At 43.2% G+C, this 72,089-nt stretch overlaps 2 long non-coding RNA genes across 3 annotated transcripts; both read right to left on the bottom strand.

Moving 5' to 3' along the window:
• Positions 1 to 22,203: 22,203 nt before the first annotated feature.
• On the bottom strand, positions 22,204 to 29,749 carry LOC123952639. Of its 2 annotated transcripts, none has more exons than XR_006820680.1 (3): positions 29,699 to 29,737; positions 27,712 to 27,790; positions 22,204 to 22,938 (listed from the first exon to the last, which is right to left on the bottom strand). It is a non-coding gene; the product is annotated as an uncharacterized LOC123952639 (long non-coding RNA). The 2 variants fall into 2 exon arrangements; XR_006820681.1 differs by lacking the exon at positions 22,204 to 22,938 and adding an exon at positions 23,288 to 25,192 and having other exon boundaries at positions 29,699 to 29,749.
• Positions 29,750 to 30,750: 1,001 nt separating this feature from the next.
• Positions 30,751 to 34,527, bottom strand: LOC123952638. The gene is made up of 3 exons (XR_006820679.1): positions 34,114 to 34,527; positions 32,353 to 32,456; positions 30,751 to 31,583 (listed from the first exon to the last, which is right to left on the bottom strand). It is a non-coding gene; the product is annotated as an uncharacterized LOC123952638 (long non-coding RNA).
• Positions 34,528 to 72,089: the final 37,562 nt, after the last annotated feature.

Genomic DNA, 72,089 nt, shown 5'->3' on the forward strand with positions numbered 1-72,089 from the left:
TGTTGTTAAACCCTCACAAGAGTACCACTGGTCTAACCCACACTCCTACTTTGATCCAGGAGTCACTGGCAACCATCCACAGGGGGCTCACAGGACACATAAATGATAAGGTGGGCTGAGTGGGGCTCCTGGGACACTGGTGAGCTGTTGTCCTTTCTATGGTGAGCAGCTGTGACAGAGCTCTAGCTGACCCTTGTTGTCAGTAGGGATGTGGACCCACTGTTAACATCTTCCAATTTTTTCAAGAGAAGCTGCAAAATCCAGAATTTTATGTGGTATCTCAATTTTAAAATCCTGGCAACTGATTCACCTTTAAAAAAACCAAAAACAAAAAATGAACAAAAACCAAACAAACAAACATTGCTCAAGCCAAAGAGAACATATCTGTTGGCTAGATTTGGCCATGGGCTGCACGTTTGTGATTTTCACTTTTAACCAATGAACTCCATCACTTTGTGTCATTGCTCCTTTCCCTTAATGCCCTCTGACTTGTCAAGATCCAGCTTAAATGACTCATCCCTGATCCTTCTGTCGAAGCCATCTTCTGAACTAAGATAGTTCTGAGTATTTCCTCTTAAAGAAAATACTTGTGGTTTGATACTATTCGTGCAGACATCTTTTTTTTTTTCTTCTCTGGTAGCTTATAACTTCCCTGAAGATCAAGATATATGTCTTGATTCTCTGTTTCCCTGGAAATGTTCAGCAAGTTCCATGTATATAATAGACATTCAATAAATATGAGGCGACTTTTAAAACTGGAAACTCCGTAGATGTTTATTTGAATCATATTTTATGCTTGCTTTGAGAATTGTGGCTTGTCTACTTAGCCAGGAAGGCTAAAAGTTTAGATGGGAAATTTCAAAGCCATGTTGACAGCACTGGGGACATTTCTCATCATTTCTGGTTTTATGAGACATGCTCAAGGGAAACCTTTATTTTCCTGTGCGTGTTGATACGTGTGAAGGGGGGCTCCCGTGCTAAGTTCTGTGGTCCAAAGAGAGGGCTTCCCATAGTTGTGATTGCCTGAAGTGGTAGAATATAGAACATTTCCCCATTTAGTTAAAAAAGTTTTTTCTTAATAAAAATAAGACAACTTAAAAGGATAGTGTTTATTTATATTGACACTTATAAGAATGTTTAAATGCCTTTTAAAGTATAATGTATCATAGAGCAAGATTTAAAGGAATGCAAACACTTGGATACAAATATTAAATTAAAATTTGATAGTTACTGGTTTTACCTGTCATTTTTAATGTTGTTTTAAACAAAGAATCTTTATGTCCTTCTCTCACTTTCAGTGCTAGACATTTGTAAACCTTACAGCTCTTCAGTGCTTAGATTTCCTTTGGAATCTTCAGATGTCTGGGGATAATCTTTCTCTAACTGCTGTCTGATAATTACAGAAAATAATCAATCAGCTGTCTCTAAATTCCAAGAATTAGTAGGGTTCCTTTTCTTTCATGGGCAGAGTTAGATGCATACCCTCTGTTTCCTTCTGTAGTATTTTTTCCTAAGTAGGACAAGTTTAGAGCCTTCTGTTCTCACCTGGTTTCTATTTGTGGTCAAAGAGCTTAGAATTAAAACAAACAAACAAAACCAACCTTATCAATACTTTGTGTTAAAAATAGGTTCAAATCAAATACTGAAAGGATAATAAATACAGATACAACATTTTTTCTTCTCACATTAATCATTAACTTCATTATTGGCATCCTTTGGGACAAGGTGGTAAAAAACGAGTATGGCCTAGTCATTTTTTTTCAAACTTACTTACAAGTATACTTTAAACATAGGGCCTACCTTGAACCATTGCACAATTTTTTTAATCACAAAAAATTTCGTCTGGAAATGGTATAGAAACAACGTACAGGTGGCTTTTAAGTTGAATTTTCTTGTCCTAGTTTTGAGATTTCAATTCTGCTAGCCAGTGAAGTTACCTTATTTCTAAAGCTTTGGAGATTCACTGTATTGTGTACAATCTTGCAAAACAGGTAATGCATTTATTCGACAAATATATGTTGAGGGCTTGCCCTGTGCTGGCACTAGCTACGCAGTGGTGAACACGACAGAAGGGCCACCTTGTGCCATGCAGGGATTAAACCTACAACATTGACATTGTTGCTATGACATTATGATCTCAAATGCAAACAGCTTTGAGGTGTAGTACATCTGCTTTCAATTGCCAGTGAGAAATCATTTCCATCATAACCAAGACCTAAGTTATTAAAGTTTGAAAGGAGAAGTTTTCATAATGTATAAGTTCATCATTAGTATCAGTTCATCCCATCAGCTGAAGGCCCTGATTGCTGCTCTTTACCTGTTATGTTCTCCTGTACCTAGTTGGACAGATCATCTTTTAAAGAGACAAACAGGCAAACATTGGACATATGTGGTGGAGTCAGGCTTTCACACTAATGTGGGTGATTGGCTTTTGTCTTTGCTCTTCTTCAATAAGCCCTGCATCTCCAACTGGAAGTTTAGAAGGTTTCCTTAACTGAGGCTGGAATGAATTATTTTGAAACAATATGAGAGCTTAGTGGCCATTTCTGCCATTATTGTCTGCCCCTACATGCACCTGCCCATGATTTATTATTGTCCTTTAGGACGCCCATAATATGGCTCCAGGAGTCATAGACTATAAAGGAGTTGGGATTGAGGGGCAGCGCTATATGATCTAAATCCAGTCTTCTCCTTTGTCTGAAAAGGGATGGATCTGAGGCTCAGAGAGGTGAAATGAGTTCCTAAGGGCACAAAGCTAGTCATGGGGTAGGATCCTACCTCTTGGTCTACGTAAGAATAATGCTCTAAAGGGGCGCCTGGGTGGCTCAGTGGGTTGGGCCTCTGCCTTTGGCTCGGGTCATGGTCCCAGCGGCCTGGGATCGAGCCCCGCATCGGGCTTTCTGCTTAGCGGGGAGCCTGCTTCCTCCTCTCTCTCTGCCTGCCTCTTTGCCTGTGATCTCTGTCTGTCGAATAAATAAATAAAATCTTTAAAAAAAAAATAATGCTCTAAATATTCCCATCCCACTTTTTATGTCTCTTTAAAGACTTGCTACTCTATTACAGTTGTAGAATATTAACTTCAGTGATGCCATGTACTCATTTACCGAATATGAAAGCTTTAAGTTTTTTTCCGTGAAGGACACTTTTCCCCACTCAGCTCATGACTGGTTTTGAGTTGGTTTTTCTTCCCAGAAAGTGTTGACCATTTGCTGCTTGAGCTTAACCAAAAGAGGTGTTTATGGCAGTTGATTTTTCAGAGACCAAAGGAAAAAGGCAACCAAAATGGTGCTTGGAGTTAGCACATGTTGCTCCTTACTTTTTCTCCAAGTGAGTGAGTTGTTACAGGGCCTTCACGCCTCCTGTTTTTGTTCCACTGAGGAAATAGCAGTCACATGGCTGTAAGCAAGTGGCTGGAGGGGGAACTGCCCAGACTCTGGGAACGGGAAATTTTATCTGCCAGATGGGTAATAACTGAGCATTTCTCTTATCTGTTTATTCAAACCACAGGAAGTGGTCAATATTATACCACTTTTGACCTACAAAAATGGTCATAGTCCAATAGGGCTTTCCTTTTCTCTGTCCTTCCCTCTTATTTTCCTTGCAAGTGTTTTTCCCTGGCCTGGTGTAGGATCTATTGTTTGACTTACTATCACGCTTATGCTCTTCTCTTTTCCCTATCATTCAAGGCTTTCAGGCTCTGTTTCGATTGTCAAAGATTTGCTCCTTGAAAGGATTGAACCTAAGTTCAAAGGGGATGTTCAAACATAGCAATCAACCAAAACTCACTCCTTTATTCAGCATCTGCCAGGTGCCCTTTGCTGCTTGAAAGAGCTTGGAATATCAACAGTTCAGGGCTGTTTCCTCACTGGAAGTGGACTGGAAGTGGACTGGCTCAGTGACCAGGGGCAACATGCTTAATATTAACATATCTTGAGAGATGAAACCACTCTCTTCTTTCCTGGGTAGGTTGAGACATAGTGCTTTTATTTTACCACCAGAGGAATATTCTGGTCTGATCTCTGTCACTCAGCAGACCTAAATGAGGCACCCTGTGTTTCATTAGAAAAGCAGGGTGCCTACTTGGACTCATCAGGTAACCAGACTTCTGTATTATTGATGGGCAGCGAGGACAACTGTTGGGTAGAGAACTGGCTACAAAGAGGAAAATAATTCCTTCACAGGCTTGTGAGCCACCAGTTCCTTATAGCTTCTGGGTAAGTCTCAAAATCTCAAGCGATTGCCTCAGTCTGTTCATCTTTAGAAAACTTGGAAATGTGGGGCACCTGGGTGGCTCAGTGGGTTAAAGCCTCTGCCTTCAGCTCAGGTCATGATCCCAGGGTCCTGGGATAGAGCCCCACATCGGGCTCTCTGCTCTGCGGGGAGCCTGCTTCCTCCTCTCTCTCTGCCTGCCTCTCTGCCTAGTTGTGATTTCTCTCTGTCAAATAAATAAAATATTTAAAAAGAAAACTTGGAAACATGCCTAAATCAGAAATGAATGCAAAGTTGGTCATGAAGAGTCATAGAAGCTTTGTTGTTGGAATTAGTTCTCAGTAGCAGACATAGAACAATAGGCTGACAATCTGTATAAGTACTTTGGGGAAGAGGAAGGCAGGATACATTGAAACTCATTGCATACCTTGGCTCTTCTTTTAGTCATTGAGTAGATTTAATTAATAAAACCTGCCCCTAAGGACCCATGAGTTTCTTCCTGAGTTCCAGAAATACTGCAGTGCAACCCAAACATTAAGCCTTCTCCACCCTTCACAGGACAGAAGCACAATGTGAGACGTGGTCTTTTCATTGCAAACAGCACATATTCTTGAGGACCTGGAAAGTACCAAGTCTTATTCTAGGCTACCAGATAGCAAAGGTAGCCTCTAGAAGAACAGCATCAGCATCACCCAGAAACTTGTGAGAAACACAAACTCTTAGGCCCACAAAAGACCTGCTGGAGCAGAGGTTCTGGGAATGTGGCCCAGTGTCTGTGTCCTAACAAGCCCTCCAGGTGACTCTGGAGCAGCCCTAGGGATGGAGAATGACAGCTCTAGGCATGAGGCAGGGACAAGTAAGCAGCACAGATGGGCATAGTTTTGGTGGCTTTGTTCCTGTGTGGTAAGGCTCGTAAAATGTGCCTGACAAACTGTTGCTTAGAAAAAATTCTTTGTCTGTCAACCAGTGAAAAGGAGGCCACATTGAAGAAATGATGAATTTATGTTTTGATGAAATGTCACCATGTTCTTTGAAGCCAGGCCACATATTAGGAAATTCTGGAATCGTTAAGCCGTGATGTAATGTTGTAATTTTTCTGTGAACAACTTTATGAGCCTTGATGAAGATTTTTCCTCTTTACTCTAGTTCTTAACTATAGCCTGCAGTGGAGTTTTGATACTAAAAACTAATGCTCCTTGGCATTGCCTCAGCCTAAAAACTATGGGCATAGCTGGAAAACCCCTCAATCAGTGCTGTCAAAAATGCGCGACCAGTTTTGCTTTGGCTTTTGGCTTTGGCTTCCCTCCTTTCTTCTCCCTTTTCCTTTCTTTCTTCCTTCATTTCTCCCTCCTTTCCTTCTTTTCTTATTTTATTCCTTCTTTTCTTTTTAATTTTATATCAAAATTTGATATTTTATCAAATATCAAGTAGTTTATACCAAAAATTTTAAATTTCATATCAAAAATTTTAAATCTGATGAGATGCCTCTGTCTTCAGATGCTCATCTACACACCTGGAAATAGGGGTGCTTTATGAACATTCCTTAAAAGAAAACCCATATCCTATAGACAGTGGTTTTCTACCTTCCCACAACAAGCGATGCCTTCCGACTACTTCCTTTTGCCGGTAGGACAGCACAACTTGGAGAGGGAGACCCAGTGGGTAAATGGCAGCAGAATGGGAACCAATACATGAACTCAGAACGTTGGCCTTCCAGCCTCATGTATGCCTGCTAGGTAGTACATTATGATCTGTCATTGTCCTTCCTTCTGCCCGGCCTATTTTCAACGGTGCCCAAGGAGGATTGAGTCTGGAGACTACCTCACAGTGGGCTGGGTTTATTGCTGGCCCCCATCAGAGGCGCTGCCTCCTGTTCCATCTCTTCTGTGTCACTGGTCAAATGGGCTGTCAGTGGAGCCTCTGAAGATGAGCCCTGAGACATCACAGCATGGAGGAAGTCCCAGTGGTAGAATTTCAAGTGTCAGTTGTCCAGTGGGGGTACTGAGGGCTCCAGGCCATCCTCCTCTGAATTGGGTGGATCTGGTAGACCAGTAGGCCCTTAGTGCCCGAGTTTCCACTGATCCCTGTGATCTACATTTCCACCCCAAGTGATACGGACAGAGTATTTCAGACTCGTTTGGGGGAAATTTCACCAGCACTTATTCTAGCAACTAGGGTAGCTATTACCTTTTCTCAAAACTTTCAAAGTTAAAGATTTGACAAAAAAGAAATTTCTCACTAAATGAGTGGCATGTAATCATCAAATAGGAGATGCTTTATACTTTCAATTTGATTACTTTTGAAAAATAGAAGTTATCTGGGTGGAGGCCAGAAAGGATTTTTAGGGCAATGAAGCTATTTTGTGTTATGCTGTGATGATGGATACATGTCATTATACATTTGTCCAAACCTATAGAATGTAACACGCCCAGAGTGAACCCAGTGTCAACTATGGACTTCGGGTGTTAATGACGAGCCAACGCAGACTCATAGACTGTATGAATGTATCCAATTGTAACAAAAGTATTGTTAACAAATGTAACAAATGTAAAATTAAATAATCTTAACAAAGTACAATGTAACAAGTGTAAGGAAAGCATTATTTAAGATGCAATTAATTCACACCGTCTTGAGACATCTCTTGTTATCTTGACTTATTATTGAAATTTTCAGTTTGCAATTTGGTATGTTTACTTATCCTTCCAGCTAAATGTTAAGTTTCTAGAGATTGAGAACAAAGTCTTACACAAAACTTTCCATGGTTAGTCCAGTGTGCTCCAAATACACCAGTGGTTCTAACTGGGGGTGCTCTTGCTCCCAGGGGAGACATGGCAATGTCTGGAGGCATTCTGGGTTGTCACAACTTGCACAACCCAGGGAAGTTGTGCATCTGGAGGACTGAGGCTAAGGACATAGTGGGGAAGACTCTGCATGTGTTGGGACAGGAATTATATGGGAAATCTCTGTCCTGGCTCCATTTTGCTACAAAGCTAAAACTGCTCTAAAAGGAAAGTCTAGTTAAAAAAAAAAAAGAAAATAATTTATTCTTAGAGAATGGAAAAAATGGTTTTTAAGGCAAGTGTTTTTCCCCTCCATCTGTGTGGCATACATCACCCTGCTGTTAAGAATTATTAGAGGAATTTGAGTATGCTGTTAAGAATTATTAGAGGAATTTGAGTATCAGTTAGATATCGTTTTTAAAAACATAGTTGGTTCAGTGGATAAAGGACCAATTAAATAGAGAAGGAGAAAGGGCCAGTGAAACAGATCCATTTAAGTTTGCGCATGGTCATTTAACTAAGTCTGGGAAAGCTTCAGAAAAATGAAAACAAAAACAAACACTCAACCCTCCCTAGACTTTGGAATAAGAAAGAAACCAGGCCAGCAATTCCTTATTCAAGACGTTGGTGATCCCTTAGAAAGAAAATGATGATACAGGACATGCTGGAGAAAAAAAAGTCAAAGATCATAAAGGGCTTGTTTTATTTTATTTCACTTCAATGGGTGTGAGGTTTCCAAAATCGCCTGCGTTTTCAGCGACTGACATAAGGACTTAGAATCCTGATCTAAAATCCGGGCGGGTCCACCCCACAAACCCCCGTCAGCCGGCCCCATCCCCCGTCCAGGCCGCTCCCAGTGCAGCCCCGAGGGCCATTTGGAAGTCCATCTGGTTCTTCCAGAAAGTCTTGTTTGTTTGTCTTTTCAGTGACATTCTGTTTATTCAGCTCTGTTTTCCCTTCCGAGGGAGAAAGCTTACAATTTTTTTCTTCTTCTTCCCCACTCCTCCCCTTTATCTGCGTCGCTGTGTCACCCCCCTGGCTGACAAGAATAAAAATTGGAGGCAAAGTCAAGGGAGACAAAACCCGGCAGAGGAAGGAGCGCCGTGGAGGAGGGGTCCGCCTCGGGCCGTCGCGGCGGAGGGCGGCTGTCACCCACATTCCTGGGCAGCCCGCGTCGCCTCGCGCGCCGCCTGTCATTTCCTCGAGCCCAGGCTGGGCCGCTCAGGCCGCCCCGGCGACGTGGGTGGGCTTCTGTGAAGACACAGTGTCTCGTCCCATTCAGGAACTGCCCTGGGCCTGGCCCCACGGAAGGCGGGATGTTTGCTGTTTGAGTAAATAAACCCGCGGAGGCGCAGCCGGGCTGTGCCTGCCCCGCGCCCTCACCCCTGCGAGGCCATCCCAGGCCCGCCGGAGGCCCCGCTGCCACCCACCGCGACGCGGGCGGGGGCGGGGTGGGGCATTTGTGTCCCCGCAGCGGCTGTGACCACGTCCTTTCCTTAGGCACTCCGGAGCCCGGAGAGGAGAAGGAAGCTCCAAGTCCTGTCTTTGTGTTGGGTCGCAGGGCAGAACGTGGGCCTGTTAAATCCTGGGCGCTCTCCCTGGCCCCCCTCCGCCCGGGACACTTCACGGCGCCGGTGCGTGGGTCTTTGCAGGTCCCCGCTGCTCAGAGAGCTCAGGCCCTGCTCAGAACTGCTAAATCAGAATCTCTGGGAAGGGGGCCCAGCCACCCCTTCTACACCTTCTGCAGGTGATTCCATGCGCGCCACCGTGCGTGAAGCAAGGAGCACGGCTGCTGGCTTTCCAGGAGGGGAGCTTTCTTGCTCCCGTGCTGGCTGGTCTCCAGGCACTAGGCAGGTGCTCCATGCTCATTTTTTACAAATGAACAAATCATGAACGTGGAAGGGCTAGCTAAAGGGTTTAGATTGGTGTCTCCCCTTATCCACCCACCAGTTCATCTCTGCTCCTACATGGTGGGCCTGTGTGTTCCTGCCAAGAGCCCAGGGTTTGTTGCAGGGTTTTGCCATCCCCTGGCCTTTTTGAGAGCATTAAAAGCAGACAAGGTCAGTGATGGAAGGAGAGGATGTGTCTCTTCCGAGGTTGCCTTGGAAATCTTCCCTCCCCAGAAAGATTTCCCCATTGCTGAGCTCGCTCTCTCTCTCTCATACGTTTACGTTCTGTCTCTGTCTCTATCTTTCTCATGCACACTCTGTCTGGAAGCCAAGAGATACTTTTTAAATTAAAAGTGCTTCAAAAGTCCCTGACCAGGTACAGTCAAGCATTGGGTTGAACCTGTCACCCGGTTACCAGTTAGTGCCTAAGCCACCTGGACAGTGCTGGGCTGTCCCCTGACAAACACTGACGCCTGACCACCTACTAGGTGTCAGTCACTGGGAGGGTTGTCTGTGGGCAACAAAGAAGATTCAGTCTGTCCTCATTGCATCTTCATTTTATATGAAGGAAGACAGATAATTAAGTAATTTTAATAAAGTATAATGTAACAAGTGTTAGGAAAGCATTATTTAAGATGCAATTAATTCACACCATCTCGTGACGTGTCTTGTTATCTTGACTTATTACTGAAATTTTCACTTTGCAATTTAGTATGTTTACTTGCCCTTCCAGCTAAATGTTAAATTTCTAGAGGGTAAGAACAAAGTCTTACACAAAACCTTCCACGGTTTAGTCCACTGTGCTCCAAATACACCAGTGGTTCTAAGTAGGGGTGCTCTTGCTCCCAGGGGAGACATGGCAATGTCTGGAGGCATTTTTGGTTGTCACAACTTGCACAACCCAGGGGAGTTGTGCATCTGGAGGATGGAGGCTAAGGACATTGCTACACAGTTACGATGCCTAGGACAGCCCCGCCCCACATGGAATGACCAAGTCCCAAGTGTCAGTAGTCTGATGTTGAGCCTCTGGTCTAGAGAAGCCCTTTGGGCTCCTCTTCACATCCCCCTCCTCCTCCTAACAAGGTCTGAGGTCATCATTATTTTGATTATACTTCAGGTCACATGTCCAGACCCAGCCTGCGTCAGCTGGTGTGGCTCCACCAGAAACCCCAACTGGACGTGGGTGACAGAGGGTGGTCATACTGGGGAAGCTTTCAAAACCACCACTGGCGATTCTCCAGCTCTAACTCGGTGTTCTGAAAGTGGCAGAGTAGGGGTGTTCCTGGAATAGTAATGAATAACTGCTCCTCATTCTGTTGATGTCCCCCACCGGGATATTTCTGTGGGACAAACTCAAAATTTGACTTCTTAGCCCAATGGCATGGAAGTAATTGCAATCGGAAGTCGTGTTTTAAGGTGGTGTCAGCTTGGATTGTGGTAGCCGCTGATGCTGAGAAGGAACAAGCTCCTGAAGGACTGAGCAGGGCATGGTAGCTTCATAACCATGGTTTCATGAGGCTCCTAAGACTTGGTAAAGGCCAAGGTCAGGAAAGGGCACAGCAAACACCTGCTCAAGGTCTCTGTGGGAACTGCCCAAGGAGGTGTGCAGTGCGTTCACACATCAGGATAGAGTATTCCGTGTGCTGTTTACTGAAGGACAATTGCTGGTCTTCACTGAGGCAGAGGGCATCTCTGCAGAGGTTACTGACCATCCTGGCGATGGGGAGTGACAGGGGCAGGGAGGGATGACACTCAAGGGACAATGTGCCAGGCGAGGGGTTGAGGAGACACCTGGAAGGAGATTCTCCCGTGTAAAAGCCCTGGCCGCTGGGGCTTAGGAGCCATGAGGACTAACATCTGAGCCTCTTTTCCCTTTTTACCTTGTAATCCCTCCAGGTTGCTAGTTAAGATGATTAAGCATGACTGTCTCCTTCCAGAGCAGCTTAAGCAATACCCCAACCCTCAGCTTAGAATGAATGATCGTCTGGAGCAGCAGGGTAGTGGGGACAGGGCTTGGGGGGAGTGGGAAAGCGGCTCTTTGCAGAAATGCCCAGGAAAGGATGTTCCTGCAATTCCACAGAATGGACACTCAGACTGGGGGCCATTCAAATTAGTGGGGAAGCATGAGCTCAAAGCTCAAAAACTCAGCGTCGTCAGCATTCTAGGATTTTACAAACGTGCAAGAGTTTTAGTATCTGAAGGCTGTGTTGAGAGACCCTGGTGGGATGGGGTGCTCCTTCTGCCTCAGAGAAAAGCAGCCTGAGGCCTTCAGAATAGGATGGCATTCAACCAGCCAGACCAGCAGTTCTCAAATGGTGATCCTGCTTCCCAGGGGACATCTGGCCATGTCTGGAGACATTACTGATTGTCACAACTGGGACGGTGCTACTGGCTTCTGATGCAGAGAAGCCAGGGGTGCTGTTAGATATCCCACAAAACACAGGACAGCCCAAAACAGCCAAGAATGTCCTGACCTGAAATGTTGATAGTACCACAGTTGAGAGAGAAGAACTCCTGAGAAGGACTTCAAGATAGGGCTCACCTGAGAGAGCCAGTGTGGTGAAGGAGGTCTGGGTGAGATTCCGTCCCACTGAGGAGCATGATGCAGACCCAGGCCGCCCGTGTCTACACGGGATGTGCTGGCCTGTGTCCTACCCAGCAAATTCAGCATCAGGGAGAGTTAAGTCCTAGAATATTTTCATGTAAGTGTGATTCTGAGCCAGTCTCTCCTAGCCGGGCTCTTTGAAGGGGGATTGGACAGTTGTCTGCAGTGAGGAGAAGTGAAAATCCCCAGTACTTCCTGGAGGGGCCTGGGAGAATGTGTGAGCTGAGCTGCTGCCAGACTCCTGCTGAGTGCGGCTGGACCTTGTATGGGGTTTCCAGGCCTTGAGGAGCAGTCCTTGCCGGAAGCATCAAATTCAAAGTATGAAGTAGCTTTGTCAGTGTTGCGGTGACAGAAGTGTGCAAGTGGGTTGTGGCCTTCACTCCGGCTGTGCCAGAGCCCAGACTCCAGGGGCAAGAATGAAGTTTGGGGAGTCTGCGAGGCAGATCGGGAAATGCCTCACTGAGGGAGGACAGTCTTGATGTTCAAAGTGGGAGGACCGTGGGGCCTCCTCTGAGGGACCTGCCTCCATCTACGTCTGATATGGGTCAACAGCTCTGTAACGCCTGGTCCCACGCTGTCCAGGATCTCAGGAGAAGAGTGGCGCCCTCTCTGGCAGTCATGGTCTCCTGAGATTCCCAGTCCCCACGGGGGTCTCTGTACACGTGCTCTCTCCGTATGAAACACACATGGAGAAGAACAGTGACAACTCTTGTTGATTTCTCCGTAGTCGAAAAAGCAAAGGTCTTTGGGAACATGGATTTGAATATAATAATGGTCTCTTCTCTGAGCCTTGTTTTTCTTATCTATGGGGTTGTGAAAGGATTGGAAGGATCCAGGTGACGCAGTTGGTACAATGTCTGTCTCAGAGGAGGTACGAGGGGGAAACTGCTTTTCTGATTATTGTTAGTGTAGTTATTTCCCATGCTTCGTTCAAGGCCCGACAAGTCTCAACTGATTCAGTATTTTGCAACTGGCAAGTAGGGGATGCGGAGCTACTGTTCCTTAATTGTAGTGGCCTGAAAGTTTCTTAAAATGTTTGGTGGTGTTTGTCATCTAGTGCACATGGAGGTTAGCTAATCAACATATAAATCCAAATATTGCCTCAAAGAAAGATATGTAATATAAACAAAATAAATACAGAGTGAAAAGAAAATTCTCCTTGAAAAAGAAGGTAGACAGAAATAGTATAGTATTATCACCTGGATGAGAGTTCTGGTCACCGGCTAAAGTCCTCAGTAGACTATCCAAGATGCTGTCACCACAGATTTGTAGCTGGAAAGGTCATTTTATCATTATGTTTTAAACTTCAGCTTTCCAACTGTTCATTGCTTTTGTATTAATGATCTTAAGAAAGAAGTGTGTGTATAAATGAAGCCATTTCCTAGATTTTGTATTGGAATAAGTTGGAAGTGTGTATGTGTGTGCATGTATGTGTGTGTATATGTGTGTGTGTGTGTGTGTGTGCGTTCAGAGGACAAGAGGAAGGCAGTTCAGAAACGTCTTAGCCATTCATTCCTTAGGGTAATTTTTCTAAAAGTAGGTATATAAAACCATTTTGGATTTAGGACCCAATAGCTGGAAACTTTAAATTTAGCACTGATTTAAAAAAAAAAATGCAACATTATCTTTGGTTTCTGAAACTGTGCATATATTCATTTTTCTCATTCACGAATACCTATACCTCTATGTTCTTCTTTAATAGTCATTGAGTACATTTAAGGTATATAGAAAGATGCCAGATTAGACAGGGAGTGTGGGGGATACAGTGTTTGGGACAGGGTCCCTTTATTCCAGGAGTTTACAAAGGAGATGAGAGAAAATGTTCCTCCTCCTTTTCCTTGAAATGGCTCAACTTGGAAGAGATGGCTAGATTTCTAAATCCTCATTCTCATCTTGCCAGTGGGATACATAGAGGTGGATGCCTTTAAGCAGAACTCAGATGTGGTGGTGGTGAGCCACGACCCACCCCAGATAGTGTGGCCAGGCAGCAACACGGAGGAAGCATGGGTCCTCCACTGTGAGGCTGCCACACACTGAGACAATTCTTTTTTTTTAAATTTATTTCATTTTTTAGAAGATTTTATTTATTTATTTGTGAGGGAGAGTGTGTGAGAGTGAGCAAGAGAGAAAGAGATACAGAGAGAAGGAGCAGGGGAAGAACAGAGGGAGAGCGAGAAGCAGACTCCCTGCAGAGCAGGGATCCTGATGCGGGGCTTGATCTGGGGACTCCGGGATCATGACCTGAGCTGAAGGCAGACGCTGAACTGAGCCACCCAGGCTCCCACGCTGGGACAATTTTTGCAAGAGAAATACACTCGTATCTTGTTTAAGTCATTGTTGTTTCGGTCTCTGCTCTGGCCGTGGAACCTGTCTCCTGGTTCCAACAGGAAGTCAGCCTGAGCCGGACTAGAGTAGTCAGGCTTTATGGAGAAGCTGCACTCCATTTGGTTTGCGCTGTTAGAATTTGCAGAGGCAGAGGTGAAAGTAGAGGTTACTTCCGATGGTTCAAAGAATGATGCCTGTGTGGGGATGGCAGGAAGGCCAGGCCAGCTGGATGGATTGAAGGTCGAGAAAGAAAGCCTAGGTGCATGGGGTGTGGACAGGATTTAGAAAACGTGGAATTCTCAGTGCAAAATTTCAAAACTTATCCTAGAAGCAATAGGAAACCCTGGAGTCTGGGAAGCAAGTTGGAAAGAAACTCTGGAGCTGGCAATTTTACCAGTGGAGGGAGACTAACTGGAGACTGGTCCAGGGGTTTTCCAATTGTGTTCCACAGAAAACTTGGGGGAAATTCTGGGCACCAGCGAGGGGTGATTGGAGGTGGGAAAAGGCAGGAACCCTTGCTTCTCCTCATTTGACCCAGAAACCTCCATTTTATCTGTTTTGTGTTGATTTATGACTTCTGGGCAAGATTTTACTTGAAGAAAGGAGCTGCCGGAATGGAACATTTTTGAAAGTTATGGGACTGCGGGTGGTCTGGGAAAACAGCAAATCCCGCCTGAAGTCTGTTTTCGCTGGAAGATGCTTAGTGTTTCGATGTCCCGTGTTTCCGAGTTTAGGAGCTCTGGAATCATGGTCTGCAAGCACATGTGCTCCCTGCCCATTAGTTGATGATTTTGAGCCTCAGTTTCCTTATCTGTAAAGCGGTAGTAAGATTGGTCCCCATCACAAGATGCGCTGAGGCGTGAGTTAACAGGCACAGAGCACATGAAATGGTGTCTTGTGCATATTAAATGCTCAGTAAATGTTGGTTAATATTATTGTTGTTATTGTTTTATAAGGATGAAACTTGCAGTAGACTATGAAGCCAATGTTGACAGCTGGGGAATGAGAGACAGACAACTGATTGGGGAATTCGTAGCTTTCATTGAAAATTCTCCCTGAGAATTAATCCTGGTTCTGGGGAAAGAGGGTATAGTTGATGTTAACTTCAGCGAAGTGTTAGTGAAAGGGCACAGCTCTGCAGAACCCAAGACAGGCTTAGCACTTAACCAGTTTCTATGACTTGATGTCAGAAGGAAAGCGACTTTTGTGGAGGTAGATTTGCCAAAGCCAGTTCTTCCAAAGCTGAATCCACGTTTCCTCGATTTATTTTTCTCCCAGAGGACTTAGGATGTTGCTTTTCTTTCCAATTTGCCTTCCTCTGCTTTTCTCCCAGAATTCTCTCTCCTGGTTACACAGAAGAGCAATGAGATATGGTGTATCTCTCCTGCCCCCCCCAAAATAAATCCCATAAGCCTTTTGCCATTTTTGCTTTGCTTCAAAAATTTTTTACTGCTTGTAGCTATCAGGAATAGACAGAGATCAACAAATATAATAAATGATGAAAGCATTATTTTATTGTAAGTTTCCAGGAAGTCTACAAAAACTCTGCTCAGTGTTTCTGCCCTCCATTTATGTACAATAAAGATTTTTTTTCTCCCCCAGTATGTCTTCTTCTCTGACTTTTTCTTAGCTATTTCCCTGGCTTTCTTCTAATTTTTGCCTTAGAAACAAACTTACACAGCTCTGTGTAGGGGGGGCCTTAGATCAAATGATGAGGCTTTAGCTGAAGAACCACAAAAATGTATATTCTAAAAACCCCATTGGGAACAAGGAGATGAAAAAAAGGAATTGTCTTTTGGGGTACAGGTTGTGTAAGGGTACATGAGACAGAAAAAGTAGGATCACTGTTTCATGTTTCCTGTTTGTCTCCCCTCCCTCCCTCCCTCCCTCCCTCCCTCTCTTCCTTCTTTCTCTGTCTTTCCCACTAGTGGTCAGAAGTCCTTGAGGGTAGACATTCCCACCTGAGAAGTCTGCCTGCTTGCATCCTGTTCTCCCTTTATCCTGGACAGGTCAGTGAGTTCCTGTCGCTGCCTACAGGCATGCCCGAGGTCTGTGGATATAAACCATTCACGGCCTTGCCCTTTCTCAGTGCCCCATGGTGAAGATTCTCATGTCTAGAGACATTTCCCCATTTACAGTACAGTCACCAGCTTGACTGTGTTCTTCTGGGAGAGTCCCGCCCCCTCAGGTGACTCATTGGCGAGAACAACTTCACCTGCCGCTGCTAGCTAAAAACAGAGGGAAGGGTAGGGTTGGGGAGAAATTAAACAATGCATCAAAAGATGATGATTGCAACAAACCATTTTTATGTAAAAATGTAACTCAGTATAGTTAGCCCTTAAGGCCTTAAACATGCTGTGAAAGTAAGGTTTAGTTCCTAGGGAAAGAAAAGAACTGTTGCTTCTCTATCCACAATGATGTTGGGGAGGGGGGTGAACTTTGTGTACACTTCAAGTGGTGAGTCAGATTTCAATATGACTTGAACTTGAAAGCTTTAATAGGCGGTGGGGCTCAGAGGTTAATATGGCCCAGGTACCGATGTTTGTGCTTTTCTCTCCGGAGTTGGTCTTGTTGGAAAAGCCACAATTACTGAAGTGGTTTCTATCAACAGCTTAATCATTAGAGAAGTTGCTGGGAGCAGAAGAGGAACCAATTTGCTGTGGCCAATGTCTCCGCATCTGTGTCTTCCTATCTGAGTTGCATTTCCCCCCCAGAGGAAACCACAAAAAATACCTACTACAATTGCACTGAAGGCTCTCGAGGGAGAGGCTGTGAGTGGTGGGGGAGGCAGGGTTCTTGTGGATTCTTGTGGTTGAATCACCTCCAGGACCAGTGGGAGGTCACCAGACTTCTTGCCTTAGAGACGTTTACTTCTCTTCAACTCAATCTTAAGAAGTCTTGCCAGGGGGAAATGAACTCGAATCGCTCCTGGCCTGTTGCTTTCATTTAATTTTTTCCCGCTGTTTGGAAGTGTAGATGGTCTGTGTTGTGCTAACCGTGTGGAGTGAAGACCTCATCTATTGTTTTTTGTGGATTTTCGTGAAAACCAGAATGCATGTGAGGTCACCGTCCCTGCGTGCCATCTTCTGGAACAAAGGGGTCAACGAATCTGGCAGGGAGAAGCTGACCTAAGGAAAATGTTCACATCCTCTGAGGATGCTGAGTTAGCAAGTGCATTCAGCCAATTCCGAACATCTATTGAGCCGCTTTTGTATACCAGAGCACCACTGAGTCTTAGACTGGGTACCAGCAATGGATAGAAGACAGGAGAAGACCGGGGGGACCCTGGTTCCTGAAGCAGGAAACGGAAGAAGAGCACTTCTGTGGTTGGTGGTAATGAAAGACCAGTTTTCCAGTGTGGGGAGTTCTCTGAAATGTGCCAGTGGGACCGCCCCTTGCTGGTAGCATCCCAAGCTAATGGAAAAGCAGTATTTTCTCCCTTCCTTAGCTTCAGCTTCGAATCTGTGAGTTCTGCTGTGCCCAAATATACAATTCCAGCCCTGCACGAGGGTCCCCACAACAGAACGTGTTTAGGTTTCCTTCCGTTCTGTCCACCAAGCCATACCCTCCGGGGAGGGGCTTTGTCTGCTCAGGGGCTGTGTCTGCCCATAGGAGGCACTTTTTGTCTCATTCTCACAGAGTTACCCACAGGTAGCAAGGCTGTGAATTAGATGCACTGAAGTGCTCCGCTACACTAGCAACCTAAAGATCCTGGACGCAGATACTGAGAAGCATAGGACACCCTCCTCGTGTTGCCTGACACAGAAAAGCCCAAGTGGAGACCTGAAGGCGTTGCTGGACTTCTTCAAAAGCCACGTCAAGAACACATGTGCACACCTCCCTCCCCACTCTCCTCTCTCGGACTGCTGGCTCCATTCTTTCTTTGGAAGAGCAGCAGTGTTTTTATACCGGGGGCGGGGGGGACTATGAAAAATGCCAGCATGTTTAATATCTTGTGATAAAAAGTGGAGCCACCAGGTACTGAGTGTTTTTTCCTTGGGGGTGAGCCATGATGCTCAAGTTTCGACAGGGACCATCCTCTCTAGCTCTTTCAGCTTGCAGTGCCCCGTATCCCCGCCCCACACATGGCCTTAGGGCATCTACCTGTGTTTCGGAATAGATGGAGGCTCCATAGAGAATCAGGGCTGAGAACCCCATCAGGCAATTCCCGAGGAATGAGACCAACCCACCCAGCCTGTCTCTCAGGGCTGGCCACACTTGCACCCATGAAGGGAAGTCTCCGGTTTTAGAAAAGTGAAAAGAAGCAGCTCCTGTGTTGGCCAGGCTGACACTCCAGATGTCGGGGAGGAAGAACAAGGAAAGAACAAGGAAACTGTGTTGTGTAAACTTCCATCCATTTCTTGAAAAATAGAATACAATAAAATCCTGCATTAAACACTGCAAAAAAAAAAAAAAAAAAAAAAGAAGAAGAAGAAAGGAAAGAGAGAAAGAAAGAAAGAAGAGAGGGAGAAACAAGGTTTTCCTATGGGGCATGACCCCCCAGACCCAGGACAAAAGTGAGCTTGATTCTCTTGCAGCCCAATTAGCATCGGCATTAATTTCAGATACATTCCTGTTCCTAGGACTCTTGGCTGTCCTCAGTCCGGGCTTTATCATTTGAGTCCTGCCTTTATTAGGAGAAACAAAGGAAGCAAGGATCCGTAGAACCCACCTTTGCCTTCTCTTCTGCTTCTGCATGCGTCCTCTGCTCCTCAGACACACTGAGAATCCTTCTAGTATTTAGAGGCACCTAGGAAGGAGGGAGTCGTTGACACCCTGGCATTTCCAGGGCCAAAAATTTCAGCAGATGCTGCCTTGCTGGGCTGTCAACAATGTCACAATTTGGCCACTTTCGGAAAAGCAAATGGGCTATTCTCAAGCATCGCTTTCAGGGACGAGTAAGCGTACTCTATACACTGGTCTGTACACACGTCTGTGTGCGTACATACACCGGCACCTGGGCACACGAGCCCATACTCGCTGCTGATTCAAAACCCTCGTCAGCTGCACTTTCTCCATAACAGAAGTGATTGCTGTGATGGGAAATGCAAAATTAAGCTCTGAAGTGATTTCCTTAGAAATCAGTAGGAATGGTTTACTGGAACTTTTTTTTTTTTTAAATGAGAAGTTTGTTTTCCCTTAAGGATTTGCTCCAAAAAAAGCAGCTCTCACCATATATTTTCCTGGAGGGGGGAAAAGAGGGGACAGAATGTGCAAGCTGAACGCTGACTAAATATTGCCGCCCTGGATTCCACTGGTGGCTAGTCACCAGGATCCCGGAAATGCCTTGGCCAGCCTGTCAAGTTGAAAGCTACTTAGAAGAATCCTGAGCAGACTTGGTGCCTCAGGTGTGTTGGAGTGTCTAGTATCTCAATCTCTCATTGGTAAATGCATTTTTTTTTTTCAGCAGGATGAGTGAGGAGAGGATCAGTCTATAACAAGTTTTTCAGATTTTCTGAGCTAGAGTTTTAAAGGTTTTAAAGGAAGGTGGTGATCAGGATTTGAATCCTGGCCTGAACATGGTGGGTGGTCTGGCCCAGTGGAAACCCTACTGGAGGGATAACCATAAATCATCGAATCAGGACCCAAAGTAACCATCAGAGTTTGCTGGTTCCACTCTTGTCTGCAAGTAGCATTATCACTGAACTCATTTGCACAGAACTCTGCTTGCCTTTCTCTTAAAAATTTTCAGAAAATAAAATTTTACAGGCTACACTGGTAATTGTCCAGAGAGATTATCATCAGTTCATTCATTCAGCAAACATTTAAAAAGTGCTGACTCTAAGCCTGTCTGTCCTTCCTCTGATCTCTGGGGATATAAGAATCAGCCAAGTCTGGGGTGCCTTCGTGGCTCAGTTGGTTAAGCATCTGCCTTTGGCTCAGGTTACGATCCCAGGGTCCTGGGATCGAGCCCCACAGTGGACTTCCTGCTCAGCCAGAGGCCTGGTCCTCCCTCTCCCTCTGCCTGCCGTTCTGCCTACTTGTGCTCTCTTTCTCTCAAATAGATAGATAAATAAATAAATAAAATCTTAAAAAAAAATCTACCAAGTGCCCCAATTCTTGACTTCATGGGTCTCACATTACATTTATATCAGGGGTGGTGCTGGTGGTGAAGGGAACTCAGAAAATGTGAGGATAGAAAAAAACCAAAATGAGTAAGTCAAATATATAGTAGGTTAGATGCATGAAAGTGTTATTTGAGCAGTACTAATCTGTAACTTGTATTTGCAAGAAGCTTCACGAGGGCCACAACACATGTATTCTATGTGATCTTCACAAGAATAAATTGGTCTGGAATGTTAAGGCAATTTCTCAGGGTCATGTGATTAATAATGACTTTTCTGGAATTGGACTACAAATCATCAGGCCCAGAGTGTGTTTCCTTCTTATTAACTTAAGAAATGAAGACAGCAACTCAAACACCTGTCTTGTTCTGGTACTCAGTGGGGACTGGACAGGAACTGCTCATTCTCCCACTCTTGGAAGACTGGGAATTCTGGTGTAGAGCCTAGTTTGCAATTTGAATACCATGCTCATTCAATAATAGTGACTCTAGTTGCAAAGGCCTGTGAGGGCTAGACAAAAATCAGATGGCATTGGACAATGGCATTGGAGTGACACCAACCCAGGAGGCCAGGTCTGTCCCCAGCCAGGAAGAGTCCTGCTGGGGGAGGGGGAGAACAATTAATTGTACTCCTTCAGACGTTTTCAAATGGGAACAGGAAAATACAGCCTGGGCCAGGCTCTGCCCACTTCATGTCGCTGTGACACAAAGCTGAAAACCAGAGGAGGTTGAGAGACTAACAAAGGACTGAGTGTTTACTTTTGTAATATGCTGTGATTCCTCGTACCAGGAAATCTAATTCCCCTTTTATTCCCTTACCACCCCACCTGTTCGTCCCTGCCATAAAACAGGGAGAAAAGGAGAACCAGATGTTCTATGAGAGTCATCAAATTAATTAATTAATTTCAGGAGCTTTCTTTGAACTCAAGTTGGAGAGAACCATGGACTTTTCATTCTTGGGGGGAATCATGAGGAAACATGAGCATTTGTGGCTGCTCCTGGTACACCATATGGTACGGGAAATAAACAAGTAGAGGTTTTGGAATCAGGCAGAACTGGATGTGAATTCCAGGTTGGCCACCCAGTAGCCTTGGACCTGAGACCAGTTCTTAAGCCCCAGGTTCCTTATTGACAATGGAGAGATGTCACCTACCTGGAAGACTGTTTCAGAGAGTGAGTGGGATCACATGCTATCCGTGACACATGGCAGCAACTCCATAAGCAACTCCATAAGTGTTACAGTGATGTCTGATAGGACTTCATGTTTTGCAAATTCAACTATCGCTCCTTGGCAAGGAGAGAGTGGTGGAACAGACAAAGTTAAGAATGTGAGTAGTTTCAGCATGTTTAAGTATCTTGTTCAAACAAGGCAGCTTGAAAATCTCTTGAGTGTGTTCCCTCTTCCATTCAGTGAATCTGTATTTGGGGGGTAAGCACCTGTTGTTCCCTCACAGACCTCAGTTCCTTCATGTTCCCATAGTGCAAACATCTCACCAGGCCAAGGGCGACTCTGGGTTTAAAGGTCCATATATCCCCTACCTCATACACCCTAACTGCAATCCAACTGTGTCATCAGAGGATCAACTAAAGAAACAGTGATCGGTGGTCATTTTGGCACCACGTAATTGTTGATGTTTGTTCTGAAACCAAAGAAATGTGAAATAATAAAAAGAAGAGACAATGTTTTCCTATCATGTTAGTAAAGGTCTTTGAAAAAATGATAATACCCAGGGTCTTCCAAAACAATCATCACTGATGGCGTAAATGGGTTTTTCGGGAGGATGCAATCATAGGTATAAAGAAGTATAAAAATGTTCAGATGTTTTGATGCCATAATTCTACCTCCAGAAATTTTCTTGAAGGTGTTAAATAGGATCTCACTACCTTCTAATTTAAAAAGTTCATCACAAAGTAATTTATAAGACCAAATTATTACAAACAACTTTAGTGCTCCACAATGTGGGACTGGCTAACCGAATCATTCATTTGGCGATACCACTGAGCACCCTGCCATGGTGCCCCCTATGGCCCTGGGTCCAGCCCCACTGCACGTCACTTCTCCTCAGACATGGGCTCTGAATACATAGTCTGATGCAACCTTGAATGCACACATTTGTAAACTGATATTCTGTGAAACCCACATATTGCCCTCTTAGAACTTTGGGCTCCATTGACACATCTGAAATTTTATTTAAAAAATTTAGCTAACATTTCAATTTTCACTAAAGAACTCCAGTAAATAACTTTTTTTTAAAAAAGATCTTATTTATTTATTTTAGAGAGAGAGAGTGTGTGTGCATGTGCACAGCAAGCGGGGAGAGGAACAGAGAGGGAGGGAGAGAGAAGCTGAAGCAGACTCCATGCTCAGCGCAGAGCCTGATGTGTGGCTCTGTCTCATGACCCTGAGGTCATGACCCGAGCTGAAACTGAGGGGTGGATGCTTAGTTAAGTGTCCTGAGCCACCCAGGCAACCGCAGCTGTTAACTTTTGAAAGTTTAATGGTATAGTGTGGTAATAGTGAAATCTCAGCACCATCCACAAACAGAGTGCTCCTGTGACCCTGTTTCTCACGTGTGTGAGCTAAACAGAACTCGTTTCCAGCTGAAATCAGCATGGGGAACATGGGGAGTTTTGGCAACTTTGTCCGTGTTGAGACTCATAGAAGATGCTAGTGCCTGGTGTGCGGGGGTGGATGACGGCATCTCTATAGAGGTAATCACGTAAGAAATGCTTGTGCCATTGATTTATATTTTCTTCTTCGAAACCAAAGTTTCTCAGAGTGATTTTTGTCCCCCAGGAGACATTAGCCAATGTCTAGAGACATTTTTGATTGTCCTAACAGGAGGAGAGGTATTACTAACCCCAAAAGGGTAAAGGCGAGGCATTCTGCTCAGTATCCAAGGTACACAAGACAGGCAGCCCCTCACAACAAAGAGTTATTAATTTCAATTGTCAATAAGGCAAACATTGAGAAACCTGTGTAAACATCAGCTGAAGTCAAATCTTAAACTGTCTTCATCTGCTGGGCCTGAAGATTTCATCTATGGAGCTGGAGCGACCCCCAATCTGAAAGTGAATGCACGGTTTGAGAAGGCTTTCTGAATGTAACCTCATGTTGCTGCCTTCACTTGGTCTTCTTTTCCTTCCTTCCTTCCTTCTTTCCTTCCTTCCTTTCCTTTCTTTCTTTCTCTTTCTTCCTTCCTTTCCTTTCTTTCTCTTCCTTCCTTCCTTCCCTTTCTTTCTTCCTTCCTTCCCTTTCTTTCTTTTATTCCTTCCTTCCTTCTTTCCTTTCCTTCCTTCCTTCCTTCCTTCCTTTCTTTCTCTTCCTTCCTTTCTTTCCTTCCTTTCTTTTTTCCAAATAAGTCTCCATTATAATAAGATTCTCTGTGCACACACATTTACTTGCTACTGAAAATTGAAAGAGCACACTGAAAATTTTTTATTACAATTCAAAGTTTTGAAAACCAGAAAATCTAGTTTATGCCCCCTGCCCTAATTATGCTCTAGCCAAACCTCCCAATGTGCTCTATGTATTCACTCTGCACAAATTACTTGGCTTCTGATTTTCACGTTAGGTTTTGTCTTAATGACTTCAGGCTTCTGAAACACACAGGCAACACTCAAAACCCATTAGTGCTTCTTTTTTTTTTTTTTTTTCCATTAGTGCTTCTTTGGGTCAAATCAAAAAGTGGGGCTAAAGTATACAGAAGTCTTTAAATGCAAACTACATGATTTCCTCACAAATGACTGGTATCAAGGGAGAAAAGACACAAAAAAGACAGAGCTTACATCATAGATTATCAAAATATTGTACATTTTATCCTAACATAAAGCAGATTTTCCAAGCTGCTGCATGATGATCCTAACATTATTAGCAAGAAAAAAACAGTACAAGAATGAGGTTTCTGTTTACATAGACTCCATGTCATAATTATTTTCCATGCTGGTATCCTCAGAATGATCTCTATAATACGGGCAATAATTGTCATTATTTGTCATAGTTGTCATCTAGATCTTTCCATTCTTGATTCCACATCAGTTTCCTTCTGCTGTCATTCCTTTGGCAGCATAGTGTGCTGGTTGAGGTGGCCCTGGTATTTAGTAAATGGCACCATCCTTTCCATCCTTTCTTTCTGAGCAGTTAACAGTGTCCGTACTCCACCCTCCTCCTGCTGAATGTGTGGTCAACAAACCCTGGGAGTTCTTCTCTCTGTCCTGCTATTTGGTAGAGGGGAAGGGAGTTTGATAAATGGTTTGAGAGTCAATTTACTATGATTCCTTATCGATACTTCTGAGATAGGTTGAGAGGCACCTGAGATTTCCTGGGAAATCTCTTCACTAGGCATTTGAGAAGGTTCTGGGGCCCAGGTTGGGTAAAACTTGGCCACTGAAAGCTTAGCCACAGACTGAAGCTCCTTCTAAATTCCAGTGGAAGGTGGTGTTCAAGATTCAACTTGTGACAAAGTAGCCTGGAAAGAACTATACAGCCCAGAAGCAGCAAGAAAAACCCAAACCAACAAACCTTGGTGAGAGAAAGAACAAACCATGGTCATCTTTATTTTTAATATTTTTGCATGTACTTGATGAAAAATTTGTCCTTAAATGTTCACTGTAAAAATAGAGCAATGGAGCGACGTAATTGGCTTGTAAGATAACACTATCATCTGAATTTCCACCTACCCCTCAGCTTTCCCTTGCCTATGTGCCAAGCCCAATATTTTCTGGGCAGCACAGGGAATGTGGGAGGACCTTACAGCAGGCTGGAGATTGAGACACTTGCCTTCTCAAAGCCCATCAGGTGGTACACTTCTTCAGCATGGGCTACGAATGAGCTGCTTTCTCTGCGAGCAAACTTTGGTTGTTTGTCCTCACATTAAACTGGCATTCTCTGCATGGCACAATTTTAAGACTTTTTGTTGCTCAAGCAGCCTTCAAACACGTAGTAATGGCTATTTGAGTTTGTTGGTACATTTTGTAAAGTCACACGATAAGGCAGTTCCACAGTCCTTTCTATGTCATGTGCTTTGTCTTTGGATGGAAAGAAATGATGGAAGGCCCACTCACTGGTGGTCACGGGCAGCCGTTCTGTGCCATTGTAGATTTCTCAGTACGCAGCTGAAGAGTGCAAACAGCCATGGGATGCTTGTGACTCCTAAATCACTTGTAGCCTTCATTGTGTTTGTTCTTGTCAGAGGCAATTGCCCAACACTGTTCTTGATGGACTTTCCACTTTATAAATATTTCTTCAATAAGATTCACTCTGCTGAGAAGAACCAGAGCCTCTTGGCAGCAAAATAGACAAAGTGCACTAGACTTCAAACTGATGTAAAAAGTACAAAAGCAGCACATTTAATAACACCACTAAGCCTTCTGCACACAAGAGAATATGATGCCAAAGGAAAAGCTTCTTAATCATATGTTTTCTGGGAGGAACTTTGTATAATCGCTGGAGCAAATCAAATTATAGAAGTCCTTTGTCTTCGTCTACTGAAAATAGTCTTCACCAGAGCAACATTTTGACAAGTTTTTGATCAAAATTTTAGTTTCCATAGACGTCAAACCATAAAAATTGTCTTTTGAAAGAATTCATACAAAAGCTATTCTTTTGAAATTTGGCTAGTGAAAATATATACTTTGAGCATCTCATTTATCTTCCATACTTTCTTTTTTTATTCTTTATTATATCTGGATTAATAGTTTTTTTATCAGACTGTATTGGTTATAATGCAGGATTATGGATTTATTTTCCTCCTTAAGAAAGTTCAGGGAGACAAATATGAAATTCTGCCTTAAATTCATTCTCATAGATAAGAATTCCTAAATAGGAACTTTCCTGCAAAGACCCATGGTCTATGTAACCAGAAATTCAACATTGTTCTTAAAGTTTGCTTTGTTTATCATGCTTCTGTGCCAAATAATTCTCTAAATATGAGAACTATAGTATAATCAAATGGTTATTTTCCCCCTTATATTGTTGAAATTTTTATTGATGTGTATTGGCTTTAAAAAGATACAATATTTTTTTAGTTACTTAGCTAACATGTTCCGTTAATATTTGTATAAACCATTTGCCTATGTCCCCGTTTAATCATTAGAAAGTTGCTAATAATTGTTTTTCATGTGAAATTAATATTTTTCACAATCTATCTTATTTACTTCATCATTTTACTTATTCATTTATGTATCAACTGACTGATAGAATTTTAACATATAACATACATAAGGAGATTTTGGCCCCTGTTATATCCAGAGTGCTTATCTAGACCTTAAGGTAAATAATAAGATATTAATAATCAGTTCAAATGATGTCTTGCTTGGTTCATATTACTATTTTCCTTCTCCTGATTAGATATGATGAGAATCTATGGGTTCTCACAATCATTGGTCATACCCAAGTTCAGAGATACTAGAAATGAAGTTGAAGTCAGTATTCAGCTCTTTGGCCTTCCAAAGGCAGATGCTAAATCCGAAGTAGATTTTGGCAAAATTTCAAGATTGAACCCAAATATAGGAACATCCCTACATTTAGTGGAAACTATTATATATGTATAGTTATATATGCATACACACATATATTACACATATGTATCTATTAATACAATATTTCAAAGGTTATTAAGGAGTATGGAAATCTGCCTACAAGTTATACATTCAGTAACAGTAAGCTGCAGAAGCTGTGTTAAAGAATCATCTCAAATGAAAAATTAACTAGTATCTTTTAAGTTTTACTTTGTATTTATAGATGTACTAAGGGAAAATGGAAGTATCTCCCTTCTTCCTCTTGAGGAAGGGAATTAAAATTTAACAGCTTTTTAAAAATGTTTCAGAGACCACTTGGATCTCTGTTGAAAAGGATTTAGTCCTCTGAAGAAAAGCATAGCTTTTGTGCTTCCAAGGTGGAGAGGGGCAGGGTGGAAGCTTTGCTCTCAGGTGTGGTCCCAGGTGGCTGGCTGCCTGGGCTACCTGGGGAGGTGGGTCACTAAGCTGTGGCTTTGGGATGGCAGCAAGGGTCTTTGGGGATCAACAAGTAGTCATCAGGGAGGACCTCTATGAAGGGCTTCTTGGTGCCATCTGGGGCAGCAGTGCCTACCAATGGCGAAGAATTGCTGTCTGGTAGCAGCAGCACTGTTAACTGATGGTGCATAATGTCAGCAGTGACTGCCCCCAGCATGGACCATGCCTGCCCCTTTCCCCAAACACATAGTGCACGTCCTTAGTTGGTCTAATACAGGACATAGGATGGGGCCCCCAAATGACTGACATTAGCTTTTTCATTAAGCTCAGCCACATCAAGATTTGATTCAGAAAAAAGAAACGTGATGACTCTAATACCCAAATGTCATGGAACAGTTGGGTTCCACCTGACACATGAACGCATGGATAGGTACCCGCAGAAACAAAACCATGCTAGGTACCCATCAATGTAGTAACTGGTTTCTGTGGGTAGAGTGGTTAGAGATTTTAAATTTAAAAATTTTCCTACTTAACTTCTCTCCCCAAATCTCTAGAATGAATTTGTATTAATATTACAATCAGGAATAAGCCAGTTGATGACTTAAAGAAAATCTACAGTAATCAGGGAATTCAGAATGGTGAGAATTATGCCTTATTGTCTCTTGTACCTCTTTGTGCCAGGGTAAAACAATGGCTGCTTTTTAAAAAAATTTTGAGAGCTTTTATCAGCCAGACACTACACTAAGCTTTTCATGTTAATAAACTTAATTAATCTGTACAAAAATAACATAGGTAGTGTGATTAACCTCCTTTTAAAGATGATGCAAAATTATAAAGCATTATTGAAAGAAATAAAATAGGACCCAAACAAATGGAGAAACATACCAGATTCCAAAAAGAAATGAAATAGGATCTGAAGAAATGGATTCAAAGATCTTGCAATGTAAGGGTTGACGGTCTTTTTCTGTCAAAAGCCAGATAATAAATATTTTAGGTTATTTGGCCATACAACTGTCACAAGTACACAACTCTGTCATGGTAGTGCAAGCGCAGCTATAGAGAGTATGTAAATGGATGAGAGTGTCTGGGGCCAATAAAATGTTATTTAGGAAAACTGGTGATGGGCTGGAGTTGGCCCACCACCCATAGTTTGCTTGGAAGAAGATAAGAACCTAAACATATAACTTTCTAAATTAATATCTAATTTATTGCAATTCTTTTTTTTATTTAATTTATTTATTATTTTTTTCAGCGTAACAGTATTCATTGTTTTTGCACAACACACAGTGCTCCATGCAATACGTGCCCTCCCTATTACCCACCACCTGTTTCCCCAACCTCCCACCCCCAACCCTTCAAAACCCTCAGGTTGTTTTCAGAGTCCATAGTCTCTTATGGTTCGCCTCCCCTTCCAATTTTTTTTTTTATAAACATATAATGTATTTTTATCCCCAGGGTACAGGTCTGTGAATCACCAGGTTTACACACTTCACGGCACTCACGATAGCACATACCCTCCCCAATGTCCATAACCCCCTCCCCCTCTCCCAACCCCACCTCCCCCCAGCAACCCCCAGTTTGTTCTGTGAGATTAAGAATCATTTATGGTTTGTCTCCCTCCCAATCCCATCTTGTTTCATTTATTCTTCTCCTATCCCCCTAACCCCCCATGTTGCATCTCCACGTCCTCATATCAGGGAGATCATATGATAGTTGTCTTTCTCCGATTGACTTATTTCACTAAGCATGATCTAATCAGAAATTTGAGATAACGTTTTTTAACCTCTAAGAGGGGAGGCTTTTTAAAGCAAGACAGGAAACCAAAATGTCTTAAGGGAAAAATAAGACAGACCTGACTACATAAAAATTTAATGTTTTTTGCATGGCTAAATACTGTACAAAAATATTAACATAGAGATGATGGGACTAGAGAAAATATTTGATGCATATATGATAGGGTATTAGTATTAATATTTCTAATATTGAGAACCTTTTACAAATTATTGAGCAAAAAAAGGAAAGAGAAGGTGAAATGAAAATGAATGTGCCCAACATCATCAGTATCTGAAGGAATGTTGTATAACACTAAAGAGATCCAATGGTTTGCCAACCAAGTTGGCAAAGAGTAATAATAGCGATAATATTCAGTGCCAGGAAAGATGTGAGGAGACTCATCTCTCATGTGATGTGATGCTGGTAGGGTCTGAACTGGCACACACTTTGGGAAAGGTATCTGGTGATACCTGGTAAAAGGAAAGAAGGCAAATTAAAAATGATAAATTACCTAACCAAAGAGGTAGAAATCTATACTCTGAAAACTCTAGAACACTTAGGAAAGAAATTGAGGAAGACACAAGGAAATAGAAAAACATTCCATGCTCATGGATTGGAAAAACAAATACTGTTAAAATGTCTATATGCTACCCAAAGCAATCTATACTCTCAATGCAATCCCTATCAAAATACCACCAACATTTTCCACAGAGCTGGAACAAACAATTCTAAAGTTCCTATGGAACCAGAAAAGACCCTGAATTGCCAGGGGAATGTTGAAAAAGAAAACCAAAGTTGGTGGCATCACAATTCCAGACTTCAATCTCTACTACACATATGTGATCATTGAGACAACCTGGTAGTGGCACAAAAACAGAAACATAGATCAATGACACCCTAGAGATGGAGACCCCAGAAATGGGCCTCAATACTATGGTCAACTAATCTTTGAAAAAAAACAGGAAAGAACATCCAATGGAAAAAAGACAGTCTCTTCAACAAATGGTGCTGGGAAAACTGGACAGCCACATACAGAAGAATGAAACTGGACCATTCTCTTACACCATACACAAGGATAAACTCAAAATGGATGAAAGACCTCAATGTGAGACAGGAATCCATCAGAATTGGAGCACAGGTAGCAACCTCTTTGACGTCGGCCACAGCAACTTCTTTCAAGACACGTCCCTAAAGGGAAGGCAAACAAAAGCAAAAATGAACTCTTGGGACTACATCAAGATAAAAAACTTAGGCACACTAAAGGAAACTGTCAACAAAACTAAGAGGCAAGTGGTAGAATGGGAGAAGATATTTGCAAATGATGTTTCAGATAAAGGGCTGGTATACAAGATCTATAAAGAACTTCTCAAACTCAACACCCCAAAATCAAATAATTCAGTCACACAATGGGCAGAAAACATGAACAGACACTTCTCCAATGAAGACATACAAATGGCTGACAGACACATGAAAAAAATGTTCAACATCCCTAGCCATCAGGGAAATATTTACACTAGTTAAAATGGCAAAAATTAACAAAATGGGAAAAAACAAATGTTGGCAGCAATGTGAAGAAAGGAGCCCTCGTACGCTGTTGGTGGGAATGCAAACTGGTATAGCCACTCTGGAAAACAGTATGGAGTTTCCTCAAGATGTTGAAAATAGAGCTACCCTGTGACCCTGCAATCACTACAAGGTAATTTATACCAAAGATAGAGATGTAGTGAGAGGAAGGGGCACATGCTCCCCAATGTTTATAGCAGCAATGTCCACAGTGGCCAAACTGTGGAAGGAGCTGAGATGTCCTTCAACAGCCGACTGGATAAAGAAGATGTGGTTCATATATGCCATGGAATATTACTCGGTCATCAAAAAGAGTGAAATCTTGCCATTTGCGATGATGTGGATAGAACCAGAGGGTTTTACGCTAAGTGAAATAAATCAGTCAGAGAAAGAAAAATACCAAATGATTTCACTCATACATGAAACTTGAGAAACAAAACAGATGAACATAGGGGAAGGGAAGGGAAAATAAAATAAGATAAAAACAGAGAGGGAGGCAAACCATAAGAGACTTTAACTATAAGGAAACAAACTGAGGGTAGCTTGAGGGGAAAGGGGTGAGGGAATGGGGTTACTGGGTGATGGGCAGAAAGGAGGGCACTTAATATAATGAACACTGGGTATTATATGCAACTGATGCATCACTAAATTCTACCCCTGAAACTCATAATACTTATACTTATATGCTAACTAAATTGTATTTAAATTTAAAAATGATGAATTATCTCAAAATTAAGGAAAAGAAAAACACTTCCTATTGAAACATAGAGTTACAGTCAGACCTCTATACTGAGGAAAATTTAGAGCCTTTAAAGGATGTTAGTTAGTATTTTTTGAAAGAATGTTGTGTTCCATTTCTGGTTTCTATGTTTCACAGTAAAGATTACTTATCTCTTCATAATATTGGGAGGATGACTGCTTCTTTGCTTTGGTCAAAATGGGGCTTTCCTTGCAGATCTCGGGACACTTCTCTTCAGTTTTCCTTCACTTGTCTCTCGTGTCCACTCTATTTTGTGGCATGTGGTCCTAGTCTTACACAGCAATGTTGGTGGTGTTGGCTCATGCTGTTACCTCTTAAAGTCTGAGCCTCTCTACCAAGATAAACCCAAGAGTTAATGTCCAGTCAATTCTGGTCTTGTAAATATCACTCACTTAACATGAATGATGCTAGACACATTGTGACACATTCGGACATTTTATCAAATCAGGGGTCCTGTAAAAGTCCAAATTGAACATGAGTGCTCAAAGGACCTGAGAGGAGGGTGAAATGACTTCTTCAGAACCCTACAGTCTTCACTCCAATAATCGTGCCACTTCAAGGCATGATTTGTAATAATAAAAAAGTGTACTTCTTCTCTTTCCAATTCAGGGAATTTCCAAATCATGATAGTGACAGCCTCTCTGTGAATCCAGGCTAGAAGCTGCAAAAAAATACACGTGATGAGCTTGTATTATGTCTTTCCCTGTCTTCAAAGATGATCACACATCTGTTGGCTCCCTAGCCCACCCAGATATCCACAGCCAAGCTCTCACAACCAACTCAATGTGTTACAGGGCCCAAATCAAACAGAATCCCAGCATGAACTGGATAGAGCTGAATGAGAAATAAGGACAGAATTTTCTCCATATGGTTCTGTGTGTAGAAGTCCCTAAGCAAAATATGAGGGACAGTGGGAAAAGGATATGAGCCCAAAGCTTGGCAGTCCAGTTTGGATGTGCAAATCACTCTCCAGCTGCTTATCTTAGCTTCCTTAACAGGACCGGCATTCCCTTCTGTTTGTCTCCTTTAATCATTACACAGGTACTGTGCTTTGACCCTCTAGACTGGGGGATATTTTTATTTCATTTCTTAGGACAGTCTACTGCAATAACTTCAACATGAAAAGTTAGGGATCTAGTTCCATCCCTTCATTTGACGTCCCCAAGGAGAACCGGACAAGAGTTTGCTCTAGACGGCCCTGGTTTACCCATCATTCATCTCTTGTACCTCTCCCTCTGATGATGCCCAGTTTTCTACCCTTCAAGCTTCTGGTCAGGAGTATCACAAGAGGATGCCAAGTGGGGGATAACACAGAAAAAATCACTTTTTTTTTTTTTTTGGCTGAGTTTAGGGGGGAACTATTCAACACTGAAGCATCAAAATGGGAGCTCAGTTTGGATCATACATGTCACAGGGCTCTGTTCACAAACCTTCATTTGAGCTCCCTCCTTGAGTCGCCTCCCTTCCTCCCGGAGATGGTCTGCAGCAGGCTTCGTGCAGTATGGTGTTTGAGATTCTATCAGAAATCTAAAACCTGTAAACACACTGACAGCAGTCGGCCGAGGGATGTGAGAAACTCACAAATGAACAACAAATGCAGGCAGAGAAAGGCCAGACCAAATGGACTGATGTTTTTCACAACCGTGGAGGGGTTTACTCCGCCGTTCTCAAACCATATGGCACGCCGGACACCAGCCGGGAGAGGCTGGGAGGTACTTGGCGGCAGACCATGGAAACATAAACGCAAGGCATTTTGTTTCCTTGTGTGTGCTTTTCTCCCTTTAAATATTTACTTTTTGTGTTTTGCCAGGACACAGTTTCCATCCCATGTGCAGAGCAGGCTGTTTTTGCAAATGGGGGCAGGGGTAGGCAGGGGACAGCTTGGCTCAGGGGACCTGTAATAGGATATTGACTCTGTCATGTCCCCATTGCTGGCTCTCCTCCCCCAGGAGGAAGGTCAGCAAAAACCTGTCACAGACTTTGTGACCAGGTTTAGCGGCTCCTGGAAGAAGGGTTCTCCAGTTGAAAGCTCAGACCCACACCCAAAGGGAGCGGGCTGGCCAGCTCGTGGAAAAGACATGCCTTTTTGTTGAGCCACTAGTAGGTGGTCTCTGCCTGTAAGGTCTGAGACCCTGGGTGGGCAGCGGAATGTGCGAGTGAACCACACTGGCAGGGAATGGAGTCTTTGGCTTGGAGGCTGCTGATGGGGCATCTTTCAGAAACTTTCCACCCCACAAGAGAGTCGGGCTGGGGACGACGAAGGGTGGCAAGGGGAGTGGGTGGGCGAAGGGAGGGCAGCTGGAGGAGAGAATGAGGGTGGCAAATCCCCAAGCGAAATAGACATGTACCATATAAAAATAAATAAATTAGTCCCGGGCCTTGAGCCATGTTTGAACCAAAATAATGTAAGCAATCAAATACTTACTGTCTCTAATTCACTCAGGCTTCCAAACGCATTACTTAACAGAAAATGGAAGGGTTTGTAATAGAGGAGCGTAGTGGTTGCACAATGCGGGCCACGTGGTTAGAAGGTGGGCTCGGAGGACCTGGCAAATACAGATGTCCCGAACTAAAAATACACAGCCCTGGCATGTTTTCATTGGTTGTGAGGGATGAGGGCTGGAAGAAACATCCTGACATTCTCAGGAGGTCTCTGAGAGATTCCGTTTGTTCCACATGCAACCAGAGGAATAGACGTGAGAGGCGCCGGGCTGGACACCGTGACCAGAAGGAGCCAGGCAGGGCCACCACCACCGCCCTGTGACACGCAGGGGGAGCCCTTGGCAGTAAGAGTCCTGCTAGGGAGACGGAGACCCGTCCACACTTGTATAGTTTACATTTTATACCGTCTTCTCACGGTCACCACCCAGAGACACTGGAACTGTTGTCCTCATTCTCTAGTGCGACGCTTCTGAAGCTGTAGTGGGTATCTCCCTTGGGACAGATTCCCGGGCCCCATTCCCAGGGATCCCAGTCCAGTAACTCCGGGTGGGACCCAAGAATTCACACCGCTGACGAGTTCCCAGGGGCTGCTGCTGTCCTGGACCATGCCTTCAAGATGTACTGTTCTCTGTGAACTCAAGGGATAAGAGCACTTCTCTCCTGAGTAGCTGGATTCCAAACCCAGGCTCCCCACCCAAACCGTGATGCTTCTTACTCTCCCTGTGCCCTCTCTGCCAGTCCCACCTCACCTGAGCCTGGAGTTGTCCTCAGATTCCTTCCTGGAACAGTCCTCTTGACAGCCACCAGCAATCAACCAGGGTTGACATGCAGAGAAACGTACTTGTCCTCATAGAGGGGACAGCATGGGTCCAGGCTTCAAAGTCAGAGAAACTGGACTCAGTTATGAGGGGGCCGTTAACTAGGTATGGGAACACCAGATGGGGTTTCTAACTTTACTGCGCTTCAATCTTCTCAGCTGTCCAATGGGAGGCCTGGGTAGGGTCAATGGTTCTCAATCAGGTTACTTCTAAGAACCCTGTTGTATGAGACTACTCAGGCTGCTGGAACGAAATACTGTAGACTGGGGGGCTGAACCAACGGGAATTGATTTCTCAAGAGTTCTGTAGGCTGGAAGTCCAAGCTCAGGGTGCTGGCTGATTCATTTCCTGGTGAGCGCCCTCTTCATGACTTGAGTTGAGTTCTTGCTTCTTGTGGTGTCCTCACAAGGTCATCTGTCCGTGTATGCAAGTGTCTCATGTTTGTTTTTATAACAGCGCTAATCCCATCATGAGGGCCCCGCCCTCATGACCTCATCTAAACCCAATTACCTCCCAATGGCCCCAAACTCCGAATACCATCACATCGGGGTATAGAGCGAATTTGGCAATGTGGGGGAGACACAATTCAGTCCGTAGCACATATGGATAGCTTGTTTTAAGACACATCTTCCCGAAAAAAATAAATCACTAAAATAAAACGTGGTTCCCTGGGTTCTTCCTCCAGAGGTTCTGATTCAGTCCATCTGGGGTGGAATCCAGGCATTTATGTTTTTAGCAGGCATCCCACATGATTCTCAGCCTTCTTCAAGCTTGAGAATTTTTGGGCTAGTTGATCCCTGAGTTACCCAATTCCTGGCAGGGCACTGTGGGGTCCCCCCAACTCCCAGTAGCCACTTGTTTGTTTTTGCGTGAGCACGTGACCTGTGTTAATCTTATCTGCCATCACCAGCTGGAGAGTCGGGCTCATTCCTACATGGGGTGCTGGCCCAGCACCCCTCCTAGAGCCAGGCAAATAGTAGGCCCATAAGTGATGTTCATTGAGGGTCTTGTCCAGGACCCCTTCCAACTTCAAAAGTCTTTGTTTGTTTGTTTTTTTAATTTAATTTTATTTTTTCAGTGTTCCAATATTCATTGTTTATGCACCACTCCCAGTGCTCCATGCAATATGTGTCCTCCATAATACCCACCACCAGGCTCACCCAAACCCCCACACCCCCAAAACCCTCAGTTTGTTTCTCAGAGTCTGCAGTCTTTCATGGTTCATCTCCCCCTTCGATTTCCCCCAACTCATTTCTCCTGTCCTTCACCCAATGTCCTCTGTGTTATTCCTTATGTTCCACAAGCAAGTGAAGTGGGCAAGTCATCTTTGAAGAGCTCTCAAAGAGGTTATCTGACATTATTTAGGAAAAAAACAAGAGCTGACTTTGTTTTTACTGTCCAGGAGTCTTAACCAACAGCAAGTACATTTACATTTCCCTCTCTCCCTGGCAGCAGGAAGGATAATTCCCTGCTCTGTGACTAGAAAGTGAATCCACACAGACACAAAGGACAACCTCGCTCTCCATAACCCTCTTGAGGGGGTATCTTTCCTTCGTTCACTGCTGAGTATGGGGCCAGTGCTGAAAGCAAAGGCAAGACCATCCCTGAGGCTTGGTTAGGACTATATGGCCCAAGAGAAAATGGGGACACTTTTCTACATTCCTTTAGTCCCATGAGGAATAATAAAGGGAGGAAAGGGAAGGGAATGTGGAATGAGTTTTCTATGTGCAAGGTGGGACTCAGAGGAAGAAGACAGTCATGCAAAGTGATTGAACTTGTATGCGGCCAACTATAAACCATTTCTGAAAAATCACAGTATGCTATCACTACACACTTGTTACAACAGCTAAGATAAAAAATCGTCATAATAACCAAATGCTAGTGAAGATGCAGAGAACACAGGTCTCCTCAAACATTACTGGTGGGAATGTAAAATGGTACTGTCATCCTAGAAAATTGTTTAGCAGTTTCTTATAAAACTAAATATACCATATGATCTAACCATTGTACTTCTGGGCATTTATCCCAGAGAAATGGAAGTTTATTGTCCACACAAATGCAGGTTCAGGAATATTCATGTTAACTTTATTGGTAATAACCTCAAATTGCCAACAACCCAAATGTTCCTTGATGGGCAGATAAACACAATGGAATATCCATACTGTGGAATTCTACTCAGCAATAAAAAAAAAAAAAACATTATTAATACATTCAAGAATTGGGAGGGATCTCAAGGGAATAAGGCTGAGAGAAAAAAAATTCTCAAAATATTCCATACATTATGTAACATTTTTGAAATGCGAGAATCATAGACATGGAGAAGAGATTTAATGATTGCCAGGGGTTAGGGAGGGGGAGAGAAGAGAGGGAGATGGATATGACTATAAAGAGGTAGCATGAAGGAACCTTGTGGCGCGATTGTTCTGTGTCTTGATTAGGGTTGCAGTTACATGAATCTACACGTGTGATAAAGTGCATAGACTACACACACACACAAACACACACACACAAATACATGCAAAACTGATGAAATATGAATAAGATCTGGGATTATACTTATGTCAATTTCTTGGTTTTGACATTTCACCATAGAGAGGTAAGATATACTATTGGGGGAAGTTGGGGAAAGGGTACATGGGACTTCAGTACTATTTTTACAAATTCCTGTGAATGTATAATTAATTAAAAATAAAAGAAAAAATTCTTAAGAAGGAAATTAAATAACTAAAGATAGGTATTTTCTCTCCCTAGAAATTCATTATAATTATCAGGAAGAGCAATTTCTTTCTCTTTGGGAGTAGAGGGTACCATCCTGATGCATCATATTAATTATAAGTTACCCTAAAAGGCAAAGATTATAGAATAGAGAACCCAGAAATAAACCTTTCCATATATGTGGAAATGATTATCACTGAGAGAACCAAGACCATTCAGTAGGGGAAAGAACAGTCTATTCAACAAATTGTGCTGGGAAAATTGTATGTCCACATACATTTTTATCCAAAAAATGAAATTAGACCCTTACCTTAAATTGTATGCAAAAATTAGCTCACAATGGGTCAAAGATCTCAAAGTAGGAGCTAAAACTATAAAACTCTTAGAAGCACACATAAGGGAAAATCTTCATGACAATAGACGGCAGTGATTTCTTGGGTATGACACCAAAACCAGAGGCAATAGAAGAAAAATAGACAAATAGGCCTTTATCAAAATGAAATGTTTCTGTGTGTGCATTAAACGACACTGTCAACAGAATGGAAAGACAATCCACAGGATGGGAGAAACTACTTGCAAATCATCAACTTGGTAGGTATTAACATCCCAAATCCATAAAGAATCTCGGCACCTCAATGACAAAAAGACACACAACCCAGCTGATTTTTAAAAATGGACAAAAGAGCTGAATAGAGTCTCCAAAGAAGACATAAAAATGAACAAACAGCACATGGAAAGATGCTAAATATCAGTAACCACGAAGGAATTGCAAATCAGAAACCACAACGAAATACCACTTCATACCCATTAGGATGGTTATTAAGGGGGAAAAAGCAGGAAATAACAGGTGTTGCTGAGAGTGTGAAGAAATTGGAACACTTGTGCATTGCTGGTGGGAATGTAAAGTGGTGCTCTCACTCAAGAATGGGATAGCAGAGTCTCAAAAAGTTAAACCTGGCATTAATTACCAAATGATCCAGTGGTTTCGCTTGTGGGGATATACCCCAAGGAACTGAAAGCAAGAACCCAAACGGTTCTTGTATACGTGTATGTCTTCGTTCATTGTGGCATTGTTCACAACAGCCAAAGATGGAAACAACCCAAATGTCTATCAATGGATAAATGGATAAACAAAATATGGTAAATGCATTCAATGAAATATTATTCAGCCTTAAAAACAAATGACATTCTGATATCTGATATCACATGAATAAACCTTGAAGACATTACCCTGATACAGAGATAAAAATTGAATGATTCCACTCATATAAGGGACCCAGAGTAGTCACTCAGAAAAATGGAACAGTGGTTACCAGAGGCCTGGGTGGGGAAAACGGGAATTATTGTTTAATGGGTATCGAGTTTCAGCTTGGGATGATGAAAAATGATTGAATGTATGTAATACCACTGAACTGTACACTTAAAAATGGTTGAGGGCACCTGGGTGGCTCAGTGGGTTAAGCTTCTGCCTTCGGCTCAGGTCATGAGCTCAGGGTCCTGGGATTGAGCCCCGCATCGGGCTCTCTGCTCAGCAGGGAGCCTGCTTCTTCCTCTCTCTCTCTCTGCCTGCTGCTCTGCCTACTTGTGATCTCTGTCAAATAAATAAATAAAATCTTTTAAGAAATGGCAAATTTTATGTTGTGCATATGATAGCATAATTTTTTTAAAGCATTACTGGAGATACATAGGTTCTCATACACACACGTGCACGCGCGCACACACACACACACACACACACACACACAGCAAACATAGGCAAATTCTTCCCCTCATTCGCATATTATTTCGTTCGATCCCTAAGAAGAAGTCTGTTTTACTACAGGATTTATGGGAAACTGAAATAGTGCCATGCAATGCTTAGAAGAGCTGAAACTTTCAGCTTGGCCTCGGTGGTCCTATGCATTTTGACTAAAAGTCACTACTCCCATACTCCTTCGAAGAACTTAGTCTGACAGGGCTACTGGTGGTATTCTGAACGCACATTATTCTTTCTTGATTCACACCATTTGTCCTTCCTGGAGTGCCCTCTCTTCTCTCTTTTTCTTTTGCACCTGTTCAAATACTACCTACCTCCGGACCTAGCTCAAATTCCACCTTCTCCATGACTAAGGCATCTGGTGATTTCTTTGCCTCGTGTGCTCACCTGCTGCACCTTCTCACTTAGACTCTGTTTTTTTGACATCTGCATTTTTTAGGTAGATTTACAATCTCAAATTTTATGCTCTTCCAATTAACTTCATATTCTTCCATAATTCTTCAAATTAAGAAGATCTTCAAGGCACAAAACCAAATCATTCATCTCTTTTTCACTACCAAATAATTCGGTGCTGTGATTTTCAGAGTGGGTACTTAGTAAAAGTTTGGGACAGATGGAAAAGAAGTTTTTATCTGTTTTCTGATACAATTCAGAAACGTTTGAAAAAAATTTTTAAGTGAGAAAACTCAGTGATAAAGAGGTAGCCTATGGAACTCAAAGATACCTAAAAATTTAGGTGTATAAGAACTTTCTGATTTCTGGAAGTAGTTCATTAAAACCTGCTAGAGTGAGAGATGTAGCTCTTTCTGATATCACAGTGGCTAGAACTACTGGGAACCTGAGGCCTCATCTACAACTAATTTCCATATGTCACAGAACAGGAAATGAATGCCCAGAAAGTTGAAGATGTTTACCTAGGAACACACGGATGGTACATGGGACTAGAACCCATGACTTCTAAGTTCCTACTTTTTCTTTGTACTTGCCACAGCTGCCTATTGGATTGTTTTATTTAGTGAGATACAATGCACGAGACACATGGTATGAAGAAATGATCAATGGTATGCTGGGGATGAAGCCTATAACATTAACAGGAAAAATTATCTTATATGTTCACATTGGCAGGTCTGTGGGGGAAAATGTTTTCATGCTGGAGGAGCAGAGCTGTAGATGACTGTGGTGTGGAAATAAACAAAGACTACCCACAGAGAACAAGCAGAAGCTATTTACTTGGAGTGTTCTCCAGCAAGGGAGTAAGCCACCATCACCCACATTTGGCAGAGACTCAAGGCAGGCAGAGGAGTGGGAAAGCTTTATAGTGGGGAGAAGGGAAGGCTTCAGGTGTGCACTGATTGGAGGCTGTTCAGCCTGGGAAAGCTGGGGGAGGGATAATTACAAGGGGGGCATTCTGTGTGATTGTCTAGGGTACACATTTGGCTTTCTCTGGTTGTTCTCAAGCTGGAAACAGGGACAAAAATTAGGGTAGTTGTCCATTATTAGCCAAGTCCTGGCTATTTGGGGCCAGTGGTCACAGAGGTTACTGTTTGGTTTCCTGGAACAGCTGCTAGAGATAGTGGTCAGATTTCCTGTAAAAGCCTCATAGACAGACAGCAGGTTGGTTTCCTGCGCTGGTTACTGTATCATGGGTTGTTTTCCTGGGTGGCTGCTGCAGATTGTGGGGCAGGGTTCTATTTTTATGTATGGTTTGGCCATTGCCTGCTTGTGTATTCAGTCTCTCAATGATTATACCTAGGGAGACTGACCACTCTCACTCTCTCTTTGAATAAGTATCCCCTCCTTTCCCAGACTGAAATGAAGTAGCACTTTCGGGAAACACGCCTCCATCTTATTGGAGAACAGAGCCTACGTTGTCTACTTTGCCCCCACAAGCCTTCCTTAAACACTGCCTTTCTTATATTAATTCTCTGCTGAAAAATATGTGTGTTAACTCGGGACTGAGTCTGACCCTCCTTCATCTCCCACCCATCCAATCTATTCTTTCTTCCATCTCCACGTTTCCCTCAGGTGGGAACACTTGCCTCCCCAGGCCTTCCCACACTTACCCTTACTTCCCTGCCACTTCCTCCACAGCTGCCCACTTCCTAGAATGCCTTCTGCTCTCTTTCCCAAATCCTGCCACAGTTCAAGTTTCAGTCTTAATCCATGAACCATCCCCCCCACCGCTCTGGTGTGTATGCTGTGCATTAGAGACTCATTGGGGGCAGCTGCTTAAAAGGCTGCTTAAAAGCTGCTTAAAAGGGCCCCCTCAGATTGGATTTTTAGATCTAGGCCGGACAGACAAGTCATATTCAGACTGGCAGGGAACAAGGGGGGAGAGTGCTTTAATTAAAAAGTAAACAACCTTTGAGAGTGCATGGGTGGCTCAGTCTGTTCAGTGTCTTCCTCTTGATTCTGGCTCAGGTCATGATTTCAGGGTCATGAGATTGAGTCCCTAGTCAGTGTGGAGTCTGCTTATGATTCTTTCCCCTCCCCTCTGACCCTCCCTTCCCCCCAACCTAGCTCCTATATGCTCACTCTGTTGGGTCCATGGTCAAAGGAGCAAGGCTGATACAAGGGGAAGGTCAAGCAAAGCTTTATTTCATGCCAAGCATCAAGAATCAAACTGACCGGCCAGGGACGTCTCTTGCAAAGAGGCGACGACTCTCTGCCTTACAGACTAGCTTTTAAGGGCAAAGGCCATGTGGTTGGGCCTGGCCACACACAGGTGGCCAATGAGATTGTAACACAGAGAAAGCTGCACAGTCCTGCTAGGTCACACATAAGTGACCAATTGAATTACAATTTACCCTATAGTAGATATTTGAACTAGCCTATCACCTTGGTCAGAATGGGCGCCCAAAAGGCACCCAAAGGGCGGGGCCCATACTCCTTGGTAGCTAGGAGATAGTATGCGCCCCACTGATTGAATACCTCCACCTGGCCTAACCCACCCTTGTATTTGGGCTTTGTTACCTGGGACTAGTTTCTGGGACTTGTTTTTAAATAAGTTCCCTGAGGGGGGGTGGGGGGCAGGGTCAGGATAGAGCTGCTCTGGCTAAAGAGGCCCTTACAGCTCGCCCTCTCTCTAAAAAAAGTAAACAACATTTGCATGAACAGAGAGGTGGAAAAACACACCCAGGCGTGTGTGTGTGTGTGTGTGTGTGTGTGTGTGTGTGTGTGTGTACGTATCACATATTAGGAAAAAATCATGACAGTCTTTGAAAGGAACCAAAAAGACAGCTAGGCCCCTTCAGTGGAAAACTAGGTGCTGTCTGGCATGTCTTCCAGATCTATTTGATTTTATGTCCAGTTCTCCAGATTATTTAATTTTATGTGGTGTCTGCCCCCTTCACGGCCGTTGAGATTTTAGAGCTCTGTAAGTTGTGGATAAGTGAGAGCAGTGCAAACACACTTCTGCATGTGGCGGAGTTCCCATTGATTTCTCTCCCCCGCTGCGGAAGGAGTCACTCGTGCATCTACCAAGCAAATTCATGTCAGGATTCTTAACGGCCTACAGATGTGCCTGTCTCTTGGGTTCTCCTTTGAACCAGTGTAACATCTTATTGGCTCTCTCACTAATTAATAAGTTGAGTAGAATCGTTGGCCTATGTTCATTTGATATTCCTGTGAGAGCCATGGGTTACCTTTTACAAATTCTCTCTGTAACACACCCAGGCACATATGCCGATACAGATAGTACTCGCACCCTGTTTAATGGTTCAGTTTGGTGAAAGAGAGAGACAAGGGACTGACGACAGGCCAAGCCATGCAACTGGAATCTTACTAGGTGATGTGCCTTTGAAATGGTCATTCAAAGTGCTGGCGTCACCACTTTGTAATTATTTATCCCTCCCAGATGACTCTGAGTAAGAATGAGGATGTGACCTTGCTCTCAGCTTTTCCATACGGCTCTGGGAACTTTCCTCTGGGAATCGCAAAGTGCCACACCAGGTAGAGTGGCATGAACACCAGAGTTCCTGATGGCCAGCCCAGCACCGTATGCCACTGCTTGCTCAGCAAGTAGTCCCGAAACATCTCTGCTCTTTCTTCTGCAGGAAGCCAGGGAGATTCTGCCTCAGGACCTCCTGGAATACTTTCCACCTGGTTCTCATGTGGGCTGGCAGCTGGAGCCGCTTAGCCATCCAGAAGCCGGCAGCACCAGACCAGCCACATGCACACACGAGAACACCCACCTCTCCCGGCACAGGGCCATCTCCTCCCCTTTCTGGTCCTTGTTTTAAAACCATTAGGCAAAAGGCCAGATGCTCCCACACCTTTTGCCTTTCAACCTTCCGTGGACAAAGACTCTCTCCTTGACCTATCTTCAGACTCCTCCTATCTCTTTGAAACCTCTTCTCGACGAGGATTCATCCTTGGGCCCTGTCTTCAGCCTGCCTCGTGGCGTAGCAAGAAGCCCGCTAAGTCAGGTTAGAGAGAATCCCACTGTGCTCGATAGCCAATCACCTTCCATATCGGATCCAGTTCCTCAGCCCTGACTCTCCGTATCCATCACCCTGGCCCTCCTTCAGCAAGAATCTTAGGTTGGTTTAGCAAGACTCCTCCTATCTTGACGTCTCCTCTTAGTACTTTCTCACCCACTGACCTTCTCACTCTGCTCCCGGGCTATGAATCCCCCCGCTGTCTTGGCTGTCTTCAGGGTGGAGCCCTGTCTCTCTCCCATCGCCACAGTCATGATACCTGTCATCACAGTCCTGACTAAAGTCTTCCTTCTGTTTTAACAAGTGTCAGAATGATTTTTTTCTATAACATTGCAAGCGTGTGAGCTCAAAGTGATGTCTGCATGGCCATTCTGAGCCCTCAGCCAAGCTTCCCCAAGCTGACTTCGGCTGCTTTCTGCTTTCTGGGACCTGCCCCAACCAAATAACCAACTCTACCTCTTCCGAGACAGCCTGTTGGGCCCTCGCCCCTGGACACCTCGAGCCTGCACTCCGAGAAGAGAACCACCAATTATCCTTCCACCCTTGAAAGCCTCCCAATTGTGCAGACCCTTGTTTCAATTGCTGGAGTGTCCTGGAGTTCAAGGTCAACGAAGGGCGTTTTGACCAGCCAGGTGCAGCTGACTGCCGAAGAGCCAGAACCACTCACCCCATCTTTCTGTGTTTCTTCATGTGTGGAAGGGGACCAGTGATTCTGTAACCCACCTCCCAGCATGTCTGTTGGGGAGGAGAGATGTCTGGGGGAAATGCCTGATTTTTTTTAGCAGGACAGAATTCTACATGCTCAGGACATTAAAAAAAAAAAAAAAAAAAAATCAGCTCAGCTTTCTAGAACCCAGAACCCAAACAGAAGTCAACCCCCAAAGTATGCGAGGATGAAAGGGGGCTAAGAAATGTGCCTGATCAGCTGACACAACAAGCTGTTTTTCCTAAAGGGCAAAGACCGATCTCCTATGTTGGAAAGAATTTACGACCTCAGTTGCTTTCCTTCTCTTTTTTCTTTTTTCCAGCTTCCTCCTCCTCGTCATGTAATAAAGATCAGTTTGTCTGGGAGCCACTTCTTTTTGATGAGAGCCCGTCTCTGGGAGAGGAATTGGGCTTCAAGGAGCACATAAAAGTAAGTAGTAAAAAAGCAAACCCTCTCACAGCACAGTGCCAGCCGCGGTCCCCTCCGACTGGCAGGCCCGGTCTCTGGCGCAGCCCAGCCTCACTGTCCAGCCGCCATGTGCTCGGGGAGGAGAGCCGTTTGCAGTGAGGTCAGCCTAATTAGCCAGGCTAATGTCTGGTTTCCTGGGGAGAGCTTTTGTGAAGTAATTGCCTGCCTTGGGGTCAAAATGTAGTAATTATAGGTCTTTTTTTTTTTTTAAACTAAATGAGATAAACAGCCTTTGAATTCTTCCAGCAACTTAGCCAATCACACCGAAAAACTTCTCTTTGTAGCCCCAGAACAGCAGAGGTTATTTTGACAGGTGATTTCAATACCATGTAGCTATTTATTTATTCTGGGCTTGGGACATAAACACAAACATCTTGGCCTACCATTGCACACGTTAAAAGACCATCAAGACTCTGTCAGAACCAAATGTGGGGATCGCGGGGCAGAGGGTCTGCTTAAAACGCTGACATTGGAGAATAAGGCCGGCAGATACTTTGAGCTAAAGCAGATATTCCATCACAATTTTTAAAGTTAACAGAACAGCGGAATTATCCCTGTTCACTAGCTCCCTTTCTCCCCATTGTTTGCTTATTTTCTCTGTAAAAATCAACAACAGAACAGTCTGGGGAGACCGTGGCAGGCTAACAAAGCAGGCAGCGTCGTTTCCATCTCCGGAGGTAGACAATAGGGAGCGGAGACCGGTGAATTCCGAGGATGACATGAACATATTTTTACCAGTCCTGGTTGGGTCGAAGGGGACCAGCCCCTTGGAGCGTGAATAAAACAGGCATGGAGACTGGGAAACGGGGAATGGGGAAATGTTTTGTAACTGAAATGAATAAGGTTGCAAGGATTTTGTTGCCTCCCGGACACCCGCCCCTCACACACACACACCTGGCAGGCACCTAGCCCACTAACACCCCCCACCCTCCCCCACGTGTTTGCCCACAGACCAGCAGTGTAAATATAACCGGGGAGTTTGCTTGGAATGCAGAGTCCTGGGCCCCACAGCTGACCTCCTGAGTCATAATCTGCGTGTTAATATGATCCCCAGGGGATACCTATGCTTATTCGAGATAAAGTGGTCTTGATTTAAATTACCAGGTGATAGGGTTTATTCCAGATAGGTGTGGCTGGTTTTGAGGAAAGACATTGAGAAAACCCAAGTATGGGGACACAGGGTGAGTAGTTAAGTGCTGGAACATTTTGGTCTCTTTAGAAGAAAAGAGACTGTAGACTCTCTTAATGTCCAAACTCAGTTGGGTGCATGTTTCAGCCCATCCCCTCACTCCCTCCCTGCTCTACCTGGGAAATGCGAAGGACAGAGTCTCCCTCCCTCGCTGGATCTACCTACAGATGCAGCTGGATGCTATAAATCAATTACTATTGGAGCACGCGGCTGGTCCATGTCTGTTCTCACTTCTCCTGGTACGTCTTTTAGGCCCGGCCACGCATATGGAATTCTGGTAATTAATGACACAGGTACACTTTCGAGCATCAGAACAAGCCTTCCTGTTTAGAAGGGACTGCCTGCTGGGGTGGATCCAGAAGGAGGTTTGCATGTCCATCCTGTTTCGAAATCCCACATCAAATGCACAAAATGGTGGTTGAGAGCTCTGCCGGGCTTGCAGATAGGATACCCATGATATTTTTCTAGAACCCGGGTGGATTTCAAAACTTTGCCTTAAGATGGTGTTGGGGAGGATAGGCAACACCTCATGAGGCAGAGCATGGAATTTTTTAAAAGATATTTATTGGACCCATGTCACTCTATTGTATAGCTTTCTATCTACTAAAAATAAAACCTTAACCAGCAGTCCGCAACCCCCAAGGAAAAGAATTAGATCACACTACAATATTTCCATTATTAGAATTAAGTTAGGTCACACCACAATATTTCCATTATTTTAATTGCATTTGAGAACTTGGGAGCCAAAGTGCTTTCAAAGCATTCTGCAAATGAGTTACTCCAAACAAGAAAGTTCTGGTTGATGACACATACTCCATTCCAGAAAGCAGAATCTCTTCTCCAAATCATCCTGTGGGAACTCCATTCTTAATCCTGCACAAAATACATGAGTTATCTACCCAAGACTGCCTAGCTATGGAGTAGAAGTACCACTAAATGGCAGATGTTGAGCACATGAAAGCCACAATACTAAGTAAGATAAAGAAGATACTTCATTTAAGTATTTATTGAGTACATAATGTCTGAATACAGGTCTAGAGTGGGTAGTTACAATAGCAGTTAAAATATTAGCAAATGTCTGCTGTCAAGCAATGGTCTGTGCTGTTCTCACGTATTATTTAACTTATTTACAAAATAACCCCAAAGATGGGTAGATTTGGAAGTAGAAGCCCAGAACCTCCAAATAATTTGTCTGAGATCACACGAGTAAGTGGTAGAGTCGAGCTTTGAAACTAGGAAGCTGTCTCATGAGTTGGAGCTCTTAATCCCAATACGATCCACATCTCTAAGAAGACAGACCCTACCCTTGGTCTCATGGCCCTTAATATTCCACAGGGAAGACAGACATTCAATGATTAATTGCAAGTCTGATGAATTTTAAGTCTGATGAGTTTTAGGCTATGGAAGCATATCAGAGTGGGGATTGAAGGTTTCCAGAGTAAGTCATAAGTTTAAATTGCAAGTGAGAATTCCTGGCATAAAATTTCCATAGAAAGGCCAGAGTGTGGAGCTAGAGCCAGATTAGGGTGAGACTGGGTGAGTTATGGTAATGATGTTGAGTTTTATCTGGGGAGCAAAGGAAAGCTGTTACACTAATAGAGAGAGAGTGCCTCATTCTGATTACAGCAATAGCAGGGTGGAGGCGTGGAGAGTGGGAGGCTTGGAGGTGGCAAGGGAAGGCCCAGGTGGGAGACTCTTGTAGTAGGCATGATGATTTTGCCAGAGTGTTGGCCATGGGGATGGGACACGTGGTTTGAGTTGGGACCAGTTGAACTTGATTTAACTTGGGGAACAAGGGAAAAGGAGTTAGATTTCTGAAATGTACGATATGAAGAGTGAAGCTTAGTGTAGACTCAGACTCATTGACTTGGTGAAACGTAACCGAGTATAAACAATTCCTGGGACCACTCCTCCATATTTCATCCCTCACACCCTGGGCCAAGCACCCTGCCAAGTGGTTTGTGTGCATTTTATCACTGATCTTTAAAACAACCTGTCAGACTAGCACTGTTTTGGTTCCCATTTTACAGGTGAGGAAGCCGAGTCTGGGGAGGGTTAAGTGGAGGGCCCAAGGTCATAAGAAAAGTGGCAGGAACAGTGCTAAAGCATGTCTAATTCTACAAACCACCGTCCTCGTGTGTCTCTTTCCGAAGTGTGTCTGATGATAAGACTCACCTGGGATACTTGTTGAACAAATTGATCTCTGGGCTCCACCCCTGGCTGTGCTGATTCAGGAGTTGGGGTCCCAGGATCTGTGTGCTCACAAACTTCATCGCCCCTTTCCCCTCCCTCCGCTTAGTTTTATTCACAGAACTGATCACAACTGGAAATTTTATGTATTGATCTATTATCTAGCAGCCCCTCTAGAACATAAATCCCAAGAAGACAGCGGCTTTGGCCAGCCCCTGGCACATGCCAGGACTGACCCCACCCTCCTTCACACCCCTCCCCTCTCCCTGGAGGACCATAAGAGCTCCCGGCCCAGTCTCCTGGCTTCTGTCCTTGCTCCTCCTTTGGCCAGCCTCATACAGAAGCTCAAGCGATCTTTGAGAGATGTCAGTTCAAACCGCCATCAATCCCTTGCTCACCATCTTATGATCAGGCCCTGGACTCCTTCTTTCCTCCCTCAGTCCCTCAATCCAGCCAGCCACTCAGGCCTCCATCACCCCAAGGACTCTTGAGCCATCCAGGGTCCTATGGAGGCTCCCAAGCACACTTCTGCTGGAGGTCCCAGAGCTGCCCTTGCTGGTGCAGTGTAGAGGCAGTGAGGCTAGAGGCCACAGTCCCCAGTGGCCCCTTGTGTCTGCCCACTTCCCCTCCTGGGCTACTCCTGAGGCTTCCAGGGGGAGCTGTTTGCTGGCTGGCTCTGAGAAAGGCTCAGCAGGACGCTCACAATGGCGGTGCCGCTGACCTGGATGGAAGGCATGAGAAGGTGTCCTGAGTGGGAGGTCAGGGAGGGCTGCTCAGCTGTCCTGGTGGCCAGGGACAGAGTGGAGAATGCAGGGAGGTCTCCCGCAGGAGAACGCTGTGGTGGCTGCTGTCTGGGTGGCCCGGCCGGCAAGGCCTGCTGGGTTCTGTGCAGTTAAAAGAAAGCTGCGGGTGGAGGGACCTCGCTGCTCAGGGCCCCGACCACGGCTTACGCCACACATGGCTAAAGTACACAGACGATTAGCAATCAAGGGAAGGACCTCCCTGCTAGGGAAAATGACACAGGGGTTACTTCTCTGTAAACAGCCCCAGAAAAAGCACCGGGTCCTTTTACAGGCTGTCTCTCCTTCCTTTGAGAAGTTGCAAATGCACCCACTGAGGGCTTTGGCTCTCAACTTACAAACAGGGGAGGAGGAACCCAGACACACACACTCACGGCCTCCAGCCTCCCCAGCAGCAGAAAGCCCCGAAGGCCCTTAGGACTTCTCAGAAGTCTGTGTGCTGAGGTTGAACCATGCTGTGTGGAGCCAGCCGTGCCTGAGACAGAAAACAGGTTGGCTCAGGTCAGCGAGGCCTCCTAGCTCTGGGGATGTATTCCCCGTCCACACCTTGTTCCGGCCTCTTTGCTGCCCAGGTCTCCCATAAGAGCAAAGGAGAGTGTTGCAAGTTGCCTCTGTTATTTATTCCGGATTAAAGTCTCCTGAGTACTCCGTCAGGCCCTGTTGAGAAAAGGTGGGACAGAGACTTATGCGCTTTTAAAAGCCTCCAATCCTACTTGGAAGCCAGGCCTTTTGGAGTCTTTGCAGTGGAGTGATGACGAGTCATCCCTCTGCCTGGGAAGCCCAAAACAACATTCTCTGCAAACAAAGATTTCTGGTTGTCTGAGTGGCCATTAAGTTTTGTGAACAACCGAAGGCCCCACACAGGCCTAAGCAGCATAAGCCATTCCAGGGCTTCCACAGTAGGGAAGACCCGACGGGCTCGGGCATGCGTGCCAGTGGGAGCAGGGAGAGTACACGTGTGGGGAGCACTGAGCACAGATCGCACTAGCCCGAGAGTTTAACCCTCAAACCACACAGCCATTGTGGCCCTCTCCTCATATCTTTCTGCAGAGGAACAGGGTGAGGAGAACACCGGTGGCTGGAGGACAGGAGGGCCTACGTGTGACCACGAGGCCCTCAAAGGTGTAATCTCTGAGTGCCACTTGGCCTTGCTTCTGCGCTCCGTAGGCAGATTCACTCTGCTTTTTGGATCTGCTGCCTGTTGAATTTGTCCCGTTCATCCCTCATGGGGCACAGGCTTCCTCCCTTCATGGAGAAGCCCTCAGTGGGAAGACTTTTTGCCCAGGGGCTTCAGACCAGGGCGGTCTCCTGCAGCAGCTTGACAGAGCAGGGGAGAGGGACCAGGAAGGAAAGATTAATGTGTGACGAGAGCCATGTGCTGGGCACGGTGACACACCACAGCCAGCCAGCCACAGCCACTTCAGGGATGTGGCCCAGGGGTCACCAGGTCCTCCAAATCTCAAGAAAGTTCAGAAATCTGGATTTTTCTTATAAAAGTCTTTGCTTTTGAAAATGCTATGCAGGCCTCACAAAGTACATTTTGGAGTCATGGGTGTGTTGGTCCGAAGGCTGTGGGTTATTGTTAAGCTGGAGTCATGGGTGTTCAGCTTCTGGTTCCCAGAAGATTCCTGGAAAAAACAGCCTCAGTGGCTCACCTGCTCACCTGTCTTTGAGGCAGTTCCTTTGGCCGGGGATGCTCCAGCCATCTGGGACCTGGTCCTCTGTCAGGGCTGCTGGGGCTGTGGAGCTGGGGGGAGGTAAGTGTGCAGAGGGAAGTGGGGATCGAATCCCCACGGAGACCACCCTGCCTTTGGTTGGAGTCTCCAAAGAAAACGTGATTGGGTAAACTTTAGGATGTCTGTGGAGCCACTGGTAGGAATCCATGGTTCCTCAGAGAAAATCGTTAAGAAAAAAAGTGTTCCGTTTAAAAGTTAAAGTCGGCTATTTTTTGGAATAGCATCAAAGCGGAGGGAAACATAATGGGCTGAGAGATGGACGGCTGATGTAAGCAGTAGTGACATTTCTTCAGCCTCTAATGAACGTGCCTTAGTCGGAAATTAGGGGACCCTCTGAGGTTGGATTGGAAGCTGGGTTTCCATTTCCTATTCCAATGTGGGCCTGTCTGATGAGATGAATACAAGGGAGCCAGATGCGGTCCCTCTGTAACAGCTGCTGATTATACTGGATACTTGGCCTGCAAGGCATTTTCACCTGGGGCGGGGGGCTGGACTCTGATTAGCAACTTTAGGGACCTTCCTACCTTGGGTTCTAACTGCATGGCCCAGCTAGAAGAAAACATGCCGTGTGCTTCAGGACAGACTTCAGTTTCCTAGTTGAATAATTCTGCTGCATGAATTTGAATATTCTCTTGTCCTCGGTAGGGATCATTTCAGGAAGTGCACCCCTATGTGATCCAAAGATCTGAGCACCAGCAGGGGTCCCTCTGCCCTCAGTCCTCATCACAGTCCTGTCCCTGTCTCATCACAGAGCCCAAGATTGCTCTAAGCATTCTCTTCCCTCAGACTGAACACAATGTGAGTCTCCCTTCAGCTTCCATGCTGCTACACTAATGAGGAAGACTGGTGTGTCAGCGTGTGGAAGGCAGCCTGCTCTGAACTGTCTGCCCCGTTTCAGCGGTTCTACACAACTTTCATCTTATAAAGGTCTCTAATTACAGGCACTGTGAGCCCATTTTTCAGAAGAGGAGACTGAGTCTCCAGGAGTCGGAGGGAGGCTGTACATGTGAGTTATAGTTATCACACAGATAAAAGGGTCAGGGGCAAGATGCCAGAAGAATCACACAGGATGCTGTTGGCTCCAGCTGGCAGAAAATTCCAACACAAGCGAGCTAATGAGGAAACTTATTATTTAACAGAATTGTAAGTCTGGAGGTTGGATGGCTCTGGGGCTGGTTAATTTCACAGCTCAAATGATACCATCGAGAATCCAGATTCTTTCTTTCTACTTGGCATTTTCCGCAGGTCAGCCTTGACCTAAGTCCTCTTTGTCCCTACTTGGCTGCATCACATGCAGACTCGCCCACACCCGGAGTGAGGGAGGCAGACAGACGGCCACACGGGGCGCTCATTCCCTTATCTCACACTTGATTTTGAATGATCTGAACTTTAGGTTCTCCGAGTTTTGTTGTAAAGTTACATTAGCAATGCCCATTTTCTTGCAGTTAGCCATTAGGCTGAGAAGAGCACTTACCTAATGTTTTATTTATTTTTATTTTAAAGATTTAATTTATTCATTTGACAGACAAAGATCACAAGTAGGCAGAGAGGCAGGCAGAGAGAGAGAGGAGGAAGCAGGCTCCTCACTGAGCAGAGAGCCCGATGCAGGGCTTGATCCCAGCACCCTGGGATCATGACCTGAGCCAAAGACAGAGGCTTTAACCCACTGAGCCACCCAGGCGCTCCTTAGCTAATGTTTTAGACAGAATGTGTGTACCAGTCAGGGCTTGTGAACGAGCGCAAATTTTCTCCATGGTAAGACACTTCTCGCTTCTGCTCTGCCTGTTGATTGAGAAGTTAGATCTGGGAATCTGGTGACAAAAATTACTTAATGTATTTGTGCCTCAGTTTTGGCATCTGTAAAATGGGGATCATGTTAGAATCTGCTTCATAGGGTTGCTCTAAGGATTGAATAAATTAGTACATGGGAAATCCTTAGAACTGGGTCTGGCCTATTATCAGAGCTCAGTAGGCCCTAGTTCTTAACGTTATTTTCCAAGGTGCCTCCTCCTGGATGGGACACATAGGAGGCAGCTTTGATGTGACATTAGTGTGGCCCGTGCTTCAAATGCAGAGGGAGGGCTATCCCACCACCTCAGATTCCAGAGAGGACACTATGGCTTCCCGTGGCCCCCTTTTAGCCCAGGCTAGAGCTAATGCCCTGTCACAAGGTGCAGTGATTGGTGTCTCATCCAAACCTCCCTGGGGTTTGAGAGAAAGGAGCAGTTTCCTAAAGGAAATCCAGAGGTGCTGTGATGAGAGGAAGAATGGTAGCTGTGCTGAGCAGATGATACTACAGAGGACCCATTACCATTTGTTTTCCCTTTGACTCCAGGAACAGGGATTGTGACTGAATGTGTTACTATCCCAGACACTCTGTTAGTAACTGGTTGTAAGAAATTTTTCAGTCATAATATAATCCTTTATTCTGTCCTCCAGACTGAAACCTCTTCTCTAAGAATTCTCCCGGTATTTGATCATATTTAGAGGACTGAATTTTTTTTTTAAGATTTTATTTATTTACTTGACAGACAGATCACAAGCAGGCAGAGAGAGGAGGAAGCAGGCTCCCTGCTGAGCAGAGAGCCCGACGCGGAGCTCGATCCCAGGACTCTGGGATCATGACCTGAGCGGAAGGCAGAGGCTTAACCCACTGAGGCACCCAGGCGCCCCTAGATGACTGAATTTTTATAATAAAAACTTGGAAAGGCAAATGATGCTGTCAGAGGCTAACTCAGCATTAACAGACATTTAAAAAAAAATCATTGCACTTTTTTGATTCTGTAAGCATTATACATGAAAAACGTTCATACAAACCAGAAGGGAAGGAGAGAGCAGCAGCGTCTGTTTGGGCCCCCGCTCCAGAAACGCGTGAGACCCTGAAGGCAACATGGCTGCCTGCGGACGTTCATCTCTTGTCCGCAGCGCTCTGGGCTTCTGTCCAGCACCGCGGGCACCACAGGGTGGTCCCCACTGGACCAGGAGAACCTCCTTCAGGTGTGAAGACAGAGCTTTCTCACCTCGGTATACCAGTCCTCTCTGCGGTGACGGAACATATTTGGTCTCTGTAACGGTTTTTTGAACAAAACTTTGATAATGCCTATTACAATTTTTTTCTAAAGAGCAATGCATTTAAATCATTTTTCTGAAGCCTCAAACTTGCAATGGTTTAAAAAGTGCAACAATTTTACGACAATGGTAATGAAAAAAAAAAAAAAAAAAAAAAAAAACCAAAGCAGTCTTTGCCCATCCCCCTTCCCAAGCCTCTGGCAAACATTTTAACTCTTCCAGATCTTTCTTCTGATGTGTCTCTCCATGTCATAAAATAATAATCTTACCTTCTTATTCTTTGATTTTATAGTTTTTGATATTGTCTTTATCTATTTGAGCCGCTATAACAAAGCACCATTGATAAGATTGTACACAACAGAAATTTATTTCTCACAGTCCTGGAGGCTGGAAGTCTGAGATCAGGGTGCCAGCATGGTCAGGCCCCAAGGAAAGCCCTCTTCTGGGTTGTAGACTGCTGACTTCTTGTGTCCTACCATGGGGAACAGAGGAAGCGCGCTTTCTTGTGACTCTTATGAGGGCACTACTCCTGTATCTAAGGGCTCCATGCTCATGACCTCATCTAATCCTAATTACCTCCTGATGGTCTCACCTGCTGACACTATCACATTGTGGTATAGGGCATCAACATCCCCCCCCCCAATTTTGGGGGGAAATGTCATTCAGTGCATAACAAGTGTCACTTATTAACATCTAACTATGGAATATAAAGTCTGGCTCCTTTCATACACCCTTCCCCACACTCCCCGCCATAGAGTTATTTCTATAATTTTGATTATGACAAAATTCTGTTTTTGCTAATATCATGATTTTATAAATAGCCTAGTTGTGTAGTTTACCATGATTATTTCCTTTCAGAGTCACTGGTTTGTCTCCCTGGCAGCTAAAAATTACCTCACATTTTCATTTCCTAATTTTGTCATGTACTTATCATTTATTCATCCTAAAATTCTTTGCCAGAGTATACATTTCTCAGAACATTCTAACACATCAGGTAAACCATGTGATTCATATTTTTCTTGGTGGTTATCCTTCTGGAGATTTCTGTTCTAATCCATGAATTACTTTACTCAGTCTTTCCCCCATAGACTTTTTCCCCAGAGCCTTCCTCTTTCTGCTTCTGATTTGAACTGTTCTTTCTTAAACCAGCTGTAGAGCCACTGTCACCATTCCTCACCCTAGGAATTCTAATTTGTGTTGGAAGGTTTGTTTCCTGGATCCCATATTTTCCTCATTCTTGGTGTGTTTCCTTGCTTTGGTGAATCACACCCTCCAATAGCTTCCTGTTTTTGTTATTGTTGTTGTTGTTTTGTTTTGTTTTCTGAGGCTTGCTTACCTGAAAATGAAAATGTATTTATTTTTTGCTTTCACTTTTTGATTGATAACTTGGGTGGGGGTGATAAGATTCTGGGTTGGAAATCATTTTGAAGGCATTACTTTTCTGGCTTTAGTCTTGCTTCTGGAAAGTTCAATGCCATTCTGATACCTGGTCTTTTGTGGGTGTCCTGATTTTCTCTCTAGAACATAGTAACCTCATCTCACTTTCTCAAACATTCTGAAAATTTAAGGTGGTCTGCTCTGACGTGTTGTTTGTTGCTTGTTTCATTTATTGTACCAAATAGTTCGTAGGATTTTTTGGTCAGGAGACTTACTTCCTTTGGTTCTGGGAAATTCTCTTATTTTATTTTTCTGATAATTTTCCTCATTCAAAGTGAAGAAAGTCTAGCTGTCAAATTTGGTAGACTAACCTTCTAATTTTTTTGTTATTTGCTCTCTTATTTTCCAATTCTTTGTTTATATATCTTCCATTTAAAAAAAATGTACTTCTGGGAGTGCCTGGTTGGCCCAGTTGGTTAAGTGTCCTACTCTTTGATTTTGGCTCAGGTCATGAGATTATGAGACTGAGGCCCATGTTAGGCTCTGCACTCAACAGGGAGTTTCCTGTGATTCTCTCTCTCCCTCTCCCTCTGCCTCTCCTCTGCCTGTGTGCACACTCTGTCTCTCCCAAGTAAATAAGGAGAGAGAGAGAGAAAGCACAAGCAGGGAGGACTGTCAGAGGGAGAGGGAGAGGGAGAAGTATATTCCCTGCCGAGCATGGAGCCCAATGCAGGACACAGGACTCAATCCCAGGACCCTGAGATCATGACCTGAGCAGGTGCTTAAACGACTGAGCCACCCAGGTGTCCCAATAAATAAATCTCTAAAAAATGTATTTCTTCAACTCTATCTTTCAGCTTCCATGACGAAGTTTTAAAAATTCATGCTATTATTTTTGTATATTCTTCTTTATATGACATCTTGATCTTGTTTTATGAATGTAATACCTCCTTTTCTCTTTACCTGAAAATGAATTACAGATTTTAAAAAATATTTTGATTTCTACATTATCTCTCTTTTTTTTCTGATGGTTTTTTTCTCTTTCTTTACAAAGACTTCCCTCAAATACCTGCTAACCTTTGAGCTCTACCTAAGAGTGACTGTTACAATAGTACAGGTACCTCTATATTGTATGCAAGGGTTTCCCTTCTGTTGGGAGTGTCCCAATGGATAATTGGCTCTTTTGTTAGAAACTCCCACATGTCATTATTGATAGTTAAGTATCTGGAGTCAACCAGTTTCCCCAGAGAGGGACTCTCTAATTTCCTGTTGTGGGGTGGGGTGGAGGGGAGGGTCCAAGCTTGACTTTTAGAGCTCAGAGCCAAGTGAGTAAGGGGGCTTGACTTAGACCCTCCCTGCTTTTTACACCTGGGCCTAGGTCCCTGGGCTTGGACTCTCTCTGCTTTATCATCTTTAAAGAGTGACTCTCTCCTCTGGACAACGGATTGGTAGTCCCATGCTGTGTAGGATTAGCAAGGGGACTGTGACTTCATTCTTAACCCACCCACTAGGACCCTACCCATGAGAAATATCTTATGCTTCTATTTCCTGAGACATCCTCTGGGCATGAACCTACACATATCCCCTGACCCAGTACTGGCTTTCTGCCTTCTCTGGTCTACTCAGTTAATCACCACTAGATCTGACTTCTGCCTTCTTCCCTCTCTCTGCTCTGACTCCTTTCATGTTCTCTTTGCCCTTGTGGATCAATGTCTTTTTATCTTTTTTCTGTCACTTTAATGGGGTTTTGGGAGGGAGTGGAGAGGAACGTATGTATGCAATTCATCATGTTTATATAAATTTCCATAAACCTATAACACCTGAGGTCATTAACCAACCCACCTGTGTATCTCTCATCCACATTTGGGACAATTCCATTGTCTCCTAACTGCCCACCACATTTCCAGTGAAATGGCCTCATTTTTTAGTTGAGAGGGAGGAGAGGGGTATCCATATGGCAAGAGCCTCCACTTTCACTGCAGAATCAGAGCAGGTGATAATATACCAGACTTTTCTCAAGGAATTAAACAGTAACATAAAGCTCCCAAATTTAAAAACGATGCTGTAGGAGGGACAAGTCCCACAATAAAATGTTCTGGTGTATATCTGAAAGAACAGCCACTGCTCTTTTGAGACCTTTGCATAAAAGAGAAAGAAAGAGAGAGAGAGAGAAAGAAAAAAAAAAGAAAGATGTTCTCTGGCTATAATGGAGGAAAAGTAGGGTTGGATAGTAGAGGGACTCAAAAGCCCACCCTGGGGGTATTTGTAGAAAAGGCAAGAGCTGCGTGGAATGAGTGGTGAGTCCAGGCTGAGAGTGGCCCTTCTAGTCTGAGCCCAGTTCCCAGATGAACAACATGTGCAAGCTGTACCTGTTTCTTCCCCAGGCTGAAGACATGGTAATTCACAGACTGCCTCCTGGGATTCTCCTGGTGGAGAGAGATCAAGGACTCATTGATAATGTACTGTAGGAACAGACATCCTCTCGGCTATGTGGCAGAGTTTAAATCCTGGAGCTGGTCCCTGGTGGACCCTGAGGATTTTGTATTGAGAGGCTGCTAAGAGGCTGGCAGGGCATTGGGCTTGGTGCCAGCTGGGGACTGGTCTCATTTTTGGGTACAGAATGTTTTATTCAGTGGAGAAAAGTGCTGGAGCATCTGAATAAAGCCTTCAGATTCTGTGTAGGGGGCTATCTAACTCTCCTACTCTTCTTCATGCTCTGAACACAGCCAAAGGCATTTGGAACTTGGCCCACATTGATCATATCGTAGGTGACAGTGGAATCTGGGCCACCCAAAATCAGTGAATCCTTAACAAGGCACAACTGGCTGTTAGGACTTGTCTGCAGAACTGTGATGTTGCCAGTTGGGTAAATATTCTTTGTGTAAACACACTTCATATTAATGTGTAAACTATTTCCTTCCCAGTGAAGAGGATCCTTCACTGCTCTTATGTCCCTACCTGGAGGTTGAAAAAGGTGTCTTCTCTAGGTACTGAGCATCCTGATGGAGGGACAAGATGCAGTGTCTGATCCAGTGATAATCTGGCTCCAATCCAGCCCAAGGTTCTGTAGTGCAGGCCTGAGAGAGGAAGGAAGACAGCAAGGAGGAAGGGAAGGTGAGAAGGTGGAGGTGGAAAGATGAGCTCTGGGAGGGAAGAGGTGTGTGGGTGTAGCGAGTAGAAAAGTAAACCACCTCCCCCACACTGAGATATGCCCAAGTCCTAACTTACAGAACTTGTGAATGTGACTTTATTTGGAAAGAGTCCTTGCAAGTGTGCTTACGTTAAAGACCTCAAAACAAAATCATCCTGCATTTAGGGTGAACTAAAATCCCATGAGTCCTTGCAAGAGGAAGGGGGGAGATTTGAGAGAGAGACACACAGGGAAGAAGGCCCCATGAAGAAGGAGGCAGTCATTGGAGGGATGCTGCTCCAGCCACAGAGCCACAGAAACTGGAAGAGGCAGAAAGGAGCCTCTGCTAGAAGCTCTGGAGAGCATATGGCCCTGCCAACCCCTTGATTTCAGACTTCCGGCCTCCAGAACCTTAAGGGAATACATTTCTGTTGTTTTAAGCTACCAAATTTGTGGTAATTTGTGACAGCAGCCATAGTAAATAAATGGGATGGGGGGGTGGAGATCTGGAAAAGAAGCAACAGCAAGACAGGAAGGCAGAGAGGTCAGGGAGGGAAGAGCTGTGGAGGCAGAGGCAGTGTGGGGGGGAGGGTGGGCTGACATAATAGGTTCTCCCACCCTGTCTTAGTCCCCTCAGGTGGCCATAACAAAGTCTATAGGCGGCTATAGACAGGGGAGCTGAAATGACAGAAATTAATTTTTTCACAGTTCTAGAGGCAGGAGTTAAAAATCAGGGTGCCAGCGTGGTTGCTTTCTAGTGAGGACTCTCTTCCTGGCTGGCAACGGCCCCTGTCTCACTGTGTGCTCACGTGGTCAAGAAGGAGCAAGAACAAGTTCTCTGGTATCTAAGAAAGGGGCCAATCCCATCATGAGGGTTCCAAGTGCATGGCCTGATCTAAACCTAATGTTTTTCCAAAGTCCCCACCTCCAAATGCCATCGCATTGGCATTTCTTCTACATATGACTTTGGGGGAGACATGATTCAATCCATAACACACTCTTACTGCATAGACCTCCCAGTGTAAGTTTGGCACTTTAGTGGCTGAAACCGGACAGAACTCTGATGCACAAAACAGGCAAATAAAAAAAAAAAAAAAAAGAAAAGGAAAGGAAAGGGAAAAGGATAATTTAACTTGAAAGAGAGAACACACTGCTTTGGGTTTAACTAGGCTCTTAATAAAGACTAACCCAACAGTTTGGATGGTGGTGAAGTCAGGTGGGGCAATTATTCATCAGGTCTGTGAAATGAGGGCTCGGGGTTATCTGTTCTGTCCTACTGTCTTCCTCTTTTCTGTCATTATTCTGCCAGGAGGGGTTCCCTTACTGGCTACTCTCCTGCTATTGGCTGAATTGTGCTCTTCTCCCCTCCCCAATTCCCGGGTCTTATACTGAAGTTCTAACCCCACAGTACCTCAGGACATGATGGTATTTGGAGCCTATCTATACCCTTAAAGAGGTAATTATATTAATTGTGGTCATCAGGGAGGGTCCTAATCTAATCTTGCTGGTGTCCTCACAAGAAGAGGAGGTTAGGACATGGACACACCCAGAGGAAAGACCCTGTGGAGACATAGGGAGAAGATGACCATCTATAAGGCAGAGAGAGGCCAAGAAGAAACCAATTGTACTGACTCTTTGATCTTGAACTTCCAGCCTCCAGAACTGTGATAAAATAAATTTCTCTTGTTTAAACCATCCAGTCTGTGTTACTTTGTCTTGGCAGCCCAAGCAAACTAATATACCTTCTCCAAGTCCAGGTCTTTGGTAGAACCCTCCTTGCTCTCTAAACAGGCTCCTGATGCCCAGACCGCCTCTATTCCATTGCTCCTCATCCTCTCATCCTGTTGGAGTCAAGAACACATTGGAATCACTTCCCTCTGACTTCAGCAAGTTACTTAATCTCTTTGAATCTTGCTTCATTCATAAAACTGGACATAATGAACTCTGGGCATGCAAATTAAATGTAAGCAGACTTAACGAGGTCCAACCATTCTGGCATCTTCTCCAGTTTTATCTACTATAGGGGACATTTGCCATGCTTTGCTGTACAACACTGAGCAGCCTGCCTCTCTGGAGGAAATGCCAAGATTTATGGGAGGTTGGGCCATGTCTCCTACTGGGTGCAGATGAATATTCTAGCAATTTATATTTGGGAATGGGGTAAGAAATGTGACTGGTTCAGCCATACTCTCCGGTCAGGCCCTAGACTCTTGAAGGAGTGATATAAAGAACTCATGGAGGTGAGAGTAGAGAAAAGAGACCAGACATGAGGCAACAAGGGCCCAATGACCCGGTGATGCTATCCGCTGGGCTGCAGCACTGATGGCAGACCAAGCAGCAAGCCTAATGGAGTGACTTTTCTATACTCTTGTCTAGTACCCCTTCTTTGTTTTTGTCTATACATAGAACTGGATCTTCCAGATTGCACATTCATTCCATACATTACTTTCCAATAATTTTTATCTTTAAATCCTTCCAATAAAATCCTTTTCTGCTCAAGTTAGAATCAGTTTCTGTTGTTTGCCATCAAGTGCTCTCATGGGTACATCAATGTTGTGTCCCTGTTTGCAGTCAGTTTCCTTGCGCTCTGTTATCTTGGGGCCTGTCCTAGCGGGTAATCAGATTGGAAAGTTATTTAACAAGTTATTTCACACTAAGATGAGAGAGATTTGCATAAAGTAGTAACTTCCCCCCCAAATTTGCATTTTGAAAAAGGCAAGGAAATAAGTGATGCTAAGAAGTTAGAATTCTATTTAACTGTCGGTGGAAGAGTTGATCCTTAGGACTAAATCTATATGTATAGTAGACACTTGTGCTTCTGGAATCCTGTTGTTCAAATGTTGTCTAGTCTGCTTTAACTGAGAGTGGTTCATTTGATTGGGTACCTCCCACGGTGACCCTTCTGTTGGCCCAGGTAGAGAGCGTGGCTGTCTTTCAGGTTTGTATTTTATTTAGATTTTACTGTTTTAACTGGAGGGTTCTGAATTTCTTACTTAAAAACCCACTCAAGTAAAATCGATTTTGATGTCTGATAGACCCGCATTGGCAGATGAAGATCACATTTTGTCCAAATGAGCAGGGGCAAGGGGAAGAAGACAAGGGAGTATTTGTCTAAATGTCTTAACCTGTTCAGGACTGATGACATGTGGCATGACTAAGACAAGAAATTTAAGCAGATCCAATGGGGGAGGGTGAGGATAGAGATGGAGAGCCAGTATGAGTTAGAGATCCCAAGGACAGCTTGAGCCAAATGTAAATTTCAGGTCAATTCCTTTAGCCAGTCCGCTGTTCCTGGCTCCCACTGCCACTACCATGTCATTTTCACCGAGGCTTTAATCAGCCCTTGATGACCTTGCATCTAGAAAAAGAAGAGAATTGAGATCAGAAGGTGGTGGAAAGAACAGGAGTAGAAGCAGGGTCAGGAATAAGGCATTCTCCGTAAATTAGTAACTTCGAAGTAGAACCTAGGTAGGAATAGCAAGAAGGACAAATTGCTAAGTGAAGCAAAGAAAACAGGAAGGCAATCTGGGAAATGACACAACTCTCATCATCAGACTCTTTATTTACGAAAATACTGTGATGATCCATTTGGTTGTGAGAGTTAAGGATCCTGCCTGCCTGCCCAGGTCATAGTCTGAAAGAAGAGATGGATTCTGCACTGAATAGTCAGGATACTGAGTTTTCTGTTCTGCAAGAGTCTTGTGAACAGCAATAGTAATTAAACAAGGCTCCCCAACCTGCATCCCCCTCTCTCTCTGCCTGCCTCTCTACTTGTGATCTCTCTCTCTCTCTCTCTATCTCTCTCTCTGTCAAATAAATAAATAAAACCTTTAAAAAAAAACAAACAAACAAAAAAAAACAAGGCTCCCCAAATAGGGTGGTTAGCCAAAGCCTAGGGAGAGCATCGGCTGTACACTATATAAAGAAGTAGCCATCTTTTCACATTCTTGAAGGACTAACTTTAAGGTCAACTCATTACATTTGGTAAATCTCACTAGGGCTTTGAAATGGACCCTTACCTCCTATGATGTTAATCATGTCAGAAGGGAATTTTGGCTACTGAGGCTAGGTAGTTTCTGGGGGAGCCTTTCAAATGTCAACCCATATTGCCTCTAGGAATATTTTCCAACTCACTGTTCTACCAGCCAAGATCCCATCTTCAAATCATTGCTCACTCTTCCCTCTTTGTGGTTCCTCAAGTTCATCAGCCTGCAGAATCTCCCCCACTCTCCATTCCCACTGAAGGGTCAGTAGGGCATGGTCTCTGTTTGTCCTGTTTCTGACTCTGCCCATAGGCTCCTCAGGGATCTTTCAGCTTCTAGTTTCTTTTCCCCAGTTCAACCTGTCCTGTCCGCCACTGCCAGATTAACAAATACCCAAACTTCTAAATTATCTACAAAATATTAAGCTTGAGTTTGAAGATCTTACTCAATCTGGGCCCTTCTTAGCTTTCTGTAAATTAGAGAAGAATTTTAAGTAATCATGGTTTTACACTTCCCAAGATTCTAACAGATGTTGAGAAAGAGTGTTGTCCTGGAAGAAATGGCTGGGAGTCCTGCTTTTAGACAAATGTCCAATGAAATCCGAAGGATAATTTGTGTACTAAGAGAATGCAAACCCTATGAAGACATAGTCTAATATGTTTTCTTCCTTAGATTTTAAACTACATTACTGCAATTATGTGGTTAGGTGGCATCTGAGGGGCTAACCAAAGAATGGTAAGCCAAAGCTGAGGAAGTAGAAAAGGTAGGGATAGAGAAAACCAGGGTGGTGAGCTCTAGAAGGAAGCCAGATGAGAAGGCTCTCTTCCTTCCTGCCCATGCTCAAATGGTAGTAACAAACACATACAGACAACACACACTCAAATATACATCTGGACCTTGATCCCAGGTCCTGGGATTGAGCCCTGCATCGGGCTCCCTCAGTGGGAAGCCTGATTCTCCCTCTCCCAGTCCCCCTGTTTGTGTTCCCTCTCTAGCTGTGTCTCTCTTTGTCAAATAAATAAATAAAATCTTAAATAAAAAGATTTCTAGAACATTTCTAAAGCAATAATTTCACTGTTGGGTTGCTTTGTTCTTTAGACTTCAGTGTTTCTCACTTGGATATTGCCCATTCCCTTAACAAATATGGTAGACATGGGGGAGAAAGACTAATGATCTCCTAAACAGTAACTCTTAGGGGGCATCATCCCCTTTTCTCCCTTTTTTCTCTTACATTTTTTTTTTCATAGTCCAACATCCTTAGCAGTGCAAGATGATCCAAATGTTCTCAAAACCTTTGAGTGCCCAGCATCACATTGTGATTGCTTTCAAGGTTCTAGAGAGGTCTTTATCCAGGGACACAAAAGTTACCATCAGTTTTTTAAAATAGTCCATTACTAGCTTGGATTTGACAGTTTCATTCACTATTATGTGTATCAATGTGGGCACTATTAAATTTTACTCTTTGGGGATTAGCTATATTGTAGAGACACAGAAAGATGTAAGAAATAAATTGAAAAAAGGTCCATAGAAAGATTTTACATCATAAAAGAGAAATTTGTTAGGTGTTAGGAAAATATAAATGTTGCAAACTGTGTTTTATATACTGCTTCCAAGAATAAAACTATGCCAAATATGGGGGGGAGAAGGCATTGATTAATCAGATTTCTGGATGGCACCTTTCTTTCACTCCTTAGCACTGCTGTGCTGTTTTGCACATAGTAACTCAGTAACCAAAGAAAAAAGAATCTGAACAGAGGCCTTGGAGGATATGCCAACTTTCAGACTAATTATTGCCTTGTTAAACAGTGAGATGGAGTTATTATAAATTTTTGGGTGTGGCAGTTAAAGCGTACTCCATAAAACAAGTTTCTAGAAACCAAGAATTTCTCAAATTTAATAAGTAACTGAAAGAGTAATTTACAGAAATGTCGTCTTTCCATGGAGACTTTCATGAAACAAAAAAGTAATAGGGATGATGTTAAATGGGAAACAGTCGAGGTAACCCTTCCACATGGTTTTTTTTTTTTTTTTAACTCCTTTCAAAGCAGCTCTCTACCAGACAATGTTACCAAATGTCCTGCATAGCTCTTTTTCTGGAGGCTAGAATTCTGAAATCAAGAGCAGGGCCATGGTCTCTCTGAAGGCCCTAAGAGAGGGCCTTCCCTGCCTCTTCCAACTTCTGGTGGTTGCCAGCAATCCTTGGTATTCCTTGGCTTGTCATCACATCACTCCAGTCTCCGCTTCTGCGATCACATGGCATACTTCCTGTATGTCTGTGTCTACATTTCTCTCCTCTTCTAAGGATATCAGTCATTGGATTAGGCCTACTCGAATCTAGCATGCTGTCATCTGAACTTGATTACATCTACAAACACCCTATTTCCAAATAAGGTCATATTCGTAGGTACTGGGGGTTAGGACTTCAACACCTCATTCCTAGTCCATGATGTCACCTTAAAGAGAATATGCCAGAAGTTCTTTTGATATTTACACACAATAATATTAATAATAGTTACATACTCAAAATATGACTGGGGAAAAACTATAAAACCCCAACTATTTAAAGCTTCTGGGAATGATCCTAAGAAAAGGCAGCAACTAAAGAAACTTCTTTTCAAGAAAATTTACAAAACTTTGGTAAGATAGGTGAGTGTCTGTGATGTTTGAACCAAGACTGCTTCCTTTTTCCCCAGCTGCAGTTCAGCAGGTGGAGATTCCACTCCAAACTTCTGCAGCCAAGAACAAAATGTTCCTTCTCCCCTAAGCATGCAGAGGGCTTTCTTCCCCAGACAAACAGTATGGCAGTGTTTCTCATCCTCTCCACAACTACCTGTTTCTGAGACTAAGTTCCAGATGAGTGTGGTTGAAAGATGGGGCTCCCGCTTCTATCCAGCTACCACTTGTAAAATGGAGGGTCTACCTTGAGCGTGTTGAGAAGGATTTGGCCCTGGTTACTCTTGCTCCAGCTCATGAGGTGATAGGTGATGTAAACGGAGAGAATTTCTCACTGCTCCTACCTCTCTGCCAAGTAAGTGCTCAGCATTTAGAATGGAAGGGTCACTCAGAAGGAAGCTTGCTATTTCCCCTACATCCAGCTTCAGAGGCTGACTCAAATATTTGCTAGAGGATGATATTGGAGAGAAGGGAAGAAGGAGGCCATAGAAAAGATAATTTCTAATATTTCCCCAAAAGAATTAAATTCTTTTGCAACAGTGCTTAGAGAAAGTCAATCTAAGTGTGCTCTCAAAACACATGTAGGTTATGGTGAAAGGCAACTGTGAAAATATTTAAGATACTGAACTGTAACCCTGATAGTCTGCAGGAGAAAACTCAGAATAAGTCCTTAGGGAGGAGAAAATACACTAATATACAAATAATGGAAGACCAGAAGGAAAGGAGAGAAAGGAGCAGAAAAAGTACTTGAAGAAATAATGGGTGAAAACTTTCCAAATTTATTGAGAGACATTGGTCTGTAGTTTTCTTTTCTTTCTTTCTTTTTTTTTTTTTTTTGTAATATTTTTGTCTAGGTTTCATCCTAGAGTATTGCTGACCTCATAAAATGAGTTAGGAAGGATTCCCTTTCCTTCTACCTACTGAAGGAGCTTGTAGAGAATTGGCATAATTTAGTCCTTAAATATTTATAGAGTTCACTAATGAACGCTTGTGGGCCTGATGCTTTCTGTTTTAGAAGGTTATTAAATTATTGATTCAGTTCCTTTACTAGATATAGGCCCATTCAGATTGTTTGTTTCTTCTCATATGAGTTTTGGCAGATTGTGTCTTTCAAGGAGTTGGTCTATTTCACTTAGGCTACCAAATTTGTGGACATAGAATTGCTAATAATGTCTCCAAATTTATTGAAAAACAATTAACTTACACATCTAAGAAGCTCAACAAACTCCAAGTAGGACAAAGCAAGCCAAAAAGAGACACCTTATAGTAAAAATATGGAAAGTCAAAAACAAGGAGAAATTCTTGAAAGCAGCAAGTGGAAAATGCCTAACAAGGAGCTCTCAATAATATTAACAGCTAACTTATCAGAAAAAATTGAGGCCTGAAAACAGTGGGACAACGTATTCAAAATGCTCAAAGAGAAAATGTAAACTAAGAATTCTGTATTAGGCAAAACTATCTTTTAAAAAATGAAAGTGAAATAAAGAGTACCCCAGATAAACAAAAAACTGAGAGAACTGGTTGCTAGCTAATTTTTCATATAGGAAATATTAAAGAAATTTATTCATACTGAAAGCAAGTAACCCCAAATGGTAATTCAAATTCACATGAAGAAACAAAAACCACAGGAAATTATGTAATTAAAAAACATAGTTTAAATACACATTTTCTCCCCTATCTCTTAGTTGATTTAAGACACTGATATAAAATAATGTTTATATAATATATTTGGGGCCTGTGAACACATAAGTATATAGAATATGTATAATATATTTGTCAGTAAAGCACAAAGCATATGAATGAGAGCAAAACTGTATTAGGCTAAGGAAATGACTACAGACTGCAAAGTACTAATTATAATCATGTGTTGGGTTTGTAACATTAATAGATCTAATATGTGCAAAAATAATATGACAAAAAGGGAGGAAGGGAATATAGTTACATGGGAATAATGTGTCTATACAACAGTGAAATTAAGCTAGCATAAACCAGAAGCCAATTCTGATAAGATGTATGAGGTAAACCCTAGAGTAACTACTAAAAATGCTGAAACATATATGGTAAAAAATCAGTAAAGAAGTTAAAATCCTACATTAGAAAATATTATACTCATATTTAACTAGTGTAAAATAACTGTAAAGTAGGAATAGAGGGCAAAAAGACAAGAGGTATATAGAAAACAAAAAACAAAATGACAGACATAAATTGAACTATACTAATAATAACATCAAATGTGAATGGATTAAACAATCCAGTCAAAAGATCAAGACTGTCAGACTAGATTTTAAAAAATGTTTCAATTATATGCTGTTTACAGGAGATACATTTTATATTCAAAGATACAAACATATTGAAAATAAAAGGATGATAAAAGACATATCATATAAGCAATAATCACATGAAAACTGGAATGGCTAAGCTGATGTCAGATAAATAGACTTTAAAACAAAAAAAGTGGGGTGCCTGGGTGGCTCAGTGGGTTAAAGCCTCTGCCTTTGGCTTGGGTCATGATCCCAGGGTCCTGGGATCAAGCCCCACATAGGGCTCTCTGTTCAGCAGGGAATCTGTTTCCCCCTCTCTCTGTCTCTGCCTGCCTCTCTGCCTACTTGTGATCTCTGTCTGTCAAATAAATAAATAAAATATTTAAAAAAACAAAAAAAGTTATAAAAATGAACATTCTATAATAATAACAAGGTCAATCCCTCAAGAGGATATAATAATTATAAACATACATTCACTTAATGACATGGCATCAAAATATATAAAGCAAAACTGACAGAAATAAAGGGAGAACTAGATAATTCAACACTAATAGTTGGGGACTTTAATATCTCACTTTCAATAACGTGCACAATAAACAGACAGAAGAGTAACAAGGAAATTAGAAGGCTTAACCAATCAGACTTAGCAGACATCTATAAAACACTACCCAACAACAGTAGAATGTATACCCCTTTCAAGTGCACATGGAACGTTCTCCATGATAGACCATATACGAGGTTATAAAATACACCTCGGTAAATTTAAGAGACAAAAATAATACAAAATATGTTGTATGACCACAACAAAATTTAGGTAGACATTATTAGCAGGAAAGAGCTGGGGAAGCTTACGAATAAGTAGAAATTAAACAACACACTCATAAATAGCCAAGGAATTAAGAAATCAAAAGCAATTGCACTGCTGGGTATTTACCCCAAAGATACAGATGTAGTGAAAAGAAGGGCCATCTGTACCCCCAATGTTTATTGCAGCAATGGCTACGGTCGCCAAACTGTGGAAAGAACCAAGATGCCCTTCAACGGATGAATGGATAAGGAAGATGTGGTACATATACACAATGGAGTATTATGCCTCCATCAGAAAGGATGAATACCCAACTTTTGTAGCAACATGGACGGGACTGGAAGAGATTATGCTGAGCGAAATAAGTCAAGCAGAGAGAGTCAAGTATCATATGGTCTCACTTATTTATGGAGCATAACAAATAACATGGAGGACATGGGGAGATGGAGAGGAGAGGGAGTTGAGGGAAACTGGAAGGGGAGATGAACCATGAGAGACTATGGACTCTGAAAAACAACCAGAGGGTTTTGAAGGGGCGGGGGCGTGGGAGGTTGAGGAACCAGGTGGTGGGTAATAGGGAGGGCACGTACTGCATGGAGCACTTGGTGTGATGCCAAAACAATGAACACTGTTATGCTGTAAATAAACAAATAAACGAATAAAAAAAAATCAAAAGGGAAATTATAAAAAGGTCTGAAATGAAAGAAAATGAAGATACAACATACCAAAACTCATGGGATTCGGTTAAAACAGTGTTCAGAGGGAACTCTAAAGGTGTAAATGCCTATATCAAAAAGAAGAAAGATCTTAAGTCAATAACCTAACCTGTCACTTCAAGACACTGGGGAAGTAAGAACAAACTAAACCTGAAGCAAACAGAAGACAGGAAATAATAAAGATTTGAGCAGAAATTAGTGACATACAAAAGAGAAAAATCATTGAAACCAAAAGCTGGCTCTTTGAAAAGATCAACAAAATTGAAAAACCCTTAACTAGGTTGTCAATAAAACTAAAAAGAGAGAAAACTCAAACTGCTAAAATCAGAAATCAAAAATGACATCACTACTGATTTTATAGAAACAAAAAGCATTACAAAAGAATATTATTAAACAGTTGTACTCTAACAAATTAAATAACTTAGATGAAATGGACGATGCCTAGAAAGACAGACACTGATAAAACTGACTAAACAAAAACCAGACAGTATAAATAGAACTATGCCTCATGAAGAAATTGAATTACTAATAACAATAATAAAACTAACAAAGAAAAGCTTATGCCCAGATGGGTTCATCACTGAATTCTACTAAACATGTAAAGTATTAATACCAATTCTCCACAAACTCTTTCAAAAAATGAAAGAGGAGGGGTACCTGGGTGGCTCAGTGGTTTAAGCCTCTGCCTTCGGCTCAGGTCATGATCCCAGGGTCCTGGGATCAAGCCCCGCATCGGGCTCTCTGCTCGGCAGGGAGCCTGACTCTCTGCCTACTTGTGATCTCGGTCAAATAAATAAATAAAATCTTTAAAAAAAAATGGAAGAGGAAGAGATACTTCTCAGCTCATTTCTTGAGGCCAGAATTACTCTAAAGCCCAAACCAGACAAAGGCATATAAGAAAACATAATGACATAATAATATCTCTTATGAAAATAGACATAAAATTCCTCAACAAGATATTAGCAGAACAAACCCAGCAATATCTAAAAACAATCTGACCAAGGGGGATTAATCCCAGAGATGCAAGGTTGGTTCAACACCCAATGATCAGTTAATGTAAAATATCATGTTGATAGAATAAAAAAGAAAGAGCCCATGATTGCCTCCTGGATGCAGAACAAGAATTTGACAATATCCAACACTTTTCATGATAAAAAGAGCAAACAAATTAGGAATAAAAGGTAACTTTCTGAAACTGATATAGGGCCTCTATGAAAAATCCACAGCTAACATCATAATTAATCATGAAAGACTGAATACTTTCCCACTGTGGTCAGGAACCAAACAAAGATATTTGCTCTTGTTGTTTCTATTAAACATTGAACTTGAAGTTCTAGCCAGGACAATTAGGCAAGAGAAAGTTAATAAAAGCCATACAGATTAGAAGAGAAGAACTAAAACTGTCTCTATTCACAGACGGCATGATCTTGTATACAGAAAAACTTAAGATATCCACTTAAAAACTATTAAAACTAATAAACAATTTCATTATGTTTGCAGGAGATGAGATGAACATACAACAATAAATTATATTTCTATAGGTTTTCAATGAACAATCCAAAAATAAAATTAAGAAAATAATTCCATTTATAATAGCACCAAAAGTACTTAGGAATAAATCTAACAGAAGAAGTGCATAACTTATCCTTTGAAAACTACAAAATATTGTTGAAAGAAATTAAAGATAATTCAAATGACTGGAAAAATGTTTCATATTCATGGATCAGAAAATTTAACATTGTTAAGGTGACAATACTCCTCAAACTGATCTACAGATTCAATGAAATTCCTATCAGAACTCCAGCTGGCTTCTTTGGAGACATTGATAAGATGATTCTAAAATTCATATGGAATTTCTAGGGTCCTAGAATAGCCAAAATAATCCTGAAAGAGAAGAACAAAGCAGAAGGGTTCACACTTCTTTAATTCAAAACTTACTACAAAGTAAAGTTAATCAAGACAGTGTGGTACTGTCAAAAGGATAGATAAGTTGATAAGTGGAATAGAGTTGAGATTTAGAAATAAGCCCATACATCTATGATGAACTGATTTTTCTATCCTATACTACTATCCTATAGAGTAGAAATAGTCTTTTCTTTTGTGGGCAGTTTTTTTTTTAAATTTAAATTCAATTAATTAACATATAATGTATTTTTAGTTTCAGAGGTAGAGTTCCATGATTCATCAGTCACATATAACACCCAGTGTTCATTACATCACGTGTCTTCCTTGATGCCCATCACCCAGTTACCCCATCCCCCTTTGCCCTTTCCCTTCCAGCAACCCTCAGTTTATTTTCTATGATCAAGAGTTTCTTATGGTTTGTCTCCATCTCTGCTTTTGTTTTATTTTATTTTTCCTGGATTTGTTTCTTTTAGTAATCAGAATCATGCTGTATGTATTGTTCTTTAATGTGCTTGTTGGAGATGTTCTCAGTCTAGCACACTCTTTTTATCCATTATATATTCCACAGAATTAGTGTCACTGTTTGGGCTGCTTCATTCTGCTCTTATAATTACACCCACTTCTGTGCACATATTTGGGCATAAAGGTTGGAATTTGAGGGGAAGAGTGTCAGTTTGAGTCCTTGTTGACCTGAGATAAAGGCATATTGACTTGGCATTGAGCAGGTGGCAGGCAGTGCAGGAGGATGGCTAGACTGTGGATTTGGGACCCACAGGCTGATGGCATTGTGTGTGATGGGAATGTGGCTGGTTTTGCTCCTGGTAATGAATTCCTTTAAGTTCTGTTTCTCTGGGAAACTCTAGCTCTCCTTCCATTCTGAATGAAAGCCTTGTTGGATAGAGTATTCTTGGGTGTAAATTTTTTTTCCTTTTAGCACTTCGAGTATATCATGCCACTCTCTTCTGGCCTGAAAAGTTTCTGCTAAAAGATCCACTGATAGCCTTATGGGGTTCCCCTTGTATGTAACTGCTTTCCCTTCTCTTGCTGCTTTTAAAATTCTCTTTATCACTACTTTTGGCCATCTTATTTTCTTTGTGTCTTGGTACAGACTTCTTTGGGTTGGTTTTTTGGGAGGCTCTCTGTGCATCCTGGATCTGAACTTCTCTTTCCTACCCCAGATTCAGGAAGTTCTCAGCTATTATGTCTTCAAATAAGTTTTCTACCCCCTTTTCTCACTCTTCTTCTGAGATCCCTATCATGCGACTGTTATGCTTGACAGTGTTGCTGAATTCCCTGCGTCTATTCTCACTTTGCATATTTTTCCCTCTTATCTGCTCAGCTTGATTACTTTCCATTACTCTGTCCTCCAAGTTGCTGATATGTTCTTCTACTTCCTCTTGTTTGCTATTTATTCTAGGTAGTCTATATTTATTTTCATTTAGTGAGTTCATTATTTCTAATTGGTTTTTTTTAGGTCTCCTATCTCTTTGTGGAGGGTCTCATGGAAGCCCTGTACTCCTTTCTCAAGTCTAGTGTTTCTTTATGAGCATTAGTTAAAATTTGTTATCAGACATATTACTTATCCCCCTTTAATTTAGGTCTCTTGCTATGATTTTGTTCCACTCTTTCATGTGGGACGTATTCCTCTGTCTCCCTATTTTGTCTATTGCTATGTCTGTTTCTATGTGTGAAGAAAGAGTTATGTCTCCTACACTTGAAAGTAGTGGTTTTATGAAGAAGAGATCCTGTAGTGCCCCACAGTGCAATGTCTCCTTTTCACCAGAAAATGGTCTTCAAGTGTGTCTCCTATAGCATGTTGCTATAGAGATGTCCTGGTGTTATGGCAGAGCTGTGTTTATCTTCAGTCAAGCCCGTGATGGCTCTCCACCTGTTGTGAGCAGAGTCTGGTGCCTGTGGTGTTAGTGGGCCAGTCTAGTGGTGACCTGGGCCTGAGTTGAATAAGACCAGGTGTTTGCCAAAGATGAAATA

This window comes from Meles meles, chromosome 11 (genome assembly GCF_922984935.1).
Source record: "Meles meles chromosome 11, mMelMel3.1 paternal haplotype, whole genome shotgun sequence".
NCBI lineage: Eukaryota > Metazoa > Chordata > Mammalia > Carnivora > Mustelidae > Meles > Meles meles.